Source organism: Nerophis ophidion, linkage group LG03 (genome assembly GCF_033978795.1).
Source record: "Nerophis ophidion isolate RoL-2023_Sa linkage group LG03, RoL_Noph_v1.0, whole genome shotgun sequence".
Lineage (NCBI taxonomy): Eukaryota > Metazoa > Chordata > Actinopteri > Syngnathiformes > Syngnathidae > Nerophis > Nerophis ophidion.
This window is the reverse complement of record NC_084613.1, coordinates 14863649-14935737: the sequence shown is the minus strand read 5'-3', so window position 1 is coordinate 14935737 and position 72089 is coordinate 14863649. Positions and strand designations below refer to the sequence as shown.

The window sequence follows — 72089 nt, the reverse complement described above, 5'->3', positions numbered from 1 at the left end:
ATCATCGAGGTCACGGTGGCCATCGATGGCGAGGTGTCAGCCGTTGTGCCGCCTAGCGCCCCGCCCCTAATCCCAGACCACCCCTTCGTGGCCATGTGGAACGCCCCCTTGGAGCGCTGCCAGCAGCTGGGCGTCCCGTTGGACACGGCGGCGTTCCAGGCGGTGACCACGACAGCCCCCGTTCCCGGGCAGTTCCTGACCATCTTCTACGAGGACCGCCTGGGCTTCTACCCCAAGGTGGACCCCGGCAGGCGCCAGGGGGGAGGTGTGCCCCAGAACGGCAACCTGACCGCCCACCTGCAGAGGGCCCGGGGTCAGATGGAGCGCCTGATCCCTGACGACCAGTCCCCCGGCCTCGCCGTCATCGACTGGGAGTCCTGGCGGCCACTGTGGGCCCAGAACTGGGGGTCCAAGCGGGTGTACCAGAAGCTGTCCATCGCCGCCGCCCTGCAGATGTCCCCCTTCCTGTCCATGAAGAAGGTCTCCCAGCTGGCCGCGGATCAGTTCCAGCGGGCGGGGCGGCGCTTCATGGAGCGCACCATCGCCTTGGGTGAGGCCGAGCGTCCCAGTCGCAGTTGGGGGTTCTACTCCTTCCCCTACTGCCACAACTACGGCTGGGACCGGCCCGGCTACACGGGAGTCTGCTCCGCCAAGGCCCGCCAGCAGAACCAGCAACTGATGTGGTTGTGGGAGCGCAGCACCGCCCTCTTCCCGTCCATCTACCTCCACCCAGACCTCAGGAACTCCCCCCGGGCCGCGCTGTACACCCGCCACCGGGTGCGGGAGGCGCTGCGGGTGGCGGCGTTGCCCGAGCGCCCGTACGCTGCGCCCACCTACGTCTACTCCAGGCCGCTGTATCGAGGCCAGACCGCCGCCTTCGAGAGCCAGGTGGGTCGCCCGTGCTTTGACGTCGCTCGGCAACGAGGCCACGCCCACAGGCGAGTAATGGTGCGGTGTGTTCCAGGTGGACCTGGTGAGCACGGTGGGAGAGTCGGCCGCTCTGGGGGCCGCCGGGGTGGTCATGTGGGGCGGGAACAGAGACTACGACAGCAAGGTAACCGTGGCAACCGACACACCTATTTCCAAACATAGGCCTGGGAATCTTTTGGGTAACGATTCGATTCAAAATCAATACTTTTAATGAACTACATTCCTCTATTAAATAGATAAACGTCTATTTCGTGTTAATTTTTTTTTTAATAATATTGGTATATTTAAAATATTTTACAATATTTAGCGATACATTTTATGGTATTAATATAGGTATTTGATAATGTTGGTATATTTGAAATATTTTAGAATATTTAGCGATACCTTTTATGGTATTAATATAGGTGTTTTATAATATTTGTGTATTTAAAATATTTTACAATATTTAGAGATACATTTTGTGGTATTCACATAGGTATTTTACAATATTTGTATATTTAAAATATTTTATAATATTTTGCGATAGATTGATACCATAAAATGTATCGCTAAATATTCTAAAATATTTTAAATATACCAATATTATAAAATACCAATATTATATAATATTGGTATATTTACAATTATTAGAGTTACATTTTATGGTATTAATATAGGTGTTTTGTAATATTGGTATATTTAAAACATTTAACAATATTTAGCAATACATTTTATGGTATTAATGTAGGTATTTTATAAAATTGGTATATTTAAAATATTTCACAATATTTACAGTTACATTTTATGGTATTAATATAGGTATTTTATAATATTCGTATATTTAAAATATTTTACAATATTTAGTTACATTTTGTGGTATTAATATAGGTATTTTATAAAATTGGTATATTTAAAATATTTCACAATATTTACAGTTACATTTTATGGTATTAATATAGGTATTTTATAATATTCGTATATTCAAAATATTTTACAATATTTAGTTGCATTTTGTGGTATTAATATAGGTATTTTATAAAATTGGTATATTTAAAATATCTTACAATATTTAGAGTTACGTTTAATGGTATTAATATAGGTATTTGATAATATTGTTACATTTGAAATATTTTAGAATATTTAGCGATACCTTTTATGGTATTAATATAGGTGTTTTATAATATTTGTATATTTAAAATATTTTACAATATTTAGAGATACATTTTGTGGTATTCACATAGGTATTTTACAATATTTGTATATTTAAAATATTTTATAATATTTTGCGATAGATTGATACCATAAAATGTATCGCTAAATATTGTAAAATATTTTAAATAAACCAATATTATAAAATACCAATATTATATAATATTGGTATATTTACAATTATTAGAGTTACATTTTATGGTATTAATATTGGTGTTTTGTAATATTGGTATATTTAAAATATTTAACAATATTTAGCAATACATTTTATGGTATTAATATAGGTATTTTATAATATTCGTATATTTAAAATATTTTACAATATTTAGTTACATTTTGTGGTATTAATATAGGTATTTTATAAAATTGGTATATTTAAAATATTTTACAATATTTAGAGTTACATTTAATGGTATTAAAATAGGTATTTTATAATATTGGTATATTCAAAATATTTTACAATATTTAGTTACACTTTGTGGTATTAATATAGGTATTTTATAAAATAGGTGCCAGTGCCCCCCGTGACCCCAAAAGGGAATAAGCGGTAGAAAATGGATGGATGGATGGTATATTAAAAATATTTTACAATATTTAGAGTTACATTTAATGGTATTAAAATGGTATTTTTTAATATTGGTATATTTAAAATATTTTACAGTATTTAGCGATACATTTTATGGTATTATTATGGGTATTTTATAATATTGGTATATTTAAAATATGTATTTATGGATTTCATACTATTCAAGGAATTTTACAATATTGATCAACCTATTTTATATCCTGTGAATGTTATGTTTATGTATTTTGTATTTCTCTAAGTATTTTATAATAATTATCCACGTATCTTCCGAAATGGATCCTTGAAAATTTTAAATATTTATCGCTGGATTTTAAGATTTTTTTTCTAGGACAGGTATTTTATAATATTTAACTATAAATGTAATATTTATCTAGGTATTTTATGATTCTTATTATTGAAATATGTATCGGTGGATTTAACAATATTTACTTTTTCTATCAAATTTAAAAATGTATTTATCATTTATCATATTTATCTAGTTGTTAAAAATATTTATTAGCATATTTCCTTTTATTTATTTGTTATTTATTAATATTTATTTAGGTATTTTATTTTAGTTTGGTATAGAAGTTTATGATATTTGTCTGGGTATTTTATCATTTTAATTAATATATTCATAATATAGGTGTATTTAACAAATGTATCTTTGAATCTTATGATATTCATGTATTTTGTATTTATCGAAGTATGTTAGAATAACTATCCACGTACCTTCCGAAATGTATCCATGAAAATTTTTATTTTTTAGGGCAGGTATTCTATAATATTTAACTATAAATGTAATATTTATTTAGGTATTTAATAATACTTATTATTAAATTATGTATCGGTGGATTGAATAATATTTTTTCTATTGTATTTAACAATTTATTTATTATTTATACAAGTATTTTATAATATTTTTTTATTTTTTATAAAATTTGTGTGGAGGTATTTCAGAGTAATTATCTGTATTTATTTAATATTTATTTATTTATTTTATAATAGTGGGGTATAGAAGTTTATGATATTTGTATGGGTATTTTATCATATTAATTAATATGTTTATTATATAGGTATAATTCACAAATGTATCTTTGAATGTTGTGATATTTATGTATTTTGTATTTATCGAAGTATCTTAGAATAATTTTCCACGTATCTTCTGAAATGTATCCATGAAAATTTTAAATATTTATCGCTGGATTTTAAGATATTTTTTCTAGGGCAGGTATTTTATAATATTTAACTATAAATTTAATATTTATCTAGGTAATTTACAATACTAATTATTTAAATATGTATCGGTGGATTTTCTGGTATTTTTTTTTCCTATTGTCTTTAACAATTTATTTATTATTCATCATATTTATCGAGTTGTTATAAAATATGTATGAAAGTATTTCCTGGTATATATCTGTATTTATGAATATTTTTTGGGGTATTTTATTTTAGTTTAGTATAGACGTTTATGATATTTGTCTGGGTATTTTATCATATGAATTAATATATTTATAATAAAGGTATATTTCACAAATGTATCTTTGAATCTTATGATATTCATGTATTTTGTATTTATCAAAGTATCTGAAATTATTATCCACGTATCTTCTGAAATGTATCCATGAAAATTTAAATTTTCTAGGGCAGGTATTTTATAATATTTAACTATAAATGTAATATTTATCCAGGTATTTTACAATACTAATTTTTGAAATATGTATCTGTGGATTTTACGATATTTATTTTTTCTATGGTATTTAACAATGTATTTATTATTCATCACATTTATTTAGTTGTTATAAAATATTTATGAACGTATTTCCTAGTATTTTTCTGTATTTATTAAGATTTATTTCGGTATTTTATTTTAGTTTGGTGCAGAATTGTATGGGTATTTTATCATATTAATGAATATAATTATATTATAGGTATATTTAACACATGTAGCTTTGGATCATATGATATTTTTGTATTTGGAAGTATTTAGCTATAATTTCGATGCAACTTATACAAGTTGTTTATGACCTTTATTTAGGTTTTTTTTTAAAAATATTTATCAAAGCATTTTATAATATTTCTGTGTTATTTTATAAGTATATTTAAAACATTTTAGACTATTTTGTAATACATTTTATATTTATCACAGCATTATTATTACCACTAAATTGTATATATATGTATTTGACTTTGTGCTCTTTATATTTATTTCTATACTTTTGTGTCTTTTCCACTCCTGGCTTCCTCCCGGCTTGTGATTGGCTGCAAGCGTCCCGAGGTGGGAGGTTCTAGCGCCACCTGTCCTTCACGCGGGCACCTGCGTTGCTGTCATTACTACTAACGAGCGCCGCCAAGTCAATAAGAATACATATTTGAAACATTACGTGTGGGAACGTCGACGCCACAATTAGTCAGCAGATGAGTCGAAAAGCCTCACTTCCTTTTTCCAACAGGAAGTGCGTTCTTATCTCGGACGCCAGATGAGATAAAAGTGAAGAAGTTTGTGTGTTTCTCCGACATTTTGTGCGCTTATAAGTGTTGCAAAAGTGTGTGATTAGAGTATATTTACTTACTTTCTTTAAGTAAATAAGCCAACGATAACAAACCTGAAGCTCACCTGTAAGCCCCGCCCCCTCTCCCACAGTCGTCCTGTCAGTCGCTGTCCGACTACCTGACGTCCACGCTCAACCCGTACCTCGCCAACGTGACGGCGGCCGCCATGCTGTGCGGCCGGGCCCTGTGCCAGGGGCGGGGCCGCTGCGTCAGGAAGAGCTTCGACTCCTCCCACTACCTGCACCTGGACTCCGCCCACTTCCGCATCCTGCGCTCCGGCCTGAAGTACGTGGCGGTGGGTCTCCCCTCCGCCCGCGACCTCCACGGCTGGGCCCAGAACTTCACCTGTCAGTGCTTCGCCGGACGCCCGTGCTCGCCGCGCCTGGCCCCGCCCCCGGGCATCCAGGTCATCCAGGTGTGAGCGGCGCCGACCCCCCCCCCCCCCCCCGCCTGCCGGGAGGAGGAATGACACCATCAACGTCTCTGCTGCTTAGTAAAAATTCTCACAATCGTCGTTCAGATTTGAACATTAAAACAAGCTTAAGATGCCTTTCAAAGTCAATAGTCTTCTTGCATTAATTCCCATGAATGTTGATCCAAAGTTGGCTTAAATGAAGCAAAAGAACACTTTTAAACCCAAAGTATCTCCAACATCCTGGCTCAGATAAAATCAGTAACAAACAACAACTAGAAAATTTCCGCAGAAATTTTCGACGGGCCTGCTATCTGTGCTGTGAACCTCGGATTTAAGATAGCATACGACGCTAGCATGCTAACATTGACATGTTAGCATACTTGCAAGACGGCGAAAAATAATTACAATCCGAAAATTTTAGGTTTTAATGATCAAAATTTGCTAAAAAAAAAAAAAAAAGCTAGCGTAACCTGTTAACATGCTAATTCTGGCATGATAGCATCAGGAAAGTTAGCGTGAATCCAACATGCCGGCGATTATTTTAAGGTTTAAAAGAATACATTTAGTTAAAATGCTAGCATAAAACATTAGCATGCTAACATTGACATGTTATAATTAGGAACAGTTAGCATACTTGCAAGATGGCGAAAAATAATTACAATCAGTAAATTTTAGGGTTTAATGATCAAAATTAGCTAAAAAAAACAAAAAAAAAGCTAACATAACCTGTTAACATGCTAATTCTGGCATGATAGCATCGGGAAAGTTAGCGTGCATCCAACATGCCGGCCATTATTTTAAGGTTTAAAAGAATACATTTAGTTAAAATGCTAGCATAAAACGCCAGCATGCTAACATTGACATGTTATAATTAGGAACAGTTAACATACTTGCAAGATGGAGAAAAACATTAAAATCCATAAATTTTAGGTTTAAATGATTAAAATGAGCTAAAAAAAAAAATGGAGCATAACCCGTTAAAGTGCTAATTCTGGCATGATAGAATCGGGAAAGTTATCGTGAATCCAACATACCGGCCATTTTTTTAAGGTTTAAAAGAATACATTTAGTTAAAACGCTAGTATAAAACATTAGCATGCTAACATTGACATGTTATAATTAGGAACAGGTAGCATACTTGCAAGATGGCGAAAAAAAGTTAAAATCCATAAACTAGCATAACCTATTAACGTGCGAATTCTGGCATGATAGCATAGGAAAAGTTAGCGTGAATCCAAGATGCCGGCAAACATAAAAAGCCGTTATTTTAAGGTTGAAACAAATACATTTAGTTAAAATGCTAGCATAAATCGTTAGCATTCTAACATTGACATGGTTTAATTAGGAACAGTTAGCATACTTGCGAGATGGTGAAAAAGAATTAAATTCATAAATTTTAGGTTTAAATGATCAAAATTAGCTAAAAAAAACAACAACATAGCAAATTCTGGCATGATAGCATAGGAAAAGTTAACGTGATTCTAAGATGCCGGAGAACACAAAAAGCCGTTTTTTTTAAGGTTTAAACAAAAACATTTAGTTAAAATGCTAGCATAAAACGCAAGCATTCTAACATTGACATGCTATAATTAGGAACAGTTAGCATACTTGCAAGATAGCGCAAAAAATGTAAATCCATACATTTTATGTTTAAATTATTAAAATGAGCTAAAAAAAAAAAAAAAGCTAGCATAACCCGTTAACAACCTAATTTTAGCATGATAGCATAGGAAAAGTTAGCGTGAATCCAAGATGCTGGCAAACATAAAAAGCCGTTATTTAAAAAACAAATACATCTAGTTAAAATGCTAGCATAAAACATTAGCATGCCAACCTTGACATGTTATAATTAGAAACAGTTAGCATACTTGCAAGATGGCGAAAAATAATTAAAATCAATACATTTTAGGTTCAAATTATTAAAATGATCTAAAAAAGCTACCATAACCCGTTAACGTGCTAATTCTGGCATGATAGCATCGGGAAAGTTAGCGTGAATCTCAGATGCCGGCAAACACAAAAAGCCGTTATTTTAAGGTTTAAAACAATACATTTATTCAAAATGCTAGCATAAACCGTTAGCATGCAAACATTGACATGTTATATTTAGGAACAGTTAGCATACTTGCAAGATGGCGAAAAAGAATTAAAATCAATAAATTTTAGGTTCAAATTATTAAAATGATTTAAAAAAGCTAGCATAATCCGTTAACATGCAAATTCTGGCATGATAGCATAGGAAAGTTAGCGGGATTCTAAGATGCAGGCAAACACAAAAATACGTTATTCTAAGGTTGAAACGAATACAGTTAGTTAAAATGCTAGCATAAACCATTAGCATGCTAACATTGACATGTTATAAATAGGAACAGTTAGCATAATTACAAGACGGCTAAAAAATTTCAAATCCATAAATTTTATGTTTAAATGATCAAAATTAGCTAAAAAAGCTAGCATAACCTATTAACATGCTAATTTGGGCATGATAGCATAGGAAAAGTAAGCGTGAATCCAAAATGCCAGCAAACATAAAAAGCCGTTATTCTAAGGTTGAAACGACTACATTTAGTTAAAATATTAGCATAAAACATTAGCATGCTAACATCGACATGTTGTAATTAGAAACAGTTAGCATACTTGCAAGATGGCGAAAAATAATTAAAATCTAGAAATTTTAGGTTTAAATGATCGAATTAGCTTCAAAAAAAAAAAAAAAAAAAAAAAAGCTAGCATAACCTGTTAAAATGCTAATTCTGGCATGATAGCATTGAGAAAGTTAGCATGAATCTATCATGCCGGCCTTTATTTTAAGGTTTAAAAGAACGTATTTAGTTAAAATGCTAGCATAAAATGTTAGCATGCTAACATTGACATGTTATAATTAGGAACAGTTAGCACACTTGCAAGATGAAGAAAAAAAATTAAAATCCATACATTTTAGGTTTAAAATATTAAAATGAGCTAAAAACAAAACAAAACTAGCATAACATGTTAAAGTGCTAATTTTGGCATGATAGCGTAGGAAAAGTTTTTATTCAACAGTAAAGGAAATGCATAAAAATATCAAACTACACAATAAAATACGTACATAATATTGAAGCACTTTTGAGTTTTGACGGCTACAAATAACAAAAACATGAATGAATTAAAACAATTCAATTAAAACAACACAATGAAAAGTGTTTTAATGAAGTTAATTAGTCCAATAATTAAAAGTTTTTCTAAAAAGCAAAGTCTTTTATTTTGAAGAGAAGTAAAGGAAATGAAGCGCCGGAAAACCGAATCTCTCTTTTTAGCGCACAGATGTAATACACAGGACGACCACGGAGGGGCGATAGTGAGTAACATAGTTTAGAGTTGAGATATTAGCGAGGCAGGGCTGGGTGGAGTGTGTGGAACAACCAATAGTGTTCTTGTGTCAAAAGCTAATAAATAATCCCTAAAAGTAGGAAGACCGGTTGACATCTTTCTTCAAAATCAATAGTGTTCTTGCTCTACCTTTGGAGAAATAACTATAAAAATATATACAAATCAATAATGTTCTTGCTCCAAAAATGATAAATCATCTCTAAAAGACTGGTTGATAATGATGAAAATCAACACGCTGGCCTAACTTTTTCTTTCAAAATCAATAGGGTTCTTTCATTTTCATATAGAACTATGTACTAAAAGTTGGAGGTTTGGCTAAAAATGATGAAAAAAAATCAACAAGTAATTTCGTTTCCGACCTTTGAACCCCAGCATCTAGTCTGAGATACCCTTCAAAATCAATAGCGTTCTTGCTTTCGATCGATGATCGATGATTATTTATATAGCCCTAAATCACAAGTGTCTCAAAGGGCTGCACAAACCACAATAACACCCTCGATAGAGCCCACATAAGGGCAAGGAAAACTCACACCCAGTGGGACGTCGGTGACAATGATGACTATGAGAAACCTTGGAGAGGACCGCATATGTGGGCAATCCCCCCCCCCCCCCCCCCAGGGGAACCGAAAGCAATGGATGTCGAGCGGGTCTAACATGATACTGTGAAAGTTCAATCCATAGTGGATCCAACACAACCGTGAGAGTCCAGTCCAAAGTGGATCCAACACAGCAGAGAGAGTCCCGTCCACAGTGGAGCCAGCAGGAAACCACCACAAGTGGAGGCGGATCAGCAGTGGCCAAAAATATTAAATAGACTTGTAAAATAAAACTCTGCCCTGTTTTTTAATGTATACTTAAGCCTACTACACTACTGTATTTCAATATATGTCATTATGGTGGTACTTGGAGAGCCAGGCTGCAATATAGAGTTGATAAAATATTTTGTCTTTAAATAATGTATAAATCATTTCGATGTTCAGCATTTTTTTACAGAATAAAACAAATATGCACACAACCTTGCACTGCAAAACTGAAATCTAAGTAAGATGAAATATCTTAAATAAGGGTGATATTTGCTTATTTTCTGTCTGGTTGGATAATTCTTGTCACTAAGCAGATTTTATGTTAGAGTCTTTTACTTGTTTTAAGGGTTTTGCTCCTAAATGATCTCAGTAAGATACTACAGCTTGTTTCCGACCTTTTATGACCTATTTTGAGTAAAATATGCTTGAAACTATTTTTTGTCCAAGTGTCCAAAACACACCCAACTCATTAGATGTGTGCCTGTAAAGAACCAATGGTGTTCTAGTGGGAAAACATTGAACTATTCCTAAAAGTAGATAGACTGGTTGATAATGATAAAAATCAATATGTTGGTTTAAGCTTTTACTCTGAGTATTGCCATCTTTCAAAATCAATAGGGTTCTTCCATTCACGTACAGATATATGTAATAAAAGTTGGAGGTTTGGTTAAAAATGACACAAATCAACACGTACATTCTTGTCTGACCTTTTGACCCCCAGCATCCTGTCTGAGATACCTTTCAAAATAAATAGTGTTCTTGCTTTCCCCATTTGATATCTAACTGTAAATAATTAATAGTGTTCTTGCGTATTTTTTTTTTAATATTTTGAAGAGTTGGTAGACTGGTTGATAATGATGAAAATCAACAAGCTGGTTTAACCCCTTGACTCCGAGTATTGGTCTCTTTCAAAATCAATAGGGTTCTTCCATTCACATACAAAATTGATATGTATTAAAAGTCGGAGGTTTGGTTAAAATGACACAAATCAACAAGAAAATTCTTGTCTGACCTTTAACCCACAGCACCCCAAGCATCCTGGGTCAGATTTTACTCAAAATCAATAGTGATCTTGCTCTACCTTTGGAGAAATAACTATAAAAATATATACAAATTAACAGTGTTCTTGCTTCAAAACTGATAAATCATCTCTAAAAGTTGAAAAACTAGTTAATAACGATGAAACTCAACATGCTGGCCTAACCATTGACACTGACTACCAGTATCTTTCAAAATCAATAGGGTTCTTTCATTTTCAAATAGAAATATGAATTAAAAGTTGGAAGTTTGGCTAAAAAATGACTTAAAAAAAACAACAAGTAATTTCTTGTCTGACCTTTTAACCCCAGCATCCTCTATCAAACACCCTTCAAAATCAATAGTGTTCTTGCTGTCCCCATTTGAAATATACCTGTAAATAACCAATAGTGTTCTTGCGTCAAAACATAAAAATATTCCTAAAAGTAGATAGACTGGTTGATAATGATGAAAATCAATATGTCGGTTTATCCTTTGACTCTGAGAATTGCCATCTTTCAAAATCAATAGGGTTCTTCCATTCACATACAGAAATATGTAATAAAAGTTGGAGGTTTTGTTAAAAATGACACAAATCAACAAGTACATTCTTGTCTGACCTTTTGACCCCCCAGCTTCCTGTCTGAGATACCCTTCAAAATCAATAGTGTTCTCGTTTTACCCATTTGATATATAGCTGAAAAATAACTACAAACCAATAGTGTTCTTGCTTCAAAACTATTAATCTGTGAAAGTTGGAAGACTGGTTGATAATGAGGAAAATCAATAAGCAGGTTTAACCTTTGCTAGCTTTCAAAATCAGTAGGGTTCTTCCCGTCCACATACATAAATATGTAATAAAAGTTGAAGGTCTGGCTAATAATGATAAAAAATCAACAAGTACACTCTTATCTGACCTTTGACCCCTAGCATCTTGTATCAAATACCCTTCAAAATCAATAGTGATCCCCCTTTTACCCATTTGATACATAACTGTAAATAACTATACAAACTAATAGTGTTCTTGCTTCAAAACTAATAGTCTCTGAAAGTTGGAAGACTGGTTGATAATGAGGAAAATCAACATGTTGGTTTAATTTTAGCTATCTTTCAAAATCAATAGGGTTCTTCACATTCACATACATAATAAATATGTATTAAAAGTTGAAGGGTTGGCTAAAACTGATTAAAAAAAATTAACACGTACATTCATTATCCATGCGTTTGTTACGTCTCGCCTCGATTACTGTAACGTATTATTTTCGGGTCTCCCCATGTCTAGCATTAAAAGATTACAGTTGGTACAAAATGCGGCTGCTAGACTTTTGACAAGAACAAGAAAGTTTGATCACATTACGCCTGTACTGGCTCACCTGCACTGGCTTCCTGTGCACTTAAGATGTGACTTTAAGGTTTTACTACTTACGTATAAAATACTACACGGTCTAGCTCCATCCTATCTTGCCGATTGTATTGTACCATATGTCCCGGCAAGAAATCTGCGTTCAAAGGACTCCGGCTTATTAGTGATTCCCAAAGCCCAAAAAAAGTCTGCGGGCTATAGAGCGTTTTCATTTCGGGCTCCAGTACTCTGGAATGCCCTCCCGGTAACAGTTCGAGATGCCACCTCAGTAGAAGCATTTAAGTCTCACCTTAAAACTCATTTGTATACTTTAGCCTTTAAATAGACTCCCTTTTTAGACCAGTTGATCTGTCGTTTCTTTTCTTTTTCTTCTATGTCCCATTCTCCTTTGTGGAGGGGGTCCGGTCCGATCCGGTGGCCATGTACTGCTTGCCTGTGTATCGGCTGGGGACATCTCCGCGCTGCTGATCCGCCTCCGCTTGGGATGGTTTCCTGCTGGCTCCGCTGTGAACGGGACTCTCGCTGCTGTGTTGGATCCGCTTTGGACTGGACTCTCGCGACTGTGTTGGATCCATTATGGATCGAACTTTCACAGTATCATGTTAGACCCGCTCGACATCCATTGCTTTCCTCCTCTCCAAGGTTCTCATAGTCATCATTGTCACCGACGTCCCACTGGGTCATTATTGTCACCGATGTCCCACTGGGTGTGAGTTTTCCTTGCCCTTATGTGGGCCTACCGAGGATGTCGTAGTGGTTTGTGCAGCCCTTTGAGACACTAGTGATTTAGGGCTATATAAGTAAACATTGATTGATTGATTGATTCTTGTCTGACCTTTTGACCCCCAGCTTCCTGTCTGAGATACCCTTCAAAATCAATAGTGTTCTCGTTTTACCCATTTGATATATAGCTGAAAATAACTATACAAACATATAGTGTTCTTGCTTCAAAACTAATAGTCTCTGAAAGTTGGAAGACTGCTTGATAATGAGGAAAATCAACATGCTGGTTTAACCTTTGCTATATTTCAAAATCAATAGGGTTCTTCCCATCCACATACATAAATATGTATTAAAAGTTGAAGGTTTGGTTAAAACTGATTTTTAAAAAATCATCACTTACATTCTTGTCTGACCTTTGATCCCCAGCATCATGTCTCAAATACCCTTCAAAATCAATAGTGTTCTCGCTTTACCCATTTGATACATAACCGTAAATAACTACAAACCAATAGTGTTCTTGCTTCAAAACTAATCATTTCTAAAAGTTGGAAGACTAATTGATAAAGATTAAAATCAAAATGCTGGTTTAACTTTGGACCCGATTACTGTATCTTTCAAAATCAATAGGTTTCTTACATTCACATACATACATACATACATATATAATAAAAGTTGGAGGTTTGGTTTAAAATGACACAAATCAACAAATACATTCTTGTCTGATATTTTGATCCCCAGCATCATGTGTCAAATACCCTTCAAAATCAATAGTTTTCTCGCTTTACCCATTTGATACATAGTTGTAAATAACTAAACAAACCAATAGTGTTCTTGCTTCAAAACTAATAATCTCTGAAAGTTGGAAGACTGGTTGATAATGAGGAAAATCAACATGCTGGTTTAACCATTGCTATCTTTCAAAATCAATAGCGTTCTTCCCATCCACATACATAAATATGTATTAAAAATTGAAGGTCTGGCTAAAAATGATAAAAAATCAACAAGTACATTCTTGTCTGACCTTTGACCCCAGCATCCTGTATCAAATACCCTTCAAAATCAATAGTGATCTCGCTTAACCCATTTGATCTATAACTTCAAATAACTATACAAATCAATAGTGTTCTTGCTGTCCCCATTTGAAATATACCTGTAAATAACCAATAGTGTTCTTGCGTCAAAACATAAAAATATTCCTAAAAGTAGATAGACTGGTTGATAATGATGAAAATCAATATGTTGGTTTAACCTTTGACTCTGAGTATTGCCATCTTTCAAAATCAATAGGGTTCTTCCATTCACGTACATAAATATGTAATAAAAGTTGGAGGTTTGGTTAAAAATGACACAAATCAACAAGTACATTCTTGTCTGACCTTTTGACCCCCAGCTTCCTGTCTGAGATACCTTTCAAAATAAATAGTGTTCTTGCTTTACCCATTTGATATATAACTGTAAATAACTATACAAACCAATAGTGTTCTTGCTTCAAAACTAATAATCTCTGAAAGTTGTTAGACTGGTTGATAATGAGAATAATCAACATGCTGGTTTAACCTTTGACCATGACTATTGTTATCTTTCAAAATCAATAGGGTTCTTCCATTCACGTACAGAAATATGTAATAAAAGTTGGAGGTTTGGTTAAAAATGACACAAATCAACAAGTACATTCTTGTCTGACCTTTTGACCCCCAGCATCCTGTCTGAGATACCTTTCAAAATCTATAGTGTTCTCGTTTTACCCATTTGATATATAGCTGAAAATAACTATACAAACATATTCTTGCTTCAAAACTAATAATCTCTGAAAGTTGGAAGACTGCTTGATAATGAGGAAAATCAACATGCTGGTTTAATTTTTGCTATCTTTCAAAATCAATAGGGTTCTTTCCATCCATATACATAAATATGTAATAAAAGTTGAAGGTCTGGCTAATAATGATAAAAAATCAACAAGTACATTCTTGTCTGACATTTGACCCCTAGCATCTTGTATCAAATACCCTTCAAAATCAATAGTGTTCCCCCTCTTACCCATTTGATACATAACTGTAAATAACTACAAACCAATAGTGTTCTTGCTTCAAAACTAATAGTCTCTGAAAGTTGGAAGACTGGTTGATAATGAGGAAAATCAACATGCTGGTTTAACCTTTGTTATCTTTCGAAATCAATAGGGTTCTTCCCATCCACATACATAAATATGTATCAAAAGTTGAAGGGTTGGCTAAAACTGATTAAAAAAAAATTAACACGTACATTCTTGTCTGACGTTTGATCCCCAGCATCCTGTATCAAATACCCTTCAAAATCAATAGTGTTCTCGCTTTACCCATTTGATACATAACCGTAAATAACTATACAAACCAATAGTGTTCTTGCTTCAAAACGAATCATTTCTAAAAGTTGGAAGACTAATTGATAAAGATTATAATCAAAATGCTGGTTTAACCTTTGACCCCGATTACTGTATCTTTCAAAATCAATAGGGTTCTTACATTCACATACATACATACATACATATATATATAATAAAAGTTGGAGGTTTGGTTAAAAATGACACAAATCAACAAGTACATTCTTGTCTGATATTTTGACCCCCAGCATCCTGTATCAAATACCCTTCAAAATCGATAGTTTTCTCGCTTTACCCATTTGATACATAACCGTAAATAACTATACAAACCAATAGTGTTCTTGCTTCAAAACTAATAATCTCTGAAAGTTGGAAGACTGGTTGATAATGATGAAAATCAAAATGCTTGTTTCACCATTGCTATCTTTCAAAATCAATAGGGTTCTTCCCATCCACATACATAAATGTGTATTAAAAGTTGAAGGTTTGGGTAAAAATGATAAATAAATAAAAAAAATCAACACGTACATTCTTGTCTGATCTTTGACCCCAGCATCCTGTATCAAATACCCTTCAAAATCAATAGCGTTCCCCCTTTTACCCATTTGATACATAACCGTAAATAACTACAAACCAATAATGTTCTTACTTCAAAACTAATAGTCTCTGAAAGTTGGAAGACTGGTTGATAATGATGAAAATCAACATGCTGGTTTACCCTTTGCTATCTTTCAAAATCAAAAGGGTTCTTCACATTCACATACATAAATATGTATTAAAAGTTGAAGGGTTGGCTAAAACTGATTAAAAAAAAATTAACAAGTACATTCTTGTCTGACCTTTGACCCCAGCATCCTGTATCAAATACCCTTCAAAATCAATAGTGATCTCATTTTACCCATTTGATACATAACCGTAAATAACTACAAACCAATAGTGTTCTTGCTTCAAAACGAATAATCTCTGAAAGTTGGAAGACTGGTTGATAATGAGGGAAATCAACATGTTGGTTTAATTTTTGCTATCTTTCAAAATCAATAGGGTTCTTCCCATCCACATACATAAATATGTAATAAAAGTTGAAGGTCTGGCTAATAATGATAAAAAATCAACAAGTACATTCTTGTCTGACCTTTGACCCCTAGCATCTTGTATCAAATACCCTTCAAAATCAATAGTGTTCCCCCTTTTACCCATTTGATACATAACCGTAAATAACTACAAACCAATAGTGTTCTTGCTTCAAAACTAATCATTTCTAAAAGTTGGAAGACTAATTGATAAAGATTATAATCAAAATGCTGGTTTAACCTTTGACCCCGATTACTGTATCTTTCAAAATCAATAGGTTTCTTACATTCACATACATACATACATATATATATATATATATATATAATAAAAGTTGGAGGTTTGGTTAAAAATGACACAAATCAACAAGTACATTCTTGTCTGATATTTTGATCCCCAGCATCCTGTGTCAAATACCCTTCAAAATCAATAGTTTTCTCGCTTTACCCATTTGATATATAGTTGTAAATAACTATACAAACCAATAGTGTTCTTGCTTCAAAACTAGTTATCTCTGAAAGTTGGAAGACTGGTGGATAATGATGAAAATCAACATGCTGGTTTAACTTTTGCTATCTTTCAAAATCAATTGGGTTCTTCCCATCCACATACATAAATATGTAATAACAGTTGAAGGTCTGGCTAAAAATGATAAAAAATCAACAAGTACATTCTTGTCTGACCTTTGACCCCTAGCATCTTGTATCAAATACCCTTCAAAATCAATAGTGTTCCCCCTTTTACCCATTTGATACATAACCGTAAATAACTATACAAACCAATAGTGTTCTTGCTTCAAAACTAATCATTTCTAAAAGTTGGAAGACTAATTGATAAAGATTATAATCAAAATGCTGGTTTAACCTTTGACCCCGATTACTGTATCTTTCAAAATCAATAGGTTTCTTACATTCACATACATACATACATATATATATATATATAATAAAAGTTGGAGGTTTGGTTAAAAATGACACAAATCAACAAGTACATTCTTGTCTGATATTTTGATCCCCAGCATCCTGTATCAAATACCCTTCAAAAGCAATAGTTTTCTCGCTTTACCCATTTGATATATAGTTGTAAATAACTATACAAACCAATAGTGTTCTTGCTTCAAAACTAGTTATCTCTGAAAGTTGGAAGACTGGTTGATAATGATGAAAATCAACATGCTGGTTTAACTTTTGCTATCTTTCAAAATCAATTGGGTTCTTCCCATCCACATACATAAATATGTAATAAAAGTTGAAGGTCTGGCTAAAAATGATAAAAAATCAACAAGTACATTCTTGTCTGACCTTTGACCCCAGCATCCTGTATCAAATACCCTTCAAAATCAATAGTGATCTCGCTTTACCAATTTGATACATAACCGTAAATGACTATACAAACCAATAGTGTTCTTGCTTCAAAACTAATAATCTCTGAAAGTTGGAAGACTGGTTGATAATGAGGAAAATCAACATGTTGGTTGAATTTTTGATATCTTTCAAAATCAATAGGGTTCTTCCCATCCACAAACATAAATATGTATTAAAAGTTGAAGGTTTGGCTAAAAGTGATTAAAAAAAATCAACACGTACATTCTTGTCTGACCTTGACCCCAGCATCCTGTATCAAATACCCTTCAAAATCAATAGTGTTCTCGCTTTAACCATTTGATACATAACCTTTGACCCCAGCATCCTGTATCAGATACCCTGTTGTGGCTGAGAGTGCTGTAAAGGCCACCTGTAAAGTGGCAGATACAGTAGAGCAGGTCAAAGGGTTCAAAACAAACAGAAAAGGTGTTTATGATTGCAGCCGTGAGAGAAAAGCATGTTGGGTCTAGATGTGGTCTTAGCCGTACAAGTCTGCAAGGAGCGGGGCTCTCAGTGACCAAAGCAGACGCCTCTCGCATTCCTGGCGTGTCGGGACACACGGCGTTGGTGCGTCCAACCGCGGTCCTCCTCCCTGATCCTCCTCCCTGATCCTCAGGTCTTCACGTCCCACTCAGACCTTCAGACCTTCAGACCGGTGTGGACTTCCAGAAGCCAACAGGTAGGCCATGTTCCCCGCCAGTGTTTATTGTTGCTGACTTGGCACGTGGGAGCGCTCTAATCTGCCCGGAGACGCCGGCCGGCTTGACGACCTCGTAAAGATCTCAAGATGTGCAGACCAGGACAAGTTTGTGGACCCAGGGAACGACGACCAAGTGACTTTTAACAGCACACCTTGGACGCCACCGGACTTAGTGAACACAATAATTAGCACAATATCAATCGCGTTTATTCAAAAAGAATCGTTTGCTGGAATGAACGACGATTCTTGTTTGTAACAATTCTGAATTGATTCAAAACAAAATTGAAAATATATATTTTTTTAGATGTCTGATTTTTTTAATCCAAGTGTCAAAAAGAATCGTTTGCTGGACTGAATCGTGATTCATGTTTGTAACAATTCTTAACTGATTTAAAAGAAAATAAAAAAAAATGTATATGTTTTTAAAAATGTATGATTTTTTTTAATCCGGGTGTCGAAAAGAATTGTTTGCTGGAGTGAACCACGATTCTTGTTTGTAACGATTCTTAATTGATGTGAAAGAAAATTGAACTTTTTTTTTTTTTTATGTCTGATTTTTTTAATCCGGGTGTCAAAAAGAATCGTTTGTTGGAATGAAACGCGATTCTTGATTGTAACAATTTTTTATTTATTTAAATGAAAATTACAAAAATATGTATATTTCTAAAAATGCATGATTTTTTTTAATCCGGGTGTCAAAAAGTATCGTTTGCTGGAATTAATCGTGATTCTTGTTTGTAACAATTCTTAATTAATTCAAAAGAAAAAAAAAAGAATTTTTTTTTTAAAATGTATGAATGTTTTTTTAAATTCGGGTGTCAAAAAGAATCGTTTGTTGGAATGAATCGCGATTATTGTTTGTAACGATTCCTGATTGATTCAAAACAAAATTGAAAATATATATTTTTTTGGATGTCTGATTTTTTAAATCCAACCGTCAAAAAGAATCGTTTGCTGGAATGAATCGTGATTCTTGTTTGTAACAATTCTTAATTGATTTAAAAGAAAATTATTATTATTTTTTTTAATGTATAATTTTTTTAATCCGGGTATAAAAAAGAATCGTTTGTTGTGATGAATCGTGATTCTTGTTTGTAACGATTCCTAATTGGTTTAAAAGAAAATTGAACTTTTTTTTTTTTTTTAAATGTCTGATTTTTTTAAATCCGGGTGTCAAAAAGAATCGTTTGCTGGAATGAATCTTGATTCTTGTTTGTAACAATTCTTAATTGATTTAAAAGAACATTAAAAATATATATATATTTCAAAAAATGTATGATTTTTTTAATCTAGGTGTCAAAAAGAATCGTTTGTTGGAATGAATCACAATTCTTGTTTGTGACTATTCTTAATTGATTTTAAGAAAACAAAAACAAAGAAATAATATATGTGTATTTTTTTAAATATACAAATTTTATATCCGGGTAATAAAAATAATTGTTTGTTGGAATTAATCGCGATTCTTGTTTGTAACGATTCTTAATTGATTTGAAAGAAAATCAAAAATCAATGTCATTTTTTTTTTTTAAATATATGAAATGTTTAATCCGGGTGTCAAAAAGATTTGTTTGTTGGATTGAATCATGATTTTTGTTGGTAACGATTCTTAATTGATTTTAAAGAAAACGCAAACCTTTTTTTTTTTTTTAAATACATTATTTTTTAATCGGGGTGTCAAAAAGAATCGTTTGTTGGAATGAATCACGATTGTTGTTTGTAACAATTCTTAATTGATTTTAAGAAAACAAAAACAAAGAAATAATATATGTATATTTTTTCAAAATACTAATTTTTCATCCGGGTTTTAAAAATAATTGTTTGTTGGAATGAATCACGATTATTGTTTGTGAAGATTTTTAATTGATTCGAAAGAAAATCAGAAATCGATTTTATTATTTTTTTTTAAATAAATGAAATGTTTAATCCAAGTCTCAAAAAGAATCATTTGTTGGAATGAATCACGGTTCTTGTTTGGAACGATTCTTAATTGATTTGAAAGAAAATGTAAAAAAAAAAAAAATTGAATACATCAATTTTTCTATCGGGGTGTCAAAAAGAATCGTTTGTTGGATTGAATCACGATTCTTGTTGGTAACGATTTCACTCAAAAGACCAGCCCGTTGTTATTTTTCTCCTTTTCCATCCATCCATTTACTACCGCTTATTCCCTTTATTTTCCTTTAGTTTGCAACAGTTTCTTCAAACAATGAAACAGCTTCTCGTTCCTTTTTAGTCTTTTTAGCAGCTTTTAGGAGCTTTTAGCAGTCTTTAATCTTTACGAAGCTTTTATAACCTTCGAGTCTTTTAGCCTTTGGTAGCTTTTAAAGCCTTTGAGTCTTTTAGGTGAAACACTGGCTGTCTGTTCAGTTGAAGGATAGTAAACCTTTTTCCACTCTGTGCTGCGGTGGCGTCTTATGCACTCCTTCATTAGACGCAGCTGTCTGATAACCAGGCTCACGCACCTGCAGGTGAGACGCGAGCTATACCTGCACGTGAATGTGAATAGATCGGCTCTGATCATATAATCAGACAGGCTGAACTAATGCCAAATTATATAGAGTTTACCTGGGGTTGTCCAGGTGTAAAAGGGGTACGGATGTACTTTACCATAAAACGTTTTATTAAATGGGGTTTGGCTGGTTGCCATTTAGTTGCCGAGGTTGCGAGCTCGCGCATCAGCTGACGAGACAGCTGTTCGCCGCTACAATATCAATTTTTTTAATCCAGGTGTCAAATAGAATAGTTTGTTAAAATTAATCGTGATTCTTGTTTGTAACGATTCTTAAATGATTTAAAAAAAAATTACAATAATAAATAAATCTTTTTATTTATTTATTTGGAAATATATTCATTCTTTAATCCGGGTGTCAAAAAGAATCGTTTGTTGGAATGAATCCTGATTTTTGTTTCTAACGGTCCTTAATTGATTTGAAAGGAAATCAAAAATCTATTTTATTTTATTTTTATTGTACATTAATTATTTAATCCGGGTGTCGAAAATAATAATTTGTTGGAATTAATTGCTATTCTTGTTTGTAACGAATGTCAATTGATTTCAAAAACTTTTTTTTTCTTTTCTAAATATACAGATTTTTTAAATCTGGGTGTCAAAAAGAATCGTTTGTTGGAATGAATCACGATTCTTGTTTGTAACGATTCTTAATTGATTTGAAAGAAAATAAAAAATATATATATCTACTTTTTAAAATAATTTTTTAAAAATCTGGGTGTCAAAAAGAATCATTTGTTAAAATGAATTGCGATTCTTGTTCGTAACAATTCTTAATTGATTTGAAAGAAAATAAGCAATTTACTTATATTTTTTAATATATGAATTTTTTAAATCTGGATGTCAAAAAGAATCGTTTGTTGGAATGAATGACAATCTTATTTGTAACGATTTTTAATTGATTTGAAAGAAAATAAATAAAAAGAAATATATATATATCTCATTTTTAAAATATTTTTTTTTAAATCCGGGTGTCAAAAAGAATCGTTTGTTGGAATGAATCACAATCTTATTTGTAACGATTTTTAATTGATTTGAAAGAAAATAAATAAAAAGAAATATATATATATATAATTTTTAAAATATTTTTTTTAAATCCGGGTGTCAAAAAGAATCGTTTGTTGGAATGAATCACGATTCTTGTTGGTAACGATTCTTGATTAATTTGAAAGAAAATTAAAAAAATATATATATCTACTTTTTAAAATAATTTTTTTAAAATCCGGGTGTCAAAAAGAATCATTTGGTGGAAGGAATCGCGATTCTTGTTTGTAACGATTCTTAATTGATTTGAAAGAAAACATATATTTTTTTATATATATCTACTTTTTAAGATAATTGTTTTAAAATCCGGGTGTCGAAAAGAATCGTTTGTTGGAATGAATCGCAATTCTTGTTTGTAACTATTCTTGATTAATTTGAAAGAAAATTAAAAAAATATATATATCTACTTTTTAAAATAATTTTTTTTAAATCCGGGTGTCAAAAAGAATCATTTGGTGGAAGGAATCGCGATTCTTGTTTGTAACGATTCTTAATTGATTTGAAAGAAAACATATATTTTTTTATATATATCTACTTTTTAAGATAATTGTTTTAAAATCCGGGTGTCGAAAAGAATCGTTTGTTGGAATGAATCGCAATTCTTGTTTGTAACGATTCTTAATTGATTTGAAAGAAAATCAACAATCTATTTATATTTTTTAAAATATGAATTTTTGAAATCCGGGTGTCAAAAAGAATCATTTGTTGGAATGAATCGCGATTCTTGTTTGTAACAATTCTTAATTGATTTAAAAGAAAATAAGCAATTTATTTATATTTTTTAATGTATGAATTTTTTAAATCCGGGTGTCAAAAAGAATCGTTTGTTGGACTGAATCACGATTCTGGTTTGTAACGATTCTTAATTAATTTGAAAGAAAATTAAAAATATATATATATCTACTTTTTAAAAATATTTTTTTTAAATCCGGGTGTCAAAAAGAATCATTTGGTTGGAATGAATCGCGATTCTTGTTTGTAACGATTCTTAATTGATTTGAAAGAAAATATATATATTTTTTTATATATATCTACTTTTTAAAATAATTGTTTTAAAATCCGGGTGTTGAAAAGAATTGTTTGTTGGAATGAATCACAATTCTCATAATTGATTTGAAAGAAAATCAAAAATTTATGAAAATTATTTTTTAAATATATAAAATGTTTAATCCGGGTGTCAAAAAAAATCGTTTGTTGGAATGAATCGCGATTCTTGTTTGTAACGATTCTTAATTGATATGAAAGAAAATAAAAAAATATATATATATCTACTTTTTAAAATAATTTTAAAAAAATCCGGGTGTCAAAAAGGATCGTTTGTTGAAATGAATCGCGATTCTTGTTCGTAACGATTCTTAATTGATTTTAAAGAAAATAAGGAATTTATATATATTTTTTAATTTTATGAATTTTTAAAATCCGGGTGTCAAAGAGAATCGTTTGTTGGAATGAATCACGATTCTTTTTGGTAACGATTCATAATTGATTTGAAAGAAAATCCAAAATTGATGAAAATTATTTTTTAAATATGTGAAATGTTTAATCCGGGTGTCAAAAAGAATCGTTTGTTGGAATGAATCGCGATTCTTGTTTGTAACGATTCTTAATTGATTTGAAAGAAAATAAAAAAATATATATATATCTACTTTTTAAAATAATTTTTTAAAAATCCGGGTGTCAAAAAGGATCGTTTGTTGGAATGAATCGCGATTCTTGTTCGTAACGATTCTTAATTGATTTTATAGAAAATTCTTAATTGATTTTAAAATTCTTAATTGATTTTAAAGAAAATCAACATTCTATTTATATTTTTTAATACATGAATTTTTGAAATCCGGTGTCAAAAAGAATCGTTTGTTGGAATGAATCACGATTCTGGTTTGTAACGATTCTTAATTAATTTGAAAGAAAATTTAAAAAAAATATATATCTACTTTTTAAAATATTTTTTTTTAAATCCGGGTGTCAAAAATAATCATTTGGTGGAAGGAATCGCGATTCATGTTTGTAACGATTCTTAATTGATTTGAAAGAAAATCAACAATCTATTTATATTTTTTAAAATATGAATTTTTGAAATCCGGGTGTCAAAAAGAATCGTTTGTTGGAATGAATCACGATTCTTGTTGGTAACGATTCATAATTGATTTGAAAGAAAATTTAAAAAAATATATATCTACTTTTTAAAATAATCTTTTAAAAATCCGGGTGTCAAAAAGAATCATTTGGTGGAAGGAATCGCGATTCTTGTTTGTAACGATTCTTAATTGATTTGAAAGAAAATAGATATTTTTTTATATATATCTACTTTTTAAGATAATTGTTTTAAAATCCGGGTGACGAAAAGAATCGTTTGTTGGAATGAATCGCGATTCTTGTTTGTAACGATTCTTAATTGATTTGAAAGAAAATCAACAATCTATTTATATTTTTTAAAATATGAATTTTTGAAATCCGGGTGTCAAAAAGACTCATTTGTTGGAATGAATCGCGATTCTTGTTTGTAACGATTCTTAATTGATTTAAAAGAAAATAAGCAATTTATTTATATTTTTTAATGTATGAATTTTTTAAATCCGGGCGTCAAAAAGAATCGTTTGTTGGACTGAATCACGATTCTGGTTTGTAACGATTCTTAATTGATTTGAAAGAAAATATATATATTTTTTTATATATATCTACTTTTTAAAATAATTTTTAAAAAATCCGGGTGTCAAAAAGGATCGTTTGTTGAAATGAATCGCGATTCTTGTTGGTAACGATTCATAATTGATTTGAAAGAAAATCAAAAATTGATGAAAATTATTTTTTAAATATGTGAAATGTTTAATCCGGGTGTCAAAAAGAATCGTTTGTTGGAATGAATCGCGATTCTTGTTTGTAACGATTCTTAATTGATTTGAAAGAAAATAAAAAAATATATATACATCTACTTTTTAAAATAATTTTTAAAAAATCCGGGTGTCAAAAAGGATCGTTTGTTGGAATGAATCGCGATTCTTGTTCGTAACGATTCTTAATTGATTTTAAAGAAAATCAACATTCTATTTATATTTTTTAATACATGAATTTTTGAAATCCGGGTGTCAAAAATAATCGTTTGTTGGAATGAATCACGATTCTGGTTTGTAACGATTCTTAATTAATTTGAAAGAAAATTTTAAAAATATATATATCTACTTTTTAAAATATTTTTTTTTAAATCCGGGTGTCAAAAATAATCATTTGGTGGAAGGAATCGCGATTCATGTTTGTAACGATTCTTAATTGATTTGAAAGAAAACATATATTTTTTTACATATATCAACTTTTTAAAATAATTGTTTTAAAATCCGGGTGTCGAAAAGAATCGTTTGGTGGAAGGAATCGCGATTCTTGTTTGTAATGATTCTTAATTGATTTGAAAGAAAATCAACAATCTATTTATATTTTTTAAAATATGAATTTTTGAAATCCGGGTGTCAAAAAGAATCGTTTGTTGGAATGAATCACGATTCTTGTTGGTAACGATTCATAATTTATTTGAAAGAAAATCAAACATTGATGAAAATTATTTTTTAAATATATGAATTTTTTAATCCGGGTGTCAAAAAGAATCGTTTGTTGGAATGAATCGCGATTCTTGTTTGTAACGATTCTTAATTGATTTGAAAGAAAATTTGAAAAAATATATATCTACTTTTTAAAATAATTTTTTTAAAATCCGGGTGTCAAAAAGAATCATTTCGTGGAAGGAATCGCGATTCTTGTTTGTAACGATTCTTAATTGATTTGAAAGAAAATAGATATTTTTTTATATATATCTACTTTTTAAAATAATTGTTTTAAAATCCGGGTGTCGAAAAGAATCGTTTGTTGGAATGAATCGCGATTCTTGTTTGTAACGATTCTTAATTGATTTGAAAGAAAATCAACAATCTATTTATATTTTTTTAAATATGAATTTTTGAAATCCGGGTGTCAAAAAGAATCGTTTGTTGGAATGAATCACGATTCTTGTTGGTAATGATTCATAATTGATTTGAAAGAAAATCAAAAATTGATGAAAATTATTTTTTAAATATATGAAATGTTTAATCCGGGTGTCAAAAAGAATCGTTTGTTGGACTGAATCACGATTCTGGTTTGTAACAATTCTTAATTAATTTGAAAGAAAATTAAAAAAAAAAAAAAATCTACTTTTTAAAATAATTTTTTTTAAATCCGGGTGTCAAAAAGAATCATTTGGTGGAAGGAATCGCGATTCTTGTTTGTAACGATTCTTAATTGATTTGAAAGAAAATATATATATTTTTATATATATATACTTTTTAAAATAATTGTTTTAAAATCCGGGTGTCAAAAAGAATCGTTTGTTGGAATGAATCGCGATTTTTGTTTGTAACAATTCTTAATTGATTTGAAAGAAAATCAACAATCTATTTATATTTTTTAAAATATGAATTTTTGAAATCCGGGTGTCAAAAAGAATCGTTTGTTGGAATGAATCACGATTCTTGTTGGTAACGATTCATAATTGATTTGAAAGAAAATCACAAATTGATGAAAATTTTTTTTTAAATATATGAAATGTTTAATCCGGGTGTAAAAAAGAATCGTTTGTTGGAATGAATCGCGATTCTTGTTTGTAACGATTCTTAATTGATTTGAAAGAAAATAAGCAATTTATTTATATTTTTTAATGTATGAATTTTTTTAATCTGGGTGTCAAAAAGAATCGTTTGTTGGAATGAATCACAATTCTTGTTTGTAATGATTCTTAATTGATATGAAAAAAAATAAAAAATGTATTAAAAATATTTTTCAAATATATGAAATGTTTAATCCGGGTGTCAAAAAGAATCGTTTGTTGGATTAAATCACAATTCTTGTTTATAACGATTCTTAATTGATTTTAAAGAAAATAAAAAAATATATACATCTACTGTTTAAAATAATTTTTTTAAAATCCGGGACTCGAAAATAATCGTTTGTTGAAATGAATCGCTGTTCTTGTTCGTAACGATTCTTAATTGATGTTAAAGAAAATAAGCAATTTATTTATATTTTTTAATAATGAATCACAATTCTTGTTTGTAATGATTCTCAATTGATTTTGAAGAAAATCAAAAAGTGATTAAAATTATTTTTCAAATATATGAAATGTTTAATCCGGGTGTCAAAAAGAATCGTTTGTTGGAATGAATCACGATTCTTGTTTGTAATGATTCTTAATTGATTTGAATGAAAATTAAAAAAAATATATAGATATATTTTTCAAAATATATATTTTTTAATCCGGGTGTCAAAAAGAATCATTTGTCGGAATGAATCGCGATTCTTGTTTGTAACGATTCTTAATTGATGTAAATAAAACAACAACAACAAAAAGATATATATTTGTGTTGCCCACAGCTTGTCTGGTAGACACACAACATGAAGTTATTGACATGCGATACGCTAGTTTCCATTTACAGTTTACAGTTTGGTATAAATATATTTTTATTACCAACATAAAAGACAAAAATACTTTTACAAGAACTTCTGAGACTTCATCGCAGACAAATGACAACACCACTTCAGCTGTGCTTTTGACCGCACTTCCTGTACGGAGGTCACATGTTTTAACCTATGCCCCGCCCCCTGACAAGCAGCAGGTGCGGGGAAATGAATCATGACACATTTTACCATGACTCTTTTTTAATGATGTCATTAACATGAAATGATGAAAAAGTACAGCTGGGCAAAAGAAACAACATATTGTTAGGTGATGCTAACAGTGTATGGCGAATGACGCTAACAGCCTATGGAGAATGATGCTAACAGTATATTTACAATGATGCTAACAGCGTATGGAGAATGACGCTAACAGCGTATGGAGAATGACGCTAACAGCCTATGTAGAAGAATGCTAACAGCGTATGTAGAATGATACTAACAATGTATGGAGAATGATGCTAACAGCGTATGGAGAATGATGCTAACAGCCTATGGAGAATGATGCTAACAGCCTATGTAGAATGATGCTAACAGTGTATGTAGGATGACGCTAACAGCCTATGAAGAATGATGCTAACAGTGTATGGAGAATGATGCTAATAGCCTATGGAGAATGATGCTAACAGCGTATGTAGAATGATGCTAACAGTGTATGGAGAATGACGCTAACGGCATATGTAGAATGATGCTAACAGTGTATGTAGAATGATGCTAGCAGCATAGGTAGAATGATCCTAACAGTGTATGTAGATTCATTATATGTAGAATGATGCTAACAGTATACGTAGAAGAATGCCAACAGCGTATGTAGAATGATCCTAACAGTGTATGTAGAATGATGCTAACACCATATGTAGCATGATGCTATCAGCATATGTAGAATAATGCCAATGGTGTATGTAGAATGATGCTAAAAGCGTATGTAGAATGATGCTAGCAGCATAGGTAGAATGATCCTAACAGTGTATGTAGATTCATTATATGTATAATGATGCTAACAGTATACGTAGAAGAATGCCAACAGCGTACGTAGAATGATGCTAACAGCATATGTAGAATGATCCTAACAGTGTATGTAGAATGATGCTAACACCATATGTAGCATGACGCTATCAGCATATGTAGAATAATGCCAACGGTGTATGTAGAATGATGCTAACAGCGTATGTAGAATGATGCTAGCAGCATAGGTAGAGTGATCCTAACAGTGTATGTAGATTCATTATATGTAGAATGATGCTAACAGTATACGTAGAAGAATGCCAACAGCGTATGTAGAATGATCCCAACAGCATATGTAGAATGATCCTAACAGTGTATGTAGAATGATGCTAACACCATATGTACCATGATGCTATCAGTATATGTAGAATAATGCCGACGGTGTATGTAGAATGATGCTAACAGCGTATGTAGAATGATGCTAACAGCATATGTACAATGATGCTAACAGTGTATTTAGATACATTGTATGTAGAGTGATGCTAACAACATATGTAGGATGATGCTAACAGCGTATTTAGCATGATGCTAACAGCATATGTAGAATGATCCTAACAGTGTATGTGGAATGATGCTAACAGCATATGTGGAATGATGCTAACAGTGCATGTGGAATGATGCTAACATCATATGTGGAATGATGCTAACAGCGTATTTAGCATGATGCTAACAGCATATGTAGAATGATCCTAACAGTGTATGTGGAATGATGCTAACAGCATATGTGGAATGATGCTAACAGTGCATGTGGAATGATGCAAACATCATATGTGGAATGATGCTAACAGTGTATTTAGATACATTGTACGTAGAGTGATGCCAACAACATGTGTAGGATGATGCTAACAGCGTATTTAGCATGATGCTAACAGCATATGTAGAATGATCCTATCAGTGTATGTAGAATGATGCTAACACCATATGTAGCAGCACTTCGGAAACGTTATTGTTGTTTAAATGTGCTATATAAATAAAGCGGATTGGATTGGATTGGATGATGCTATCAGCACATGTAGAATAATGCCAACGGTGTATGTAGAATGATGCTAACAGCGTATGTAGAATGATGCTAACAGCATATGTACAATGATGCTAACAGTGTATGTAGATACATTGTATGTAGAGTGATGCTAACAACATATGTAGGATGATGCTAACAGCGTATTTAGCATGATGCTAACAGCATATGTAGAATGATCCTAACAGTATGTGGAATGATGCTAACAGCATATGTGGAATGATGCTAACAGTGTATGTAGATACATTGTACATAGAGTGATGCTAACAACATGTGTAGGATGATGCTAACAGCGTATTTAGCATGATGCTAACAGCATATGTAGAATGATCCTATCAGTGTATGTAGAATGATGCTAACACCATATGTAGCAGCACTTTGGAAACATTATTGTTGTTTAAATGTGCTATATAAATAAAGTGGATTGGATTGGATTGGATTGGATTGGATGATGCTATCAGCATATGTAAAATAATGCCAACGGTGTATGTACAATGATGCTAACAGCATATGTACAATGATGCTAACAGTGTATGTAGATACATTGTATGTAGAGTGATGCTAACAACATATGTAGGATGATGCTAACAGCGTATTTAGCATGATGCTAACAGCATATGTAGAATGATCCTAACAGTGTATGTGGAATGATGCTAACAGCATATGTGGAATGATGCTAACAGTGTATGTAGATACATTGTACGTAGAGTGATGCTAACAACATGTGTAGGATGATGCTAACAGCGTATTTAGCATGATGCTAACAGCATATGTAGAATGATCCTATCAGTGTATGTAGAATGATGCTAACACCATATGTAGCAGCACTTTGGAAACGTTATTGTTGTTTAAATGTGCAGTATAAATAAAGTGGATTGGATTGGATTGGATGATGCTATCAGCATATGTAGGATAATGCCAACGGTGTATGTAGAATGATGCTAACAGCGTATGTAGAATGATCCTAACAGCATATGTGCAATGATGCTAACAGTGTATGTAGATACATTGTATGTAGAGTGAGGCTAACAACATATGTAGGATGATGCTAACAGCGTATTTAGCATGATGCTAACAGCATATGTAGAATGATCCTAACAGTGTATGTGGAATGATGCTAACAGCATATGTGGAATGATGCTAACAGTGTATGTAGATACATTGTATGTAGAGTGATGCTAACAACATATGTAGGATGATGCTAACAGCGTATTTAGCATGAATCTAACAGCATATGTATAATGATCCTAACAGTGTATGTAGAATGATGCTAACTCCATATGTAGCAGCACTTTGGAAACGTTATTGTTGTTTAGATGTGCTACATAAATAAAGTGGATTGGATTGGATTGGATGATGCTATCAGCATATGTAGAATAATGCCAACGGTGTATGTACAATGATGCTAACAGCATATGTGGAATGATGCTAACAGTGTATGTAGATACATTGTATGTAGAGTGATGCTAACAACATATGTAGGATGATGCTAACAGCGTATTTAGCATGATGCTAACAGCATATGTAGAATGATCCTAACAGCATATGTGGAATGATGCTAACAGTGTATGTAGATACATTGTATGTAGAGTGATGCTAACAACATATGTAGAATAATGCCAACGGTGTATGTAGAAGGATGCTAACAGCGTATGTAGAATGATGCTAACAGCATATGTACAATGATGCTAACAGTGTATGTAGATACATTGTATGTAGAGTGAGGCTAACAACATATGTAGGATGATGCTAACAGCGTATTTAGCATAATGCTAACAGCGCGTGCAGCATGAATCTGACAGCTATGTGGCATGTTGCTAACATTGTATGTAGCATGATGCTAATAGCACACGCAGCATGAATCCAACAGCATGATGTTAACAGGGTATGTAGAATGATGCTAACAGTGTACATAGCCTGATGCTAACAGCATACGTAGCCTGATGCTACAGTACATTTAAAAACGTTAACATATACGGCTCATTTTGTGTCTTTTGGTCTTGTCTCACAGTGAGTGCATTCCTAAAGGCTAAAAAGGAAGTGAAATACTTCAAAGACATTGACTTAGAATGTACAGTATTTTGAAATGAAGTGTTGGACTTGTACCAACATGGTCCTCTGATGTCCTAAAGCTGATGAACAAGATGTGCTTGATGTTGTGTCACCAAGTAATAAAACAAGAGAAGACAAGAGAGAGAACTACCATGTGTACTACTCTTACTTCATCATGCAAGTACTGCAAATATCTAAGTATTGTAGCACACACTGATTGGTACTAAAATCTAGGCTGACCATAATTTGCCAATGATACTCAAACTTGCTTTATAAATAATATATTTATTTAAATAAAGCATTTTTTTTCTCCTCTGTTGACTGCTGTGTTGGTGCTAGGGATTTTTTAAAATGGGGTCCCAGGGACCCCATCCAGTCATAAAAATGGGGTCCCACAGTAAATTTTTGGGCTCCCACTTTTTTGTAAGCGTTTTGAAAACAAATTATAAACGTATTTATTGTCCTGTTGTATCTCACATTCTATATCAGGGGTGCCCATTACGTCGATCGCGAGCTACCAGTTGACCGCGGGGGGTGTGTCAGTCGATCTCCAGCCAGGCTTTTAAAAAAAATAGACCTAAAAATTTGTGATCGTCAATCTTCACCAAGACATCACTTAAATGACATTCACGGTACCGGAGGGTCTTGTGAGATGACGCTGGCTGCTGCAAGATCATTATTATTAAAAATGACAGAGAGGAAGGCGAGAAACACTTTTTATTTCAACAGACTCTCGCGCCGTACCTTCCGTCAAAACTCTAAAGGCCGACTGCACATTTCCTATCTTCACAATAAAAGCCCTGCTTCATGCTGCCTGCGCTAACTAAATACAGAGTCTCGGAAAACTGGCGTGCACAAGCGATCCCTCAGAAAGCTGGCTTTCCGAGACTCTTAATTTGTTAGCGCAGGCAGCATGAAGCAGGGCTTTTAGTGTGAAGATAGGAAATGTGCAGTCGGCCTTTAGAGTTTTGATGGAAGGGACGGCGCGAAAGTCTGTTGAAATAACAAGTGTTTCTCGCCTTCCTCTCTGTCATTTTTTCATAATAATGAACTGGCAGCAGCCAGCGTCATCTCACAAGACCCTCGGGTGCCGTGAATGTCAATCAAGCAAGCTACGGAATTTGCCGCCAATGTTTTTCTTGTAAAGTGTATGGAAGCTGGATGAATTAGATGCCAAAAACCAACCACTTTCATGTGGTATTGTACAGAAAGGACAACTTTTTTTCTCCTCCATTTGAAAATGTGGGCGTTATCATCATTACTGTCTGATTCCAATCAATGCAAGTCATCAGAATCAGGTAATACACCAACTTATATTCTTGTCTTCGTGAAAGAAAGACATCTATATGTGTTACACATGCTTGTATTATCATTAAACACATTTAACTTGTTTACAAAAATGTCTCTTTCATAAATAAATAAATATAAATGATACATATAAATGAGGTAGATCCCCTCGAGTTGGTCAATTGAAAAGTAGCTCGCCTGCAGAAAAAGTGTGGGCACCCCTGTTCTATATCGTGTTTTGGAAAAAGGTTGTCCTAAACATTAAAAAAAATAATAATACAAAAAGAAAACAAATGTGTATACATATGTAACATTTTTCCTTCATGGATCTTAACTTTACCGCTGCTGGTAGTTTTTTTCTATGTTTTTATTTAATAAGTTGTAGGCGTATTTATTTCAGTATAAAAGTGTAAAAAGTGTTTTGCTCGGGTCATACATACATTTTATATTTAAGGCTTAAATCTCTGGAGTCTACATCAACTTCACATCCATCCCTCATTTCAAAATGTTTTAGTTTTTTTATGTTGTTTTTTTGTTTGTTTGGTTTCTTGCCCTTTTTTGTCAAACAAAACTATGTTTTTAATGGCAAACACACAAAAATATTTTTCTTAGTGTAATATTTGATGTGAAGTAATGTGATGTGAAGTAATGGGAACTTTGGATAGGTCAATAACTCATAATAACATTGATTTTGATTCAATATTATGTTTTGAGCAATGACAGTTTGAAAGAAAAAAAAACAGCTTTAATTTATTAGTCAACGTTGCAACTTTTTCTAAACTACATTTCACCTTTAAGCTTTTTTATTTCACTTGTGTTATGTTTTAGTTTATTTTAATAATATTTTTATAATGTGCCGTGGCACACTTTTGACACCCTTGCTATAGATAATAAAAAATTAAATCTGATAAATGTATGGCGTTTATCATAACTGTCAGTCAGCATCTCTGCTTCAGTAAAGAATGACGGTGATGACGTCGCTGTCAGCGATGCTAACTTGTCAGCCACTTCTTCAAAAGACTCCTTTTGAACACTCCTCGCACATTAACACTTCAAAAGGCAAACAACTGCCCCGTTTTTTGACCTGCAAAGTATATTTTTGAGGTGGAGGAGTCTGCTCGGGTGCTGGTTAGCTTGAAGCTAACAGCTAGCCTGTCTCCATCCTCGAACAATGTGGATTCAGCGGGAGATAAAAGGGAAGTTTCCATGGACTCACAAATACTGAAATAACTCATTTACTGGAGTTAAAAATGTTGACTTTACACTCACCTTAGTGTTTACCAAGAAGTCTGTTTCCTTTTTCTGGCAAAACTCGAACCAACACTTCCTGTCAATAGCGTCACTTCCCTAACTTCCCCGGAAGTCCCGCCCCCCAGCCAAAGCCATTGGCTAACACCCCTTAGCCAGCCGCTACAATATTTACAGCTAGAATTCACCAACTCGAGTATTTCAAATATATATATATATATATATACTCCTCTCTGAGCTGCCACCTTATCGTGGCAGAGGAGTTTGCGTGTCCCAATGATCCTAGGAGCTATGTTGTCCGGGGGCCTAAAGCCCCCTGGTAGGATCTCCCAAGGCAAACAGGTTCTAGGTGAGGGATCAGACAAAGAGCAGCTCGAAGACCTTTATGAAGAAGAAAAAGCATGGACCCAAATTTCCCTCGCCCGGACGTGGGTCACCGGGGCCCCCCTCAAAAGCCAGGCCCGGAGGTGGGGCACGATGGCGAGCGCCTGGTGGCCGGGCCCCGGGCACAGCCCGAAGAGGCAACATGGGTCACCCCTCCAATGGGCTCACCACCCATAGCAGGGGTCATAGAGGTCGGGTGCAATGTGAGCTGGGCGGCAACCGAAGGCAGGGCACTTGGCGGTCCGATCCTCGGCTACAGAAGCTAGCTCTTGGGACGTGGAACGTCACCTCACTAGGGAGGAAAGAGCCTTAGCTAGTGCGCGAAGTCGAGAAGTTCCGGCTGGATATAGTCGGACTCACTTCGACGCACAGCAAGGGCTCTGGAACCACTTCTCTCGAGAGGGACTGGACCCTCTTCCACTCTGGCATTGCCAGCAGTGAGAGGCGACGGGCTGGGGTGGCAATTCTTGTTTCCCCCCGGCTCAAAGCCTGCACGTTGGAGTTCAACCCGGTGGACGAAAGGGTAGCCTCCTTCCGCCTTCGGGTGGGGGGACGGGTCCTGACTGTGGTTTGTTCTTACACACCAAACAGCAGTTCAGAGTACCCACCCTTTTTGGGAACACTCGAGGGAGTACTGGAAAGTGCTCCCCCGGGTGATTCCCTTGTCCTACTGGGGGACTTCAACGCTCACGTTGGCAATGACAGGGAAACCTGGAGAGGCGTGATTGGGAAGAATGACCCCCCGGATCCGAACCCGAGTGGTGTTTTGTTATTGGACTTTTGTGCTCGTCACAGTTTGTCCATAACAAACACCATGTTCAAACATAAGGGTGTCCATATGTGCACTTGGCACCAGGACACCCTAGGCCGCAGTTCCATGATCGACTTTGTAGTTGTGTCATCGGATTTGCGGCCTTATGTTTTGGACACTCGGGTGAAGAGAGGGGCGGAGCTTTCTACCGATCACCACCTGGTGGTGAGTTGGCTGCGATGGTGGGGGAGGATGCCGGACAGACTTGGGAGGCCCAAGCACATTGTGAGGGTCTGCTGGGAACGTCCGGCAGAGTCTCCTGTCAGAGAAAGTTTCAATTCCCACCTCCGGAAGAACTTTGAACATGTCACGAGGGAGGTGCTGGACATTGAGTGTGAGTGGACCATGTTCCGCACCTCTATTGTCGAGGCGGCTGATCGGAGCTGTGGCCGCAAGGTAGTGGGTGCCTGTCGGGGCGGAAATCCTAAAACCCCTTGGTGGACACCAGCGGTGAGGGATGCCGTCAAGCTGAAGAAGGAGTCCTATCTGGCTGGTCCTTTTGGCTCATAGGACTCCGGAGGCAGTGGACAGGTACCGACAGGCCAAGCGGTGTGCAGCTTCAGCGGTCGCGGAGGCAAAAACTTGGACATGGGAGGAGTTCGGGGAAGCCATGGGAAACGACTTCCGGACAGCTTCGAAGCGATTCCGGACCACTGTCCGCCACCTCAGGAAGGGGAAGCAGTGCACAATCAACGCTGCGGATGGTGTTCTGCTGACCTCAACTGCGGATGTTGTGGATAGGTGGAAGGAATACTTTGAAGACCTCCTCAATCCCACCAACACGTCTTCCTATGAGGAAGCAGTGCCTGGGGAATCTGTGGTGGACTCTCCTATTTCTGGGGCTGAGGTCGCTGAGGTAGTTAAAAAGCTCCTCGGTGGCAAGGCCCCAGGGGTGGATGAGGTCCGCCCGGAGTTCCTTAAGGCTCTGGATGCTGTGGGGCTGTCTTGGTTGACAAGACTCTGCAGCATCGCGTGGACATCGGGGGCGGTACCTCTGGATTGGGAGACCGGGGTGGTGGTTCCTCTCTTTAAGAAGGGGGACCGGAGGGTGTGTTCCAACTATCGTGAGATCACACTCCTCAGCCTTCCCGGTAAGGTTTATTCAGGTGTACTGGAGAGGAGGCTACGCCGGATAGTCGAACCTCGGATTCAGGAGGAACAGTGTGGTTTTCGTCCTGGTCGTGGAACTGTGGACCAGCTCTGTGCTCTCAGCAGGATTCTTGAGGATGAATGGGAGTTTGCCCAACCAGTCTACTTGTGCTTTGTGGACTTGGAGAAGGCATTCGACTGTGTCCCTCGGGAAGTCCTGTGGGGAGTGCTCAGAGAGTATGGGGTATCGGACTGTCTTATTGTGGCGGTCCGCTCCCTGTATGATCAGTGTCAGAGCTTGGTAAGCATTGCCGGCAGTGGGTCGAACACATTTCCAGTGAGGGTTGGACTCCGCCAAGACTGTCCTTTGTCACCGATTCTGTTCATAACTTTTATGGACAGAATTTCTAGGCGCAGTCAAGGCGTTGAGGGGTTCCGGTTTGGTGACCGCAGGGTTAGGTCTCTGCTTTTTGCAGATGATGTGGTCCTGATGGCTTCATCTGACCGGGATCTTCAGCTCTAACTTGATCGGTTCGCAGCCGAGTGTGAAGCGTCCGGAATGAGAATCAGCACCTCCAAGTCCGAGTCCATGGTTCTCGCCCGGAAAACGGTGGAATGCCATCTCCGGGTTGGGGAGGAGACCCTGCCCCAAGTGGAGGAGTTCAAGTACCTAGGAGTCTTGTTCACGAGTGAGGGAAGAGTGGATCGTGAGATCGACGGGCGGGTCGGTGCGGCGTCTTCAGTAATGCGGACGTTGTACCGATCCGTTGTGGTGAAGAAGGAGCTGAGCCGGAAGGCAAAGCTCTCAATTTGTATATATATATATATATATATATATATATATATATATATATATATATATATATATATATATATATATATATATATATATATATATATATATATATATATATATATATATATATATATACAGTAACCTAACCCTGGTCCTACATTGAAAATACAAGCAACCCCAATTCAAAATGCCGGACATTTGACGCATTTAAAAAAAACGCCCGGACACCCCCGCAAAAGAGGACATGTCCAGGGAAAAGAGGACGTATGGTCAGCCTACTGTTTACCCTAACGTCATTGAACATAATACTTGCCTTGTTAGCATGCTAACTTTTGTTTTGCTACTTTTGTCACCATTTACCCCAGAGTCCTATATTTTGGTACATCACACAAGCTAACTTTTTAAAATTTATTTTTAGCTAATTTTGCTACTTTTTACCCTATAGTCATATAACTTGATATTTGCCTTGTTAGTATGCTAACTTTTTTCTTGCTAATTTTGTCACCGTTTACCCCAGAGTCCTATATTTTGGTACATCACACAAGCTAACTTTTTTTTATTTATTTTTTTAGCTAATTTTGCTACTTTTTACCCTATAGTCATATAACTTGATATTTGCCTTGTTAGTATGCTAACTTTTTTCTTGCTAATTTTGTCACCATTTACCCCAGAGTCCTATATTTTGGTACATCACACAAGCTAACTTAAAAAAAAAAAATTTTAGCTAATTTTGCTATTTTTTACCCTATAGTAATATAACTTGATATTTGCCTTGTTAGTATGCTAACTTTTTTCTTGCTAATTTAGTCACCGTTTACCCCAGAGTCCTATATTTTGGTACATCACACAAGCTAACTTTTAAAAAAAATGTTTTAGCTAATTCTGCCACTTTTTACCCTATAGTCATATAATTTCATATTTGCCTTGTTAGTATGCTAACTTTTTTCTTGCTAATTTTGTCACCGTTTAACCCAGAGTCCTATATTTTGGTACATCACTCAAACTAACTTTTTTTTATTTTCTTTTAGCTAATTTTGCCACGTTTTACCCTATAGTCATATAACTTGATATTTGCCTTGTTAGCATGCTAACTTTTTTCTTGCTAATTTTGTCACCGTTTACCCTAGAGTCCTATATTTTGGTACATATCACAAGCTAACTTTAAAAAAAATTTTTTAGCTAATTTTGCTACTTTTTACCCTATAGTCATATAACTTGATATTTGCCTTGTTAGTATGCTAACTTTTTTCTTGCTAATTTTGTCACCGTTTAACCCAGAGTCCTACATAATCTGGTACATCACTCAAGCTAACTTTAAAAAAAAAAAAATTTAGCTAATTTTGCTACTTTTTACCCTATAGTCATATAACTTGATATTTGCCTTGTTAGTATGCTAACTTTTTTCTTGCTAATTTTGTCACCGTTTACCCCAGAGTCCTATATTTTGGTACATCACACAAGCTGACTTTTTTTTATTTTTTTTTTAGCTAATCTTGCTACTTTTTACTTATTTGTCATATAACTTGATATTTGCCTTGTTAGTATGCTAACTTTTTCTTGCTAATTTTGTCACCGTTTACCCCAGAGTCCTACATTTTGGTACATCACAAAAGCTAACTATTTTTTTTTTTTTTTTTTTTTAGCTAATTTTGCTACTTTTTACCCTATAGTCATATAACTTGATTTTTGCCTTGTTAGCATGCTAACTTTTGGCCATTTTAGCAAACATACGCCTTACAGTCATTAAACTTAGTACATGACACATACTAGCTGTTAGTTTTTCGTTTGTTTGTTTTAATTCTTAGCTTGTTAACGTTAGCATGCTAGCTTTCCTAGCTAGTATTAATTTAATTTAATTTAACATTTCCTGAGGGATTTCTCCTGAAGGAGTCAATAAAGCACTATTTATACATCTATCTAGTTTTGCATTCGTACGCCTCATATTTGGTACTTGGTACTTGTCGCGTCACAAGTGTGGGAAAGCTAACGTTAGCATTTCGCTGGGGCCACTGCAGAGGCTGCTACCTCTCAGGAAGTTTGACGTCGGGGAAAAAGTCGACTTTTTTTTCAAGTGGACTGAACAAGAACTTGATTTTGTTGGCAGTTGGTGTGAAAATGACCCAACACGGGTGTTGCGTCATCGCTGTGCTGGTCCTGCTGAGGTCCGGCGTGGGCTCTTCCCTGTGGACGGACCCCCCCATCCACGAGGACCACCCCTTCCTGTTCACCTGGAACGCCCCCACCGAGCTGTGCGAGTCCCGCTTCGCCGTCCCCCTGGACCTGTCCCTCTTCCACCTGGTGAGCAGCACGCTGAAGACGGCCACCAACCAGAGCGTCTCCATCTTCTACACCGACCGCTTCGGCATCTTCCCCTACGTGGACGAGGACACGGGCGAGTTCGTGGAGGACGGTCTCCCGCAGCTGGTGGACCTGCAGGAGCACCGCGAGCTGGCCGAGGACGACGTGGAGTTCTACATCCCCGACGACCAGCCGGGCCTGGCCGTTCTGGACTTCGAGGAGTGGCGGCCGCAGTGGGCCAGGAACTGGGGCAGCAAGGACATCTACCGGCAGATCTCCGTCCAGCGGGTCAAGAACAGGAACGCCTCCCTGACCGACGACGAGGCCGAGGAGCGCGCCAAGATGTTGTTCGAGCGCGCCGCCGAAAGGTTCTTCCTGCGCTCCCTCCGCATCGGGAAGAAGCTGCGGCCCCGCCGGCTGTGGGGGTACTACCTGTACCCGGACTGCTACAACTACGACTACCACCAGGACATGGACGCCTTCACCGGGGAATGTCCCGACCTGGAAAAGCGGCGCAACGACGAGCTGCTGTGGCTCTGGAGCGAGTCCACCGCCATCTTCCCCTCCATCTACCTGGAGCTGGTGCTGCAAGACTCCGCCCAGGCGCGCCTCTTTGTGCGCCACCGCCTACACGAGGCCCTGCGGGTGTCGGCGCTCGCCAACGCCTCCTACGCCACCCCCGTCTACGCTTACATCCGGCCCGTCTACAAGGACAGCACGGACGACTACATGTCGGAGGTAGGCAGGCTGGCCCGTAAAACCACATCCCGGTCTTTATCTGATTAGATCCACGCACCCGAATATAAGACCCACCGGGTATAAAACACACCCAAATATAGATTCAAAATAATCCAAATTATGAGATAAAAATGATGGGATATGAAGTCGAAATCTGAGATTAGAAAATTGTAATCATGAGATATGAAGTCGCAATTATGAGATATAAAGTCAAAATTATGAGATAAAGTTGTAATGATGATAAAAGTCCTACTTATGAGATTAACATTTTTTAATAATGAGCTATATAGTCAAAATTATGTGATGAAAAGTAGTAATTATGAGATATAAAATCGAAATTATGAGAGAAAAAAATCGAAATTATGAGATTAAAATGTTGTAATGTTGAGATATAAAGTTGAAATTATGAGATAAAATTTTGCAATTATGAGATAAAAAAAGTTGTAATGATAATAGTCTAAATGATGACATTGACATTTTTTTAATTATGAGCTATATAGTCGAAATTATGCGATAAAAAAATTGTATTATGAGATATAAAGTCGAAATTATGAGATAAAAAAGTTGTAATGATGAGATATAAAGTCAAAATTATGAGATAAAGTCAAAATTATGAGATTAACAGTTTTTTAATTTTGAGCTATATAGTCGAAATTATGTGATAAAAAGTTGTAATTATGAGATATAAGAGCAAAATTATGAGATAGAAAGTCAAAATTATGAGATTAAAATGTAATGATGAGATATAAAGTTGAAATTATGAGATAAAATGTTGTAATTATGAGATATAAAGTCAAAATTATCAGATAAAAAAGTTTTAATGATGATAAAGTGTAAATTATGTGATTAACATTTTTAAATTATGAGCTATATAGTCAAAAATATGTGATAAAAAAAAGTTGTAATTCTGAGATATAAAGTCGAAATTACGAGATAAAGTAGAATTTATGAGATTAACATTTTTTAATTATGAGCTATATAGTCAAAATTATGTGATTAAAAAAAGTTGGAGTTATGAGATATAAAGTTGAAATTATGAGATAAAATTTTGTAATTATGAGATAAAAAAAAAGTTGTAATGATAATAGTCTAAATGATGTGATTAACATTTTTTAATTATGAGCTATATAGTCGAAATTATATGATAAAAAAATTGTATTATGAGATATAAAGTCGAAATTATGAGATAAAAAAGTTGTAATGATGAGATATAAAGTAAAAATTAGGAGATAAAGTCAAAATTATGAGATTAACATTTTTTAATTTTGAGCTATATAGTCGAATTTATGTGATAAAAAAAGTTGTAATTATGAGATATAAAATCGAAATTATGAGATAGAAAGTCAAAATTATGAGATTAAAATTTTGTAATGATGAGATATAAAGTTGAAATTATGAGATAAAATGTTGTAATTATGAGATATAAAGTCAAAATGATCAGATAAAAAATTTGTAATGATGATAAAGTGTAAATGATGGGATTAACATTTTTAAATTATGAGCTATATAGTCAAAAATATGTGATAAAAAAGTTGTAATTATGAGATAGAAAATCGAAATTATGAGATTAAAATGTTGTAATGATGAGATATAAAGTAGAAATTATGAGATAAAAAAAGTTGTAATGATGAGATATAAAGTCAAAAATATGAGAAAAAGTTGTAATGATGATTAAGTCGAAATCATGAGATTAACATATTTTAATTATGAGCTATATAGTCGAAATTATGTGATAAAAAAAATTTAATTATGAGATACAAAGTCGAAATTATGAGATAAAAAAGGTTGTAATGATGAGATATAAAGTCAAAATTATGAGATAAAGTAGAAATTATGAAATTAACATATTTTAATTATGAGCTATATCGTCAAAGTTATGTGATAAAAAAGTTGTAATTATGAGATATAAAGTCAAAATTATGAGATAAAAAATGTTGTAATGATGAGATATAAAGTCAAAATTATGAGATAAAGTAGAAATTATGAGATTAACATTTTTTAATTATGAGCTATATAGTCGAAGTTATGTGATGAAAAAGTTGTAATTATGAGATATAATGTCGAAATTATGAGATATAAAAATCGAAATTATGAGATTAAAATGTTGTGATGATGAGATATAAAATTGAAATTATGAGATCTAATGTCGTAATTATGATATAAAGTCAAAATTATAAGTGAAGTGAAGTGAATTATATTTATTTAACGCTTTTCTCAAATGACTCAAAGCGCTTTACATAGTGACACCCAATATCTAAGTTACATTTAAACCAGTGTTTGTGGCACTGGGAGCAGGTGGGTAAAGTGTCTTGCCCAAGGACACAATGGCAGTAACTAGGATGGCACAAGCGGGAATCGAACCTGCAACCCTCAAGTTGCTGGCACGGCCACTCTACCAACCGAGCTATGCCGCCCAAGTTAAAAAAGTTGTAATGATGATAAAGTGTAAATGATAAGATTAACATTTTTAAATTATGAGCTATATAGTCAAAAATATGTGATAAAAAAGTTGAAATAATGAGATAGAGAGTCGAAATTATGAGATTAAAATGTTGTAATGATGAGATATAAAGTTGAAATTATGAGATCAAAAAGTTGTAATGATGATAAAGTCGAAATCATGAGATTAACATATTTTAATTATCAGCTATATAGTCGAAATTATGTGATAAAAAAGTTGTAATTATGAGGTATAAAGTCGAAATTATGAGATAAAAAGGTTGTAATGATGAGATATAAAGTCAAAATAATGAGATAAATTAGAAATCATGAGATTAACATTTTTTTAATTTTGAGCTATATAGTCGAAATTATGTGATAAAAAAAGTTGTAATCATGAGGTATAAAGTCGAAATTATGAGATAAAAAGGTTGTAATGATGAGATATAAAGTCAAAATAATGAGATAAATTAGAAATCATGAGATTAACATTTTTTTAATTTTGAGCTATATAGTCGAAATTATGTGATAAAAAAAGTTGTAATTATGAGATATAAAGTCAAAATTATGAGATAAAGTAGAAATTATGAGATTAACATTTTTTAAATTTTGAGCTATATAGTCGAAATTATGTGATAAAAAAAGTTGTAATGATGAGATATAAAATTGAAATAATGAAATAAAATGTTAATTATGAGATATAAAATCAAAATTATGAGATAAAAAAGTTTTAATGATGATAAAGTCTAAATGATGAGATTAACATTTTTTCATTATGAGATATAAAATCGAAATTATGAGAGAGAAAGTCGAAATCATGAGATTAAAATGTTGTAATGGTGAGATATAAAGTTGAAATTATGAGATAAAATGTTGTAATTATGAGATAAAAAAAAGTTGTAATGACAATAGTCTAAATGATGAGATTAACATTTTTTAATTATGAGCTATATAGTCTAAATTATGTGATAAAAAAAGTTTTAATTATGAGATACAAAGTCGAAATTATGAGATAAAAAAGTTGTAATGATGAGATATAAAGTCAAAATTATGAGATAAAGTCGAAATTATGAGATTAACATTTTTTAATTATGAGCTATATCGTCGAAATTATGTGATTAAACAGTTGTAATTATAAGATATAAAATCGAAATTATGAGATAGAAAATCGAAATTATGAGATTAAAATGTTGTAATGATGAGATATAAAGTTGAAATTATGAAATAAAATGTTAATTATGAGATATAAAATCCAAATTATGAGATAAAAAAGTTGTAATGATGATAAAGTCAAAATCATGAGATTAAAATGTTTCAATTATGAGCTATAAAATCGAAATTATGTGATAAAAAAAGTTGTAATGATGAGATATAAAGTCGAAATTATGAGATAAAGTAGAAATTATGAGATTAACATTTTTTAAATTTTGAGCTATATAGTCGAAATTATGTGATAAAAAAAAGTTGTAATGATGAGATATAAAATTGAAATAATGAAATAAAATGTTAATTATGAGATATAAAATCAAAATTATGAGATAAAAAAGTTTTAATGATGATAAAGTCTAAATGATGAGATTAACATTTTTTCATTATGAGATATAAAATCGAAATTATGAGAGAGAAAGTCGAAATCATGAGATTAAAATTTTGTAATGGTGAGATATAAAGTTGAAATTATGAGATAAAATGTTGTAATTATGAGATAAAAAAAAGTTGTAATGACAATAGTCTAAATGATGAGATTAACATTTTTTAATTATGAGCTATATAGTCTAAATTATGTGATAAAAAAAGTTTTAATTATGAGATACAAAGTCGAAATTTTGAGATAAAAAAGTTGTAATGATGAGATATAAAGTCAAAATTATGAGATAAAGTCGAAATTATGAGATTAACATTTTTTAATTATGAGCTATATCGTCGAAATTATGTGATTAAACAGTTGTAATTATAAGATATAAAATCGAAATTATGAGATAGAAAATCGAAATTATGAGATTAAAATGTTGTAATGATGAGATATAAAGTTGAAATTATGAAATAAAATGTTAATTATGAGATATAAAATCCAAATTATGAGATAAAAAAGTTGTGATGATGATAAAGTCAAAATCATGAGATTAAAATGTTTCAATTATGAGCTATATAGTCGAAATTATGTGATAAAAAAAATTGTAATTATGGGACATAAAGTCGAAATTATGAGATAAAAAAGATGTAATTCTGAAATAGGAAAATTGACATAAGGGGATAAAAGTCAATTTTATGAGGAAATATGAGACAAAAGTCAAACATTTGCCAATGTTGAAATTATGAGATTTAAAATATTTAAATAAATATTTTAAAAATCAGAAATGATAAATGACGTAGAAATGATGAGATACAAAAGTTACTATGAAATAAAAATGATAATGCAATATGAAAGTGTAAACTATGAGACAAAAAAGTCATAAAGTTGAAATGAGAAGATCAAAAGACAAAATCATGAGATAAAAAGTCATTAGAATTTGAGTGGAAATGATGAGACGAGAAAATCCAAAAGATGAGATAAAAGTCAAAATGATGAGAAATCCAACATGGAGTGAAAAGAGAAAGTCAAAATGAAGAAATTGTAGATGAAAGAGGAAATGTCACCTGGACAAGTTTTTGGATTTTTTCCCCCAAAGGGACTGTGTTTAGACCAATGTGGTCTGAAAATGAAGCAAGACCAGAGTGCTAAAACCACCTTAGCTCACCCTTTAGAGCACTGCGGAAAGTTCTTCTTCTCAGCTTTCTTTGTTTCACACTTTTCACTATTTTTTTTTACACATTCCTGACTTCACCTGAAGAAAAACTTCAACAATTACCGATACGGGCCGATTCCAGACACTGATATCGTGACACAGTTTCCCGCCCGATGGCTCTGATTGGTTGTCTCCCGTCTCAGGTGGACCTGGTCAGCACCATCGGGGAGGCGGCGGCCCTGGGCGTGGCCGGCGTGGTCTCCTGGGGCGACATGAACGTGACCGACAGCGAGGTACGACACCAACTCAGTCCCGTATCGTCGTGTTGGGGGCAAGCCCCGCCCCCTCAGGAACGCCGAGTGACAGTCTCCAAATTTACGAGGCTTTCGGAGGCACTCAGCATACCAAGAGAACCTTTTTAGGGCCAAAGGTTGGCACGAGGAACAAGCGCAGGCATGAAACCTCCACCAAAGCTACTAAACAAGCACTTACTAATCACAGGCTCCGCCCACTTCCTGTGGCGCGGCCTGGACTCTTTCCCAACAGACCTTGTGTCTCATACTTGCAACACGCTCGCACTAAACTTCCACTTCTGCTCTTCACATTTAAACATCTCAGCATATTGATTATTGATATAATAATAATGATCAATTGATTATTAATTAATTAATGAAGCAAAGTTAAGTGGGCGAAATGCTGTCAAAATAAGGAGGGTAACTAATGAAGGTCATGGTTGCTCATTTTAGGTATGGTAAGAAAACTAAATGCAAAACATAAATATATACAGTATATATAAATACATATATATATACATAGACATACATATGTATATACATACAGTATGTACACATATATATATATAGATATATACATACATATGTATATACACACACAAATATATATACACTTATATACACATACATATATATACATCTATATATGTATATATATACATACATCCATCCATCCATCCATTTTCTACCGCTTATTCCCTTTCGGGGTCGCGGGGGGCGCTGGCGCCTATCTCAGCTACAATCGGGCGGAAGGCGGGGTACACCCTGGACAAGTCGCCACCTCATCGCAGGGCCAACACCGATAGACAGACAACATTCACACTCACATTCACACACTAGGGCCAATTTAGTGTTGCCAATCAACCTATCCCCAGGTGCATGTCTTTGGAGGTGGGAGGAAGCCGGAGTACCCGGAGGGAACCCACGCATTCACGGGGAGAACATGCAAACTCCACACAGAAAGATCCCGAGCCTGGATTTGAACCCAGGACTGCAGGACCTTCGTATTGTGAGGCAGACGCACTAACCCCTCTGCCACCGTGAATACATAAATATGTATATATATGTATGTACACATATGAAAATATACATATATACACATATATATACATATGTATATACACACACACAAATATATATACACTTATATACACATACATATATATACATCTATATATGTATATATATACATAAATATGTATATATGTATATACATACAGTATATACACATATGAAAATATACATATATACACATATGTATACATATGTATATATATACACACACATATATGTATATATATACACATATATATACATGTATATACATATATACATATACACATATATGTATATATACATATATTTACACATATATGTACATATATCTATATGTATATTTATACACATATGTGTATACATATACATATTTATACATGTATATATATATATATATGTCTATATATATATATTATATATATATATATATATATATATATATATATATATATATATATATATATATATATATATATATATATATATATTATATATATATATATATCAGAGGTGGGACCAAGTCATTGTTTTGCAAGTCACAAGTAAGTCTCAAGTCTTTGACCTCGAGTCTCGAGTCAAGTCCCAAGTCAAGACAGGCAAGTCCCGAGTCAAGTCCCAAGTCAAGACAGGCAAGTCTCAAGCCAAGTCCCAAGTCCTGCATTTTGAGTTTCGAGTCATTTCAAGTCCTTTTAACCACAGACTAATACATTTACACAGATTATGTATGCTTTTAAAACGCTGTATGTATTTACAGTATAATAAAAAAAATTGTGCTGACATTGCACTTCATAATAGCACTATTAACCAGTTATTTTAAACATTTAACTCATTCCTTTTCAGAATGAACACATTTGAAAAAACAAGTGCAACTGTACTTATTTGCACAAAGGTGTTAACATTGTATTATCATGGCATATAGCATTGTAACTAGTTCCACAGCAGTTTCTATCCTGTTCTTACCTTATCTCATTGATCTCATCTCATACTGTATGTGTGTTTATGTGTGCGTACACATGAAAAACATAAATACATAAAAATAACAAGGAACAGAGGTGTACTTTTTAGAATTCACGGCCCTATGGAAAATTAACCAGCCGCCACTGATTATGATGCATTCTCATTTTAGGCAAAGTATAAGACAATACTTTCTTAACAGTATAAGTGTAATCAGGAATAAGTCTTTTAGTAACAATATTCAAATACTAATTTTGTTGGGTAAGACAGAATTTGCTGTTATTCAGAATCCAGTGAAACAGATTTGTGGTTTTAGTTCATATAAAGACTTTCAGGTGTTTATATACGTTTATGTTTAAGTTGGCAGACACTTTTATCCAAAGCAACATACATGAAAAATACATACAAAACAATCACTGTAAACATGATCATTTAAAAGAAGAATGTAATAGAAAATATTAATACAAAGTGTCAAGACAGAATAAACTCTCTGCTGTTGCAGCAACAGAAATACAGTCTATAAACTATATAGATATCTAATGTAATGATACACTGTTTATGTAGGATATATGCATGTACATATAACCTAATCATATTGTTTATTCAATTTAGAAATAGCTGACCGTTTTTTCCCCTTCTCTGGGATTATTATTCCCAGTTTTGATCTTGGACGTCTGGTCACTTATAGTATATAAGAATATTATATTATTTTTAAACAAACTATGAACACGCCAAAAAAATTGTCCTTTATCATAGTTACACGTATGACGAAAAAGCGTGTGAATATAAGTGGTATTCAGTGAGTTAATATGAATTAAATGTGCTGACAGTTCACTGCTCCTGACAAATGAATTGCCCTGAGTGGAGCGGACCACCACTCCAAGATGGCGGTCCCGCGTCATGTCAGCGGCAATAGGCAGTAGCGCTCGATGCTGCGTACCATTATAAGATGTTTAAGGTTATAACGTTAGCAGTGAGTTTACAGCCTCACTGATTTAACTACACAGCAAATAAAAGTTACGTTACTCGGCCAATAAACGTTAGCTTACATTCAAAACTTACCCTTCTTTGTGCAACTTCAAATGTCGAACGAAGTTGGAAGTTGTTGCGTCTCTGTCTGTAATCTTCGAACGAACCGCAGGCTTTGCATACGGCAATTAGTTTTTTGTTGACCAAGTCATAGTTTTTATACCCGAACAAAACCATTTTTGGCATAGCTTTTCCTCACTGGCGTGTTGTTTGAGAGCTTTTTCGTTGGTTTTCCTGCAATTTGATTGGCTGAATGCTGTGTGACGAAAATAACGTGGATGTAATTTGATTGGCTGTTGTTCTGACAGGTAGCGCACACACTGTCATCGCACGTACGCTGACAGACACAGACAGATACGGAGCGCTCCTGAATAACTTTTTAATCGTTGGGTTTTGGGGAAAGTAGCAAGTCATGTCAAGTCAAAAGGTTCAAGTCCAAGTCAAGTCACAAGTCATTGATGTTAAAGTCTAAGTCGAGTCGCAAGTCTTTTTACATTTTGTCAAGTCGAGTCTAAAGTCATCAAATTCATGACTCGAGTCTGACTCGAGTCCAAGTCATCTGACTCGAGTCCACACCTCTGATATATATACATACATATATATATATATATATACATACACTAAATATAATCATTTGATAAAGTCAAATACAAATGAAACAAGAAAAAATTATAATATGAGATAAAAATAAATCATAATTATTAGACTTTTTAAAAAATCGTAATATAAGATAAAAAATATTGAGATAAAAATTCTAAATACAGGATTAAAATTTATAATTACTCAAAAATCTTAGTTATTAGATAATTAGATTGCTGGATAAATAATCTTATTTATAAAATTAAAAAGTCGAAATTATGAGATAAAAATGAATCATTATGAGATAGAAAGTTAAGTTTATGAGATTTAGAAAAAAAAATCGAAATTTTGAGATATAAGCAATCAGAGTATAAGTGTAATTATGACATAAAAAGTTAAAAAGCTAACAAGGCAAATTCTTGAGATACAAAAATCATAATTACCAGGTAGAAAAAAACGTAATACTAAAAGGAAAAGTCGAAGTTATAAGACAAAAACAATTATAAGATTAAAAGTAAAAATAATAAATTGCGAGATGAAAAATATATTTTTAACAATAAAAAGTAATATTTATGAGATGACAGGTTTAAATTACGAGATAAAAAAATATTCATCATATTTTACATTTATGATATAAAAAGTCAATATTTTAAAATACAAAAGTTTCAATGACAAAATAAAGAGTAAAGATTAAGTCATAAAAACTTTTAACCTCATAATAATAACCATATAATAAATGTGAGTGTGAATGTTGTCTGTCTATATGTGTTGGCCCTGTGATGAGGTGGCGACTTGTCCAGGGTGTACCCCGCCTTCTGCCCGATTGTAGCTGAGATAGGCACCAGCGCCCAGCCTCGACCCCAAAGGGAATAAGCGGTAGAAAATGGATGGATGGATAGATATTTATTTATTTAGTGGGGGAAACGGTCTTCCGTAGTCACGACCACGTTTGCCTGAAAAATACAAAATAATATTTTGTGTGATGATTTTTAAACTGAAACATCAAAGAAACGAATGTTGATTTTGTGCATTCATCGTGAAAATTGTTGATTATTTTTTATTTAAACAGGCACGGTGTAAATATCAATGTTGTTTTATGTGATAGCTCCATTAGTGGAAGAAACTTACTTCTAAAATCATTATTAGCCATAACTCCTCCTCGCCAATAATCACTTCCTGTCCCTCACTTCCTGTTTCCTGCGAGTGACATCTGTGCCGTTTCCTTACGAAATATCATTTCTCCTCCGATTTGGTTTCAATCCAAATGAATCCCGACTTTAAAGGCCTACTGAAACCCACTACTACCGACCACGCAGTCAGATAGTTTAAATATCAATGATGAAATATTAACATTGCAACACATGCCAATACGGCCTTTTTAGTTTACTAAATTGTAATTTTAAATTTCCCGCGGAGTTTCCTGTTGAAAACGTCGCAGAATGATGATGCGTCTTTGTGATTTTATTGGTTGGAGGGGACATATTAGCCCAGCACCACTTACGGCTAAAAGTCTGTGTTGCTGAATCTTTTGCAATTTGTTCAACTAATAATGGAGACGTCAAAGAAGAATGCTGTTGGTGCAAAGCGGTAGATTGCAGCTGCCTTTAGCAACCGAAAGACAGCCGGTGTTTCTCCACGTCAACCAGCAAGTTTTTGGTTGGGAAAATTGTGATATTAAGTCGGCTCTTACCGGAGACTTGAGTGGATTACGCGACATCATCCTGCAGCTCAAAAAGGCAGCTGTGATCTTGGCTCCTCGGCTTCTCTCAGAGACACTGGCGTTCACCGCAGCCATCCGACATTCAGGTATGACTTTATAATCTCACTAGAATACTATTAACACAATAAGCAGATAAGGGATTTTCCAGAATTATCCTAATAAATGTGTCTAATTACATCTCTCCCGGCCAAAGGCAAAACCTAGTAACTCACTTCTAGTTGATTTTGAGAAAACAAAGGAAAACCAATCTATCTTGATGCTGTCTTACAAAGATCTACAAAGTCATCAAACGTATAGATGTTTTCTTGAGCTTTCATTTTCTTGCCGATTGAGCCATGGATTGAATCTGCTCTCATGAACGTGTGCCCTTTTCTCCAGATATTTTATCACAATCTCGGGTGGGCCCCATTCTGCGTTTGCACATTGGGCAAGAGCCGTGTACAACGTCCAGTTTTTATTTTGACCTCCACAGTTATCTGCCCAAAAGAGTATGCAAGGGGAAGAATCAAGAACAATACATTTAATGAAGGTGCTTGCAACGTCCTGGGCCAATCTTCCAAATATCCCCTCGTGCCATAATATCACATAATCAGGTTGACCGTCGGCCCCCATGACAAAGAAGCTCCGATTGGTCCCTTGAGATACTAGGTTTTTCTATTGTATCTACGCGGTTATGTGGTAGTTGCTAGGTCCTGCCATGCACGTAACAGCTTACTTACGGAACAAATTACAATATCGCATACACTAATGTAAAGCATATCACCTAGGAACTCCAAAATTATTATCAGCTCAGTTTTGACCAAAATTGAGTTACTGGGTTTTGCCTTTGGACGGCAGATCTGTAACGCTCACACTCCCGCCTTTTTTTTATATATATTTTTTTTAGTGCTTCACTCTAACTTTCCTCATCCATAAATCTTTCATCCTCGCTCAAATTAATGGGGAAATCGTCTCTGTCTCAGTCCGAATTGCTCTTACTGCTGGTGGCTCACATTATAAACAATGTGAGGATGTGAGGCGCCCTCACACCCGTGACGTCACGCGCACATCGTCTGCTACTTCCGGTACAGGCAAGGCTTTTTTATTAGCGACCAAAAGTTGAGAACTTTATCGTGGATGTTCTCTACTAAATCCTTTCAGCAAAAATATGGCAATATCGCGAAATGATCAAGTATGACACATAGAATGGACCTGCTATCCCCGTTTAAATAAGAAAATCTCATTTCAGTAGGCCTTTAAAGGGGAACATTATCACAATTTCAGAATGGTTCAAACCAATAAAAATCAGTTCCCAGTGGCTTATTTTATTTTTCGAAGTTTTTTTCAAAATTTTACCCATCCCGGAATATCCCGAAAAAAGGCTTTAAAATGCCTGATTTTCGCTATCTGCGAAGTCACCGTCCATTTCCCTGTGACGTCATCCAGTGATGCCAATACAAACAAACATGGCGGATACCACAGCAAGATATAGCGACATTAGCCCGGATTCAGACTCGGATTTCAGCGGTTTAAGCGATTCAACAGATTACGCATGTATTGAAACGGATGGTTGGAGTATGGAGGCAGATAGCAAAAACGAAATTGAAGAAGAAACTGAAGCTATTGACGCAATTCGGCCATCGTTGCGTTAGCATCGCCGGTAAAATGTGCAGACCAAACGATCGGGACTTTCGCATCTTGTGACACTGGAGCAACTTAAATCCGTCGATTAGTAAGTGTTTGTTTGGCATTAAATTTGGGTGTTAGGGAAACGCTGGATGCAAATACAGCTACAAATGTACATACAGCTAGCCTAAATAGCATGTTAGCATTGATTAGCTGGCAGTCATGCCGTGACCAAATATGTCTGATTAGCACATAAGTCAAAAATATCAACAAAACTCACCTTTGTGATTTCGTTGACTTTATCGTTGGAAATGCATCTGCAGGATATCCATACATCTCTGTGCCATGTCTGCCTTAGCATCGCCAGTAAAATGTGCAGACCAAACGATCGGGACTTTCGCATCTTGTGACACTGGAGCAATTTAAATCCGTCGATTGGTAAGTGTTTGTTTGGCATTAAATTAGGGAAAAACTGGATGCAAATACAGCAACAAATGTACATACAGCTAGCCTAAGTAGCATGTTAGCATCGATTAGTTGGCAGTCATGCCGCGACCACAAATATATCTGATTAGCACATAAGTCAATAACATCAACAAAACTCACCTTTGTGATTTTGTTGACTTTATCGTTGGAAATGCATCTGCAGGATATCCATACATTTCTGTGTCATGTCTGCCTTAGCATCGCCAGTAAAATGTGCAGACCAAACGATCGGGACTTTCGCATCTTGTGACACTGGAGCAATTTAAATCCGTCGATTGGTAAGTGTTTGTTTGGCATCAAATTAGGAAAACGCTGGGTGCAAATACAGCTACAAATGTACATACAGCTAGCCTAAATAGCATGTTAGCATTGATTAGCTGGCAGTTATGCCGCGACCAAATATGTCTGATTAGCACATAAGTCAAAAACATCAACAAAACTCACCTTTGTGATTTCGTTGACTTTATCGTTGGAAAATGCATCTGCAGGATATCCATACATCTCTGTGTCATGTCTGCCTTAACATCGCCAGTAAAATGTGCAGACCAAACGATTGGGACTTTCGCATCTTGTGACACTGGAGCAATTTAAATCCGTCGATTGGTAAGTGTTTGTTTGGCATTAAATTAGGGAAACGCTGGATGCAAATACAGCTACAAATGTACATACAGCTAGCCTAAGTAGCATGTTAGCATCGATTAGTTGGCAGTCTTGCCGTGACCACAAATATGTCTAATTAGCACATAAGTCAATAACATCAACAAAACTCACCTTTGTGATTTCGTTGACTTTATCGTTGGAAATGCATCTGCAGGATATCCATAAATCTCTGTGTCATGTCTGCCTTAGCATCGCCAGTAAAATGTGCAGACCAAACGATCGGGACTTTCGCATCTTGTGACACTGGAGCAATTTAAATCCGTCGATTGGTAAGTGTTTGTTTGGCATTAAATTAGGGAAATGCTGGATGCAAATACAGCTACAAATGTACATACAGCTAGCCTAAGTAACATGTTAGCATCGATTAGTTGGCAGTCATGCCGCGACCACAAATATGTCTGATTAGCACATAAGTCAATAACATCAACAAAACTCACCTTTGTGATTTTGTTACCTTTATCGTTGGCAATGCATCTGCTTTGAGTGTCGCAGGGTATCCATTCATCTCTGTGCCATGTCTGCCTTAGCATCGCCGGTGAAATGTGCGGACCAAACGATCGGGACTTTCGCATCTCTTGAAAGTGGAGCAACTTAAATCCGTCGATTGGTATGTGTTTGTTTGGCATTAAACGTGGGTGGAGGGAAAGGCTGGATGCAAATATAGCTACAAATGAGGCATAATGATGCAATATGCACATACAGCTAGCCTAAATAGCATGTTAGCATCGATTAGCATGCCGTGCTAATCGATGCACGTTCTACGTAAATCAACTTGAATCCGTCCCTGATCGTGTTGTTACACCCTCCGACAATACACCGACGAGGCATGATGTACCGGAAAGGTACCGGAAAACAGTCGAAAAACAGGGAAATAACAGAGCTGATTTGACTTGCTGCGTGTAATGTGTTGGAGAAAATGGCGTTGACTACCTAGGTGACGTCACGTTTTGACGTCATCGCTCCGAGAGCGAATAATAGAAAGGCGTTTAATTCGCCAAAATTCACCCATTTAGAGTTCGGAAATCGGTTAAAAAAATATATGGTCTTTTTTTGCAAAATCAAGGTATATATTGACGCTTACATAGGTCTGGTGATAATGTTCCCCTTTAATATCATACTTTTGCAAATGTTGATAAGAAGAGAAACATTCATCCTCATCGTAAAAACAAGATAGTGGAAGAAAAGAGCTGATTGGCTGACAGATGAGGGGGCGGAGCCAGCAACCAAGCACTAAAACGTGTCAACAATAAATGCTAATAGTGAATGTTTGACCTTGTTACTGACAATGCAGGACTCCTGCTTGGCGGCCTGGCGCTACCTGCACTACGTCCTCAACCCCTACATCCTCAACGTCACCACGGCGACCAGGCTGTGCGGCCAGGCGCTCTGCCAGGGCCGAGGTCGCTGTGTGAGGAAGCGTTGGGACCAGGACGTCTTCCTCCACCTGGACCCGCGCCGCTACCGCATACGCCGCTGGCGCCCCGGCGGCCCACTCAGCGTGAGCGGCGGCCTGTCAAGGGACGACGTGGCGTGGTTCGACCGCCATTTTGACTGCATGTGCTACCGCCGTGACGGCTGTCGCTCGCCCCGGACCTTCGATGACGCCCAGGAGATCTTCTTCGACGCCCGGACTCGCGCGGGGGGGTCGGCCGCGCAACCCAACCGCTTCCTGCTGGCCACCGTCATGTTTGGTGTTGTGGTGTGCGCCCCCTGGTGGCTGTGAGCTGTATCGCCACGACGGCACAGAAACAACCAGGAAGAGATCCAATATTGCTCCGATATCAGAAGGTATACAAACATTGGATGATATCGTACAGCAGGGGTCACCAACCTTTTTGAAACAAGAGCTACTTCTTGGGTACTGATTAATGCGAAGGGCTACCAGTTTGATACACACTTAAATAAATTGCCATAAATAGCCAATTTGCTCAATTTACCTTTAACTCTTTATTATTAATAATTAAAGATATTTATCTTTGTGGAAACACTGATCATCTTAATGATATATTTTTGATGACATGTTTTAAATAGGTTAAAAACCAATCTGCACTTTGTTAGAATATATAACAAATTGGAACAAGCTATATTTCTAACAAACACAAATCATTATTTCTTCTAGATTTTCCAGAACAAAAATTTGAAAAGAAATTCAAAACACTTTGAAATAAGATTTAAATTTGATTCTACAGATTTTCTAGATTTGCCAGAATATTTTTATTTTATTTTAATCATAATAAATTTGATGAATTATTTCACAAATATTCTTTGTCGAAAAAACAGAAGCTAAAATGAAGAATTACATTAAAATGTATTTATTATTCTTTACAATAATAAAAAAATTAATTTACTTGAACATTGATTTAAACTGTCAGGAAAGAAGAGGAAAGAATTGAAAAGGTAAAAAGGTATATGTGTTTAAAAAACCTTAAAATCATTTTTAAGGTTGTATTTTTCTCTAAAATTGACTTTCTGAAAGTTATAAGAAGTAAAGTAAAAAAATAAATGAATTTATTTAAACAAGTGAAGACCAAGTCTTTAAAATATTTTCTAGGATTTACAAAATCTATTTGAGTTTTGTCCCTCTCAGAATTAAAAATGTCGAGCAAAGCGAGACCAGCTTGCTAGTAAATAAATACAATTAAAAAAAAGAGGCAGCTCACTGGTATGTGCTGCTGTGATTGACGCACGCCGTCGTTTTGCGGGTTCCATGGACCCCCAAGGAAGGACATGACTTTGAGCAGGTCTGACTTGCTTTATTTTCCCACACAAGCTTGTCCGCGGTCGGGTCGCTCTTCACTGCGTCTCCCGTCTCCCTCTGCCGCTCGCTCCGCCGTCTGCTTTTCAGCAGCACGTACTTCAGTCCTCCCTCTTCTTCTCTCCGTCTCCGTATGTGTTTTTCTCGCTCTGCACCATCACCAGCCCCGTTCTCTCCTCCCTCTCCCCTTTTAAATACGTCAATCGTGTACAGGTGCGCGATCCACACACCTGATCTTGTATGTGGCGTCGCTCCCGACACGCCCCGCCTCCTCGCCGCCATCTTGGGGCAGGGTCCAGCGTGCCCTGCCTCTCTGTTGGATCGTCGGCTCCGCCTCTCCACAGCTGCTATTTGAGCTATTTTTAGAACAGGCCAGCGGGCGACTCATCTGGTCCTTACAGGCGACCTGGTGCCCGCGGGCACCGCGTTGGTGACCCCCGCTGTACAGAATGTACAATATCATATTTTACTAAGGTCATTCATAAAAAATAAACATGATCGGCTATTAGGATACAGCAGCTACAAAATTATGAGGAATCGATATTTTTAAAAAATTCTAACTCATAAGTTAAAAAGTCATAATTATGACATAAAAAGTCAAAATTATGTGATAGGAAAGTTGAGGAAAAAATCCATTTGGGTATTTTTATACAAACCCCGTTTCCATATGAGTTGGGAAATTGTGTTAGATGTAAATATAAACGGAATACAATGATTTGCAAATCATTTTCAATCCATATTCAGTTGAATATGCTACAAAGACAACATATTTGATGTTCAAACTGATAAACATTTTTTTTGTGTACAAATAATCATTAACTTTAGAATTTGATGCCAGCAACACGTGACAAAAAAGTTGGGAAAGATGGCAATAAATACTGAATGCTCATCAAACACTTATATGGAACATCCCGGAGGCGTGCAGGCTAATTGGGAACAGGTGGGTGCCATGATTGGGTATAAAAGCAGCTTCACAAACAAGGATGCGGTGAGGGTCACCAAATTGTAAGAAAATGGTCAAACAGTTCTAGAACAATACTTCTAAAGCGAATTGCAAGGAATTCTACCATCTACGGTCCTTAAAATTATCAAAAAGTTCAGAGAATCTGGAGAAATCACCGCACGTAAGCGAAGATATTACGGAATTTTGATCCCCCGGGCGGTACTGCATCAAAAACCGACATCAGTGTGTAAAGGATATCACCACATGGGCTCAGGAACCCTTCATAAAACCACTGTCGGTAACTACAGTTGGTCGCTACATCTGTAAGTGCAAGTTAAAACTCTACTATGCAAAGTGAAGAGCCATTTATCAACAACGCCCAGAAACACCGCCGGTTTCGCTGGGCCCGAGCTCATCTAAGATGGACTGATGCAAAGTGGAAAGGTGTTCTGTGGTCTGACGAGTCCACATTTCAAATTATATTCGGAAACAGAGGACGTGGTGTCCTCCAGAACAAAGAGGAAAATAACCATTCGGATTGTTATAGGTGCAAAGTTGAAAAGCCAGCATCTGTGATGGTATGGGGGTGCATTAGTGCCCAAGGCATGGGTAACTTACACATCTGTGAAGGCACCATTAATGCTGAAAGGTCCATACAGGTTTTGGAACAACATATGTTGTCATCCAAGCAACGTTATCATGGACGCCCCTGCTTATTTCAGTAAGACAAGTGTTACAACAGCGTGGCTTCGTAAAAAAAGAGTCCGGGTACTTTCCTGGCCCGCTTGCAGTCCAGACCGGTCTCCCATCGAAAATGTGTGGCGCATTATGAAGCGTACAATACGACAGCGGCTGTTGAACGACTGAAGCTCTACATAAAACAAGAATGGGAAAGAATTCCACTTTCAAAGCTTCAACAATTAGTTTCCTCAGTTCCCAAACGTTTATTGAGTTTTGTTCAAAGAAAAGGTGATGTAACACAGTGGTGAACATGCCCTTTCCCGACTACTTTGGCACGTGTTGCAGCCATGAAATTCTAAGTTAATTATTATTTGCACAAAAAAATAAAGTTTATGAGTTTGAACATCAAATATGTTGTATTTGTAGCATATTCAATTGAATATGGGTTGAAAAGGATTTGCAAATCATTGTATTCCGTTTATATTTACATCTAACACAATTTCCCAACTCATATGGAGACGGGGTTTGTGTTTTGGAAGAAAAATCTTGCTTCCATACTTTTCTGACACTGTAAGCTGGAAATGTCGTATTTGTCCATAATTTGGAATGTTCTCTGACAACAAGGCTGTGATGCAGGAAATGAGGACAGTGGGCCTTGCAGTGGCGCAGTGTGTCCAGCAGAGGGAACTATTGCTACTGGACTTACTACACATTTCAGCTGCAATCTTCATTTCCTAATTTGTCATAAAGAAATATATAAAACATCACCTTCAATCTTCCCATTTTTAGTTGATGAGGGAACAAAAGTTACTCTTTTTTTTTATATGAAGCTAGCTTTGTAGCACAGCAGAGCAATTTATAAACAGACGAGCAGAGCACAATTGTATTTAGAGCCTTCCATTACAGTTTTTCCCACATTTGTGAAACTATTTAATGTGTTTTTTTTAATCAAACGTGAACTCAATTTCATGGGGGGGAAAAAAATGATTATTTTTGTGTTACAAAACAAGGAATCAAACAGAGATTTACACACCTGTGGAAAGGCCAGTAGAATCGTGACAGAGCAGGAAGGGGCTAGGACTACGCTTGTGTTCGGTCATCCATTCATTGAGAGTGAGGGGGAAAAAGTTCCTCCAAAATAAAAGAGAAAAAGCATTGGAACACAGGGTTGTTGTTGTTTGGACGCACATTCCGTACTCATGTGGCGCAAGAATGGAAGCTCTTGTGTGCTTGAATGTTTGATGTGTGGAATGTGAAGCAGGAAGTGGGTCAACAAGAAGGTGATTCGTGCAGAAATGATGCTTTGTGACACAAAATGGAGGCTGTGATGGGAGAAGAGCTTCATTGTCCTCCTCCTTCTTCTTTGTGAGGAACCTTTGTAGGTCACCAGCTGCTTAGCCCCGCCCCCCCTGCTGGGTTTCAGCCTCTACCATGCGAGCGGACGCAATTAAGGAGGTGCTCGCAACAACAACAACAACAAAACAATAACTCAACAAAAAAAATAAAACAACACAACAATAACACGGCAAAAACAATAACACAACAACAACAACAACACAATAACACAACAGCAACAATGGTAACACAACAGAAACAACAATAAAACAACAGCAAAACAACAACAACACAACAAAAACAATAAAACAATGATGACACAATAACACAACGTAAACCACAATAACACAACAATAGCAACAACAATAACACAGCAGCGATAACACAACAACATTATGACAATAACACAACAACAACGACGACACAATAACACAACAGCAACAACAATAACAAAACAGCAACAACGACACAATAACACAACAGCAACGAAAATAACACAATAAAAACAACAACGGTGACACAATGACACATCAACGACAATAGCACAACAACAATAACTTAACAGCGACATTAGACACAATAACACAACAGTAACAACAACACAGCTACAATAACAACAAAAAGAACGACAACAACATTACAACAATAACAAAACAACGATAATACAATAACACAACAGTAATGACAATAACACAACAGCAAACATAGCAACAACAATGAAACAACAACAACAACGCCACAATACCATAACAACTATAATAACAACAATGACACAACGACAACAGTAACGTAACAACAAAAATAACAGAACAACACAATAACAACACAATGACACAATAACACAACAACAACAACAATAATAACACAACAACAATAAATAACAAAAAAATAACACAATAGCAACAATAACACAAAACAGTACCACAATACCATAATAATAACAACGCAACAGTAACATAACACAGCAACAATGACACAACGACAAGAACGACAACAACATTACAACAATAACACAACAACGACACAATAACACAACAGCAACGACAATAACACAACAGCAAACATAGCAACAATAACAAAACAGAAAACACAATAACACACCAACAATAAAACAACAACAAGAACGACACAATAACACAACAACAATGATACAACGACAACAGTAATGTAACGACAACACAACAACAACAATAAAACAACAACACCAACCAACACAATGACACAACAGCAACAACAATAATAACACAACAATAAATAAAAACAAAAACAAAACAACACAATAGCAACAACAATAACACAAAAACAATACCACAATACCATAATAACAATGCAACAGTAACACAACACCAACAACACAATGACACAACATCAACAACAATAATAAATAAAAACAAAAATAAGACAACAATAACACAAAAACAATACCATAATAATAACAACACAACAAAACCACAACAACAACAATGACACAACAATAATAGCACACCAACAATAAAAAAACACCACGATAACACAACAACACCAACAATAACACAACAACAGAACTGCCAGATACATCAGTACTGTTTGTTCCCCACAAAGTTCTTTCATGTTCCTAATTGGAAATATGACGTCACTCTCTCTCTCACGGCTGCTGCTCGGTCATGTGACTGGACAGGGTCGAGGTGGTACTTGGTCATGTGACTAAGAATTGGCCATGACACTGTATAGGTGGTCATGTGACTGGGGGATGTAAAGCATGTACGTACACACACTCGCACACACACACACACACACACACACACACACACACACACAAACACACACACCTGGTGATGTCGTGAAAAAGAGGAAGTGGACTGGGGTCACGTGCGAGGACATCCGACTGCCGGGACGCGGTCATGACTTGGCGTGCACGCCCCTCCATTGTGTGTCTATGAATGGGTCCGTCTAATTGCTGGAGCCGCGCCAGCACGCAGACAACCACCATGACCTTCACGCGGCGACGTGTGACCTCTAACATGTAACATGCTCCCCTCGAATGAGTCACGTGATGTTATTGGCATGACAGAGTGCATATAAAGTGCGTGTCAGTACTGTGGGCTCCTTGACGGCAGCACAATGGCGCGCTGTGTCCGCCGCCGTGGGTGGGCGGAGCCAACTGGAAGGACAACAAAAAGAGGCAGCAAAGTGACTCAGCACAAAACAAAATGACATTTCCTAAAGGGGAACATTATCACAATTTCAGAAGGGTTGAAACCAATAAAAAAATCATTTCGCAGTGGCTTATTTTATTTTTCGAAGTTTTTTTCAAAATTTTACCCATCAGGGAAAATCCCGAAAAAAGGCTTTAAAGTGCCTGATTTTCGCTATCTGTGAAGCCAACGTCCATTTTCCTGTGATGTCATCCAGTGATATACATGCTATCCAGGCGGATAGCACAGCAAGATATAGCGACATTAGCTCGGATTCAGACTCGGATTTCAGCGGCTTAAACGATTCAACAGATTACGCGTGTATTGAAACGGATGGTTGGAGTATGGAGGCAGATAGCAAAAACGAAATTGAAGAAGAAACTGAAGCTATTGAGCGAATAGCTATTGACGCTATTCGGCAATGTCTGCCTTAGCATCGCCGGTAAAATGTGCAGACCAAATGATCGATTAGCTGGCAGTCATGCCGTGACCAAATATGTCTGATTAGCACATAAGTCAATAACATCAACAAAACTTTATCGTTGGAAATGCATCTGCTTTGAGTGTCGCAGGATATCCACACGTTTCTCTGTGCCATGTCTGTCGTAGCATCGCCGGTAAAATGTGCAGACCAAACGAGGGGACTTTCGCATCTCTTGACAATGGAGCAACTTAAATCCGTCGATTGGTATGTGTTTGTTTGGCATTAAATGTGGGTGTAGGAAAAGGCTGGATGCAAATATAGCTACAAAAGAGGCATAACCATGCAGTATGTACATACAGCTAGCCTAAATAGCATGTTAGCATCGATTAGCATGCCGTGCTAATCGATGCACACTCCACGTAAATCAACTTGAATCCCTCCCTGATCGTTTAATGCCAAACAAACACATACCAATCGACGGATTTAAGTTTCACAAGTGTCAAAAGATGCGAAAGTCCCTCGTTTGTTCTGTCGTAGCATCGCTACCGACGATAGCGATGCTACGGCAGAGATGTGTGGATATCCTGCGACACTCAAAACAGATGCATTTCCAACGATAAAGTCAACAAAATCACAAAGTTTTGTTGATGTTATTGACTTATGTGCTAATCAGACATATTTGCGCACGGCATGACTGCCAGCTAATCGATGCTAACATGCTATTTAGGCTAGCTGTATGTACATATTGCATCATTATGCCTCATTTGTAGCTATATTTGCATCCAGCCTTTTCCTCCACCCACATTTAATGCCAAACAAACACTTAACAATCGACGGATTCAAGTTGCACCGGTGGTCAAAAGATGCAATCGTTGGTTAGAAGGCGATCGCTGAATTCGTCCTCGTTGCCGCTGTCTGTCGTGATGTGGCTCAATAGCTTCAGTTTCTTCTTCAATTTTGTTTTTGCTATCTGCCTCCACACTCCAACCATCCGTTTCAATACATGCGTCATCTGTTGAATCGCTTAAACCGCTGAAATCCGAGTCTGAGTCCGAGCTAATGTCGCTATATCTTTCTGTTCTATCCGCCATGTTTGTTTGTATTGGCATCACTATGTGACGTCACAGGAAAATGGACGGGTGGATATAGCGATGGTGAAAATCAGGCACTTTGAAGCAGTTTTTGGGGATATTGCGTGATTGGTGAAATTTAGAAAAAAACTTCGAAAAATAAAATAAGCCACTGGGAACTGATTTTTATTGGTTTTAACCCTTCTGAAATTGTGATAATGTTCTCCTTTAATAATGGAGACGTCAAAGAAGAAAGATGTAGGTGGGAAGCGGTGTATTGAGGCTGCCTTTAGCAACACAAACACAGCCGGTGTTTCCTTGTTTACATTCCCGAAAGATGATGTGACGCTTTACTATGTAACAGAACGGTCAAGCGAACATGGTTCCCGACCACATGTCAACCAACAGGTTTCGGTGAGAAAATATTGGTAATAAGTCGGCTCTTACCGTAGACATGAGCAGAGAGCTTGCATCGTTCCTCGTGCACCTGCGGACTCTCTTTCCTCCTCCGACCGGCTGCCCCTGAACGTGAGATGCTTCCACCGTGGAGGAGGAAAAAAATATATATATATCAGCCCGGCCCCGACGGCTGCCTTCGCTTCGCCTCGTCGAGAAACGTGGCTTCCCTCAGAGACGGTGTATTGAGGCTGCCTTTAGCAACACAAACACATCAGGTGTTTCTTTGTTTACATTCCCGAAAGATGACGGTGACGCTTTACAGAGCGGTCAAGCGAACATGGTTCCCTACCACATGTCGACCGGCCGGTTTCGGTGAGAAAATTGTGGTAATAAGTCGGCTCTTACCGTAGACATGAGCGGAGAGCTTGCATCGTTCCTCGTGCACCTGCGGACTCTCTTGCCTCCTCCGACTGGCCGCCCCCGAATACGGGATGCTTCCACCGTGGAGGAGGGGGAAAAAAAAATCTCAACATGGCCCTGACGGCTGCCCTCGCTTCGCCTCGTCGAGAAACGTGGCTTCCCACAGAGACGGTGTTTCCTTGTTTACATTTCCGAAAGACGACGTGACGCTTTATAATGGAACATATATTTACACATCGTTTTCTTGCATGCACACATTGCACTGTATGGAATGGCCTCAATCTCGTTACCCTGGGTAGTGACAATAAAGCTGATTCTGAGACACTGGCGTTCACCACACCCGTGGCCACACCCCTCCGACTTTCAGGTACGACCATATAATCTCCCTAAAACACTAGTAACACAATAAGCAGATAAGGGATTTTCCAGAATTATCCTAGTAGATGTGTCTAATAACATCTGAATCGCTCCCACTGCCCTCGTCTTCACTCTCACTTTCCTCATCCATGAATCTTTCATCCTCGCTCAAATTAATGGGGAAGTTGTCGCTTTCTCGGTCCGAATCGCTCTAGCTGCTGGTGGCCACGATTGTACACAATGTGAGGATGTGAGGAGCTCCACAACCCGTGACGTCACGCGCACATCGTCTGCTACTTCCGGTACAGGCAAGGCTTTTTTATTAGCGACCAAAAGTTGCGAATTTTATCGTGGATGTTCTCTACTAAATCCTTTCAGCAAAAATATGACAATATCGCGAAATGATCAAGTATGACACATAGAATGGACCTGCTAGCCCCGTTTAAATAAGAAAACCTCTTTTAAAGACGTCCAGTTGGTGCTGCACAAAGAAACTCCAACTTTGCGTTTTGTTTGTCTTCGCAACATTCCAACAAACATTTTTTATTACTCAAGTGGGCTAAAAAAAAGTGTCACGTGACCAGTGGGCGGGGCTCTGCTAAAGAGTCACATGACTACAAAACTTGGCGTCGTCTGCTCACTAATATCAGAAAAATACTTTTTTCATGACAACAAAATGGAGGTTCATTTGTGTTGCATTTTTAAAAAATTAAACTGACAACAAAATGTGCGTTCCAGTTTGTTCAAACTTATTGTCGAAAAATATTCACTTCCCGTAAAGTAAAACCGAAGCAATCAATCCTGAGAAGCAGACAATCAGCAACAAATATTTCTGCACTGAGCTTTTTTGTCTACATTTATTTTTTTATAAACGGAATGTTGTCCGTCTGTGTTGGTTACTTGTCCAGGGTCTACCCCGCCTTCCACCCCCCTGCAACCCTGAGAGGGACAAGCGGTACAAAATGCATGGATGGCCTTATTTTGCATCAACATTTTTTGCATTGATTTTTTTTAAACACTGAATTTCTACATACTGAATTATTTTAGACTGATTTTTTTCCCCGCGCTGTTTTTTTTTTTTTTCCCCTTGGCCTCAGTCTGCACCCCCACTCCAGGGCCCAGGCTAAGACCGATTTTTTAAATTTTATTTTAATCTTCTATTCTTTTCTCCCCCCCCCTTGTTTACCTGTATGTCATCTTTTTTGTAAGGGGCGCTGGAAGCCGGCAGACCCGTCAGCGATCCTGTTCTGTCTCCCTGTAATGTTTGTCTGATCTTGAATGGGATTGTGCTGAAAATTGTAATTTTCCTGAAGGAACTTTCCTGACGGAATAAATAAAGTACTATCTAATCTAATCTAATCTAATCTGAATGTTTTATAGAATTATTTTATACAACCCAATTTTTTTTCAAACTGTCTCTTTTTACGCTGGATTTTTGTACTTTCAATTTTTTTTGCACAGAATTTTCATGCATTATATTTTTTTTATACAATTTTTTTTGCACTAACTTTTATACACTGAATTTCGAAACACAAAAAATAAACCTAATTTTATACTGTTAATTTTTATAGACTGAATTTATTTTACACTCAATTTTTTTTTGCACTGACCTTTTTAGCGCTGTATTTTTGTATTTAAAATTTTTTTTGCATGGAATTTTCATACATTAAATTTTTTTGCACTAAATTGTGTACTCTGAACCTTCAAAAAAAATTACACTTAATTTTATACAGTTAATTTTTACAGACATAATTTTTTACACTGAATTTTTTTTGCTCTCACCTGGATTTTTGTAACAGCAAAAAAAAAAAAAAAACACCAGATTTTATACTGTTAATTTTTATAGACTGAATTTATTTTACACTCAAACTTTTTTTGCACTGACCTTTTTAGCGCTGTATTTTTGTACTTAATATATTGTGGCACGGAATTTTCATACATTACATTTTTTTTAACACAATGTTTTGCACTAAATTGTATACTCTGAATTTTAAAAAAAATTTACACCTAATTTTATAGACTTTTTTTTTTTCTCGCATCAACCTTTTTTACGCAGGATCTTTATACTTAAATTTTTTTTTCACAGAATTTTCATAAAATACATTTCTTTTACACAAATTATTTGCACTAAATTTTATACACTGAATTTATAACATTTTTTTACACCTATTTTTTTACTGTTATGTTTTATAGACTAAATTTTTTTTTGCACAGAATTTTTCATACAGTACATTTTTTACCACATACTTTTTTTGCACCTTTTTTGTAAACTGAATTTTGAAAATTACATTTTTACAACTAATTTTATTAACTGAAAATGTTTTACTGAATATTGAGACGTTGATTTTTTTTGCACTGAAAGTTTTACCCTGGATTTTCGTACAATGTATTTTTACAAACTGAGCTTTATTTACACTGAATTATTTTGCACTGAATTTTTATACAGAATTTTTTTTTACACAGGATTTTTTTTGCACTTAATTTTTATACATTGAAAAAAATTGTACCCAGTTTTTTTTTATAAAATGAATTTTTACTAACTGAAATTTTTTTTACGATGAATTTTTTTTTATTGAATCATGTTAGCTTAGCATTTTGATACGCTGAATTTCTTTTCCCAGAAGTTTTATACAATATTTTTTGTGCACTCAATGTTTTATCTGAATTTTCATACAGTGAATTTTTTTGCACTATACAGTTATTTTGCACTAAATGTCAAAAGACTGTATTTTGACAAGTTATTTTTGAACAGAAATGTTGCCCACAAATGAGTATTGAATGAAATTGTCAGCATAAGTTGAAGTAAAAAATAAAAACACAAGTTAACCTCCATAAAAAAAATAAAAACAAAGTGAATAAAATTTAAAAAAAATATATCGACAAATCAACGAGTTATCAGAACGTGACTACTTCAAAGAGCCGTGTAAAAATACTGAACTCATCAAAAACTAGTCGACATTCTCTGGTCCAGGCCACAGGGGGCGCCACCCAGGTCACCATGGTAGGGTCCTTATTCAGTCACATGATAGGAAGTGCTGGTCAAGTAAGCGTAAGGAAGTCCTGAAATGTCAAGACCCTTGGAGTCCCCGCTTGTCTTATCCCGTCCAGTCGCCATGGTTACTGTTCCCGTCCCGCCGCCATGGTTACAGCTCTGCGTCAGCATCTTGTAGTTTACGTTAAACCAGGGGTGTCCAAATTTGCGGCACACTCAATAGCGTTTTAATATTAGCATTCTAGCTGTTTTTATTTCAAATTTTACAGGTATGAACTTTATTGTCAAATACTTTGTTTGACATTTTTGCATGCTAATGTTAGCATGCCAGGCTTTTATAGCTAATTTTGTAGGTACAGTAAACACCTCAGTGATAATTTGATGTGTGGTAGCATTTGTATTTTGGTACTTGACGCGTTTTAGAGTTATTTTTGGGAGCAATTTAGCAGAAATACACCTTAGTTCATACATTTTTTTACTTGACAAATGATACTTGTTAGCATGCTAACCTTAGCATGCGAGCTCTTTTTTTTTTGTTCAAGCTAATTTTGCAGGTTAGATGTTTTTGGGAGCAGTTTAGCAGAAATACAACTTAGTTTCATATATTTCGCTACTTGATGAATGATACGTGTTAGCATGCTAAGGTTAGCATGCTAGCTCTTTTTCTTTTTTTAGCTAATTTTTGCAGGTATACACCTCAATCCTATTTTGGTACTTGATGCATGTCAACATTAGCGTGATAGCATTTTAAATTTATTTTTCGGGTACACCCAGAGTGATATACATGTAACAGTTAGCATTTTAACATGCTCAATTTTTTTTATATAGATAAGTTAGCAGGTATACACATCAGTGTCATATATTTTGTTATGTTGCTAATGTTAACTGTTAGCACGTTTACATAGTACTGGTACCAGGCTAACTTTTTTTTTTGTGTGCAAATTTCATAGGTGTACACATCCGTCATATTTTGGTACTTGACCCATGTTACAGTTAACATTTTAACATGCTAAAATTAGCGTGCTAGATTTTTTTAATATAGCTGATTTAGCATATATACTTCTCAGTGTCATATTTTGGTATGTCACTAATGTTAACTGTTAGCATTTTAACAGTCTTGAGGTGTATACCTGCTAACTTAGCTATAAAAAAATCTACAATGATCATTTTAGCATGTTCAAATGCTAACTGTAACAGAAAAAGTGCCAAAATATGACCGAGGAGTACACTTATAAAATTTGCGGAAAAAAAAAAAAAAAAGCTAGTATGGTACCAGTTCTCTGTTAACATGTTAACTGATAGCATTTTAACAGTCTTGAGGTGTATACCTGCTAAATTCGCTATAAAAAAATATACGATGCTAATTTTAGCATGTTAAAATGCTAACTGTAACGTGGGTTGAGTACCAAAATATGACTGAAGTGTACACCTTTTGAAATTTGCTAAAAGAAAAAGGTACCTTGGTACCAAGACTGTTAAAATGTTAACAGTTAACATTAGTGACATACCAAAATATGACACTGAGATGTATACATGCTAAATTAGCTATATAAAAAAAATCTAGCACTCCAATTTTAGCATATTAAAATGCTAACTGTAACATGGGTCAAGTACCAAAATATGACTGAAGTGTACACCTAAATATAAAAATATAACGCTATATTATAAAAATACAGATGTTTTGTTAACGCTATATTATAAAGATATAACGCTATATTATAAAAATACAGATGTTTTGTTAACGCTATATCATAAAAATATAACGCTATTTTATAAAAATATAACACTATATTATAAAAATAACGCTATGTTATAAAAATACAGACGTTTTGTTAACGCTATATTATAAAAATATAACGCTATATTATAAAATACAACGCTATATTATAAAAATACAGACGTTTTGTTAACGCTATATTGTAAAAATTTAACGCTATATTATAAAAATACAGACGTTTTGTTAACGCTATATTATAAATATATAACGTTATAAAAATACAATGTTTTGTTAACGCTATATTATAAAAATATAATGCTATATTATAAAAAATACAGATGTTTTGTTAACGCTATATTTTAAAAATATAACGCTATATTGTAAAAATATAACGCTATATTATAAAAATACAGACGTTTTGTTAACGCTATATTATAAAAATACAGACGTTTTGTTAACGCTATTTTATAAAAATATAACGCTATATTATAAAATACATACGTTTTGTTAATGCTATATTATAAATATATAACGCTAGATTATAAAAATACAGACGTTTTGTTAACGATATATTATAAAAATACAGACGTTTTGTTAAAGCTATATTACAAAAAATAAAAACCTTTTAAAAAAACAATTTACAAACACAAGCTATGGGATGACGCATTTACTTTCCTCTTACGTCATCCCATAGCTTGTGTTTGTAAATTGTCTTTTTTATTTTTGTTTTATTTTTTCGAATATAGCGTTAACAAAACGTCCATATTTTTATAATATAGCGTTATATTTTTATAATATAGCGTTAACAAAACGTCTGTATTTTTATAATACAGCATTATATTTTTCTAACATAGCGTTAACAAAACGTCTGTATTTTTATAATACAGCTTTATATTTTTATAATATAGCGTTAACAAAACGTCTGTATTTTTATAATATAGTGCTATATTTTTTATAATATAGCGTTGTATTTTTTATAATAAAGCGTTATATTTTCATAATATAGCGTTAACAAAACATCTGTATTTTTATAATTAAGCTTTATATTTTTATAATATAGCGTTAACAAAACATCTGTATTTTTATAATATAGCGTTATATTTTTTATAATAAAGCGTTATATTTTTATAATATAGCGTTAACAAAACATCTGTATTTTTATAATATAGCGTTATATTGTTATAATATAGCGTAAACAAAACATCTGTATTTTTATAATATGGCGTTATATTTTTATAATATAGCGTTAACAAAACATCTGTATTTTTATAATATAGCGTTATATTTTTTATAATAAAGCGTTATATTTTTATAATATAGCGTTAACAAAACATCTGTATTTTTATAATATAGCGTTATATTGTTATAATATAGCGTAAACAAAACATCTGTATTTTTATAATATGGCGTTATATTTTTATAATATAGCGTTAACAAAAAGTCTGTATTAATCATGACCCCGGAAGTAAATGGGGGGCGGGGAAGGTTTTTGTTGAGGGGAAGAAATTTGGCGTGACATCAGTTTGTGGCCCTCGGTGGAAAAAGTTTGGCCACCCCTGCTTTAAAAGGAAGTGAGAATATGCTAGCGTGAAGTGACGAGCTACGCTAGCTAAAAAAAAATTAAAAAAAGGTCCCGCCTCCTCAGCAGGTGATGGACGTCTCCCCGGCGGTGGCGGCGGCGTCAGAGGTGGACAGCTCCAGCTGGTCTTGGGTGGGGCCGGCGTCCGTAGAAGCCTCCTCGCGCTCGCACTCGACGAAGCAGCAGCAGCAGCAGTCGAGGAAGGCGCGGCCGAAGGGGCGGCACAGGCAGAAGATCAGAAGCGGCGCGGCGGCCGACCTGCAGAAGAGCAGAAGCTGACTCAGCAGGTGCAGGACGTCCAGGGTCCCGGGGGGCACGCCGGCCGCCATGTAGGCGCCCACGATGTTGCACACGTTCTCCGGGATGGTGCAGAAGCCGTAGAGGATGGCCAGCGCCACCACCGCGCAGTTCATCTGGCTCTCCAGGCGGATCTGCTTCTTGGTGCCGCGCCCGCAGCCCCGCTCGGCGCCGCGGATCTTGTGGGCGGTGGCCAGCGAGCTGCAGATGGTGAAGAGGGTGGGCAGGCAGAAGTAGCAGCCGAAGAACCACCAGAGTCGGGCGCCGGCGTACGTCAGGCCCAGCACGTACAGCGTGTCCGGCAGACGGGTGGACACCCGCACCACGCAGCGCTCCGGCGGTGCCGCGGCCCGCGCCGGCTCCTCCGCCTCCGTCTCCAGCTGCCGGATCAGCAGCTCGGGCAGCGCCAGCAGCAGGGCGCCCACCCAGATGACGGCCAGCTTGGCGGCGGTGGACGCCCAGTTGTCCGTCATCTCGTAGTAGCTGCGCACGTTGGTGGCGGCGCGGAAGCGGTCGATGCACAGGGCGCACAGCGTGAAGGTCGTGACCCCCAGGGACGCCACCTGTAGAGACGCGTCAGGAGAAAAGTCAGAAACACCAAGGAAAGGAGTTAAAAGTTAAAAGGTACAAACAGGAAAGACGTTTTCTGCCAAAATAAAATACTTTAGTTTTTTCACTAATTATGTTTTAAGGATGGAAGAAGCAGGAAGGACTGATGTCCTACCAAATTAAAAGATTTGCGCTTTTTCACTCATTTTAAAAAAAAAACGTAAGAAGCAGGAGAAACATGGTTTCTGCCAAAATAAAAGACTTTATTTTTTCCACTAATTATGTTTTAAGGATGGAAGAAGCAGGAAGGACTGATGTCCTACCAAATTAAAAGATTTGCGTTTTTTCACTCATTTTTGAACGACGTAAGAAACAGGAAAAAAATAGTCCTGCAAAAATAAAAGACTTTAGTTTTTTTCACTAATTATGTTGTAAGGATGGAAGAAGCAGGAAGGACTGATGTCCTACCAAATTAAAAGATTTGCGTTTTTTCACTCATTTTTGAATGATGTAAAAAACAGCAAAAAATTAGTTCTACCAAAATAAAAGACTTTAGTTTTTTCACTAACTAGGTTTTAAGGATGGAAGAAGCAGGAAGGACTGATGTCCTACCAAATTAAAAGATTTGCGTTTTTTCACTCATTTTTGAATGATGTAAAAAACAGCAAAAAAATAG

General features: G+C 35.5%; 3 protein-coding genes across 5 annotated transcripts in view; 2 read left to right on the top strand and 1 right to left on the bottom strand.

Moving 5' to 3' along the window:
* Positions 1-5793, top strand: part of LOC133549180 (hyaluronidase-1-like) — a 12860-nt gene extending 7067 nt beyond the window's left edge. For all 3 annotated transcript variants that reach the window (XM_061894356.1, XM_061894355.1, XM_061894353.1), the window contains 3 exons: positions 1-888; positions 965-1054; positions 5328-5793. The exon at positions 1-888 is cut by the window's left edge. In XM_061894356.1, the coding sequence (XP_061750340.1) occupies positions 1-888; positions 965-1054; positions 5328-5657 (1308 nt within the window). In that variant the 3' untranslated portion in view covers positions 5658-5793. The remainder of the gene's footprint in view (positions 889-964; positions 1055-5327) is intronic.
* Positions 5794-18378: 12585 nt separating this feature from the next.
* Positions 18379-57534, top strand: LOC133549179 (hyaluronidase-1-like). The gene is made up of 4 exons (XM_061894352.1): positions 18379-18553; positions 39243-40174; positions 45543-45632; positions 55013-57534. Exons 1-4 carry the CDS (start codon positions 18508-18510, stop codon positions 55442-55444), a joined length of 1500 nt encoding a protein of 499 aa, XP_061750336.1. The 5' UTR covers positions 18379-18507; the 3' UTR covers positions 55445-57534.
* A 12826-nt stretch (positions 57535-70360) lies between these two features.
* Positions 70361-72089, bottom strand: part of gpr37a (G protein-coupled receptor 37a) — a 23083-nt gene continuing 21354 nt past the window's right edge. Inside the window, exon 2 of the mRNA XM_061894351.1 lies at positions 70361-71427. Within this exon, the coding sequence (XP_061750335.1) occupies positions 70630-71427 (798 nt within the window). The 3' untranslated portion in view covers positions 70361-70629. The remainder of the gene's footprint in view (positions 71428-72089) is intronic.

Bases quoted from the DNA above. Each gene is read 5' to 3' on its own strand.
- LOC133549179 (XM_061894352.1), top strand. From the start codon at position 18,508: ATGTGCAGACCAGGACAAGTTTGTGGACCCAGGGAACGACGACCAA. The intron at 18,554-39,242 runs GTGACTTTTAAC...TTTTGTTGGCAG, and splicing joins ACCCAGGGAACGACGACCAA to TTGGTGTGAAAATGACCCAA. The intron at 40,175-45,542 runs GTAGGCAGGCTG...CTCCCGTCTCAG, and splicing joins CGGACGACTACATGTCGGAG to GTGGACCTGGTCAGCACCAT.